The sequence below is a fragment of the Callithrix jacchus genome, chromosome 6 (assembly GCF_049354715.1).
Source record: "Callithrix jacchus isolate 240 chromosome 6, calJac240_pri, whole genome shotgun sequence".
In the NCBI taxonomy this organism is placed as follows: domain Eukaryota; kingdom Metazoa; phylum Chordata; class Mammalia; order Primates; family Cebidae; genus Callithrix; species Callithrix jacchus.
The window spans coordinates 35,851,729-35,923,043 of record NC_133507.1 but is presented as its reverse complement, the minus strand read 5'-3'; the positions used below and the strand labels follow the sequence as shown (position 1 = coordinate 35,923,043).

Here is a 71,315-nt window from a genome sequence, read left to right as displayed (position 1 = left end):
TGCTCTGGTGTAGGTCTAGTTCCAGGTCCTCACACAAACGGCACTGTGCCCACCCCTGGACTGCAGGGTTGTGATGTTGCTCCTTTTCCTCCAAGAAAGTCCTTGAGATTCTTTTTGAGGGATTATACAACACAGAAAACAAAAAGTCTTCTGATAGCCTTTCCTGGGGCAAAGATACTTCGCTGAGGTCATAACTGGTCAGGGACCACTCTTGAGAAGTCCCCAGGAAACAAAAGTGGACTCCAGGGTGACTTGTCTCTACTCCTACATCCTGGAAGCTGTCTTGGTTCTTAAAATTCCAACTCATCAGCATCTCCTCATGCATAAAAGCTAAGTTTGTGAGATTGATGCATGGTGATTGGTCAGCTGACATGAGCTTGTCTCCTTCCTTTCCACTGGGTCAGTCAGTAAGTCACAGTCACATCAGAGTCCCTGGTAAGGTGTCTTGGTGTTCAGGACATTTATCAGTTGATCATCCTGCAGTCCTTACTTCTGGGAGCCCTGGATCCAAGGGGCTCAGGAGGGATAAAATTTCATGATATTCAGAGTTTGCTCCCTTAGGTTGCAAAGACCTGTAAGCTGGGCATGTGAGTTGGCTGCATGGATCCTATGCTTGGAGCACTTGTTATCTGAGTCCTCAGATTGAGGCCTCGTTGTGACCTGGAGAGATTGACATTGGCAGGGGCCTGAGCCTTAGTATCCTTCCTGGACAGTTACTAGGAAGTGGGACAGGGGTCCTAGGGCCAGAGCCACACCAGAATTCCAGCTCTGCTGCTGATCAGCCAGGGGATCTTGGCAAGTCACTGCCTCTGCTGGAGACAATACTGTCCCTAAGACTGGTGGCTGAGGAGCCCTGGAATGTTAGAATGGGATGGCTCTTAGAAGCCATTCTAGTTAAATCCCTTCCTTCCTTGACCACCCTTCACCACCACAGCGTGGAAAGCAAGGTCTTGAAGTTGTTCTCTTTCTCATCTTTCTCATGAGACTCTGATGAAAGGGAATGAATGAAGTAAAGGGCTTCACAAATATCTAAATGACAAACAGCAGGATGGAGTTTCAGTAAGGCTATTTTATAACACTACTAAATGGAGAAGCTCCTTTAAGATTGTAAAATGGCACTGTTCTCACCTGGGAGGAGAGTCTGGGCTCATGTTTAGGACCCCTGAGTGCATCCACTGGCCAGGTTGGTGTGGGCTGTTGGCCAGAGAAGAATGAGAATCCCAGAGTTTCCTTTATGTTGCATTTTGCCACATGTTATGGAGTTCATTATTCATTCATTCATTCATTCTTTTGTTGCTGAAAGTCCATGGTGCATCCAGTCCTGCAGCTGGTGTAGCAATGGGGTCTGGAGTCCTGGAGCTGGAGGAGCTCACCACACACTTAGGCCCCACTCACTGCGGTGGGCTGGAGGAGGCTGGGATCCACTCACTGTGGTAGATGGGAGGAGGCTGGGATCCACTCACTGTATTGGGAGGAGGCTGGGATCCACTCACTGCAGTGGGTGGGGGAGGCTGGGATCCACTCACTGTGATGGGCTGGAGGAGGCTGGGATCTACTCACTGGTGGGTGGGGGAGGCTGGGATCCTCTCACTGTGGTGGGTGGAGGAGGCTGGGATCCAGTCACTGTGGTGGGTGGAGGAGGCTGGGATCCAATCACTGTGGTGGGTGGAGGAGGCTGGGATCCAGTCACTGTGGTGGGTGGAGGAGGCTGGGATCCACTCACTGTGGTCGGTGGGAGGAGGCTGGAATCCTGGGCGGGGTGGAAGGAGCTTATTTGCTAGGTGAGAGGAGCAAATGAGGGTAGAACTGGATGAATGAAGGCTCTTGGACATGGGAAAGTCATGACCGTATTGTGTGTGAAGGTCAGAAATGTGGTAAGCTTGATGGAGCAGTTTGCTTAAAGAAGGAAGAGAGGGGTAAGGGAGGGACCCTATTCTTTGGAACTCTCTTTGCACATTTATTGTTTGACAAACCCTTCAAAACTCTGAAGTGTCAATTTCTTAGGAAATTCTTCCTGTTCCCCAGCCCCAGGCTAAGTTAGGTGCCCAGATTTCATGGTCTCTCATGAAATCTTTTTACCACAATTTAGATGAAATCATCATTTGAGAGATGATTTGTCACCTGTGATGAGGCAGGGCACCTAGCATGGACTCTTACACACAAGCAATACTTAGTGAATATCTGCACTGGCCTCTGGGTGGAGAATCAACATTCTGACTCTATCCACCTCAGAAAGTGCTGGTAAGAGTCCTGAATTCCAATCCCGGGGCTGTGGCTAAAGTGTGCTCGAAGCCTGCAAGGTCATTCCCCTCTGTTGTCAGGTCCTTTCTGACAAAACATGTTTTTGTGGCAAATTCTCTCTGAACTTTCCTGCAGCTCTGAGCTTGTTGGTATCACAGTGGAGCAATATTTGCAAGAGTCTGAGCCCCCCCCCCCCCGGGTCTAGGCTGGGCTACCTCTCCCTTCTTCCCCTCTTTCCCGCTTCCCTCCTTCCATCCCCACAGGACCCAGGGTGGTGGGGTGGAGGTGGGGTGGGAGCAGTGAACTCCCCACCCTGTGGTTCACAGAAAGATCTGGCCTCTCTGCCCGCTCGCTCATGATGAGTTGCAGTTGAACTGACAGTGAGCTATCAGATTGCTTCCTGCAGCGCGTGGCCTTCCTCCTTCCTGTGGCAGCCCCTGGGCCTCGCAGTCCTCCTTCTGAGGCTGATGTCTATCCGTGAGGGGTCTGCGGCTGGGAAGAGCAGTGCATGCTCGGTCACATGCTCACATTTTCCGCTTATGGTCCTCTCAGGTCCCCAACTGTTCCAGGAGATTAACGATGTGGTGCAGGAGAGAGAAAAGAGGTGTCTTTCTTGACCACGCAAACTCCCTATGACAGATGATTGGGTTTCCTGAAAGCAGAGCCGCTGACTTCCACTGACATTTGTGTTAGAGTGAATCCAAACCAGAGTTTGCAGATTGCTTTATATTTGTCTGTGTGGAATACTCAGCCTCACTGCTGATCACAGGCCCATCCTTTTCCTGTCGCTATTGTCTTGGCAAAGGGCCACATCAAAGATAGGGCCTAAGGGGCGTGGAAAGCATTCCTTCCTGTCACACTGGCCATGCTCAGTCAGGGGCGTTCACGGGTTCTTGTGTATTTGTACTCAGGGAGACAGGGCTTGCAGGTCCAGCCAGGAGTTTTCCCTCTGCATCTGCACCACCCTAAAATAGCCTGAGGAAAAACAGGTTTGGCTCTGTGCAGGGGCTGGCTGTGCTAGGGGCAGTCAGTACCTGGGCATTCTTGCTTGGTGCAGAGTGGGCCTTTGGACGAGTGAGTCCCATGACATCTGGATGTCTTCTGAATGGGAGTATCACATCCTCCCTCAAAGCTCTCCAGGCCATCCCAGCTGGAGGGGGCACCATTAAGGGATGGGGGGTCCAGCAGAAAAAGTGGCCTCCAAGTTGGCCGCATGGTCCCTGGCTCAGCCCCTCCTCCAGCCTGGGCCCCACAGTCAGCCTGCTCCATGGTCCACCTCCACTCCTTTGGGGGCTGAGCCCAGGTTGAGTCCCAAATGCTGTCAGCTCACAAAGCTCTCATGTCCAGGGTGCGCTGCTGTCCTCAAGTATCCCCTCTGCTGGGAGAGGATGAGGCACTGGGGCACACGGAGGAAGGCACCTCCCTTTGTAGGTTCCTGTTTTGGGTTGGTCAACAGGTGCACGCTGTTACAGCATGGTGGTCATTCAATTAAAACTAAGGCAGGGGTGGGGTTGTGAGGGGACCAGTGGCCTTGCCTCATGGTGCAGGCTTCATTCTGAGTCCAGTGGGCAACTCTGAAGGATGCCAACCTGTTCCTGTGGGATTTTTGAGTCTCACTCCGTTGCCAGGCGCCAGGCTGGAGTGCAGTGGCATGATCTCGGCTCACTGCAACCTCCACCTCCTGGGTCCAAGCAATTCTCCTGCCTCAGCCTCTTGAGTAGCTGGAACTACAGGCACACACCACCATGCCCAGCTAATTTTTGTATTTTTAGTAGAGACAGGGTTTCACCATGTTGGCCAGGATGGTCTTAGTCTCTTGACCTCGTGATCCGCCTGCCTCGGCCTCCCAAAGGGCTGGGATTACAGGCGTGAGCCACCGTGCCTGGCCTGTGGGAAGCTTAAACAAGGCATTGCACATGGATCCAGACCAGAGGACATCCCAGATGCTCGGCCCTAGCTTCCTTGGGTGTGTGCCAACCCCACCCTCCACATGCCCTAGGAAGCTGAGGGCTCCTGTTTTTCCCTTCCCTGACCCCTCCCAGCTCCGTGTGGCAGAGCTGAGCGCTGGGGCTGCAGGAGAGACCTCTTCTGAGTGCTCTGCACATGTGTGTGTCTCTGCAGTGGCCTCTTGTTTCCTGAATGGACTGTGTATGCAAAGAGACCCCTAAATGCAGGAGGAGCAAAGAAACCACAGAGGGAGGCAGACAAGGCCAGCTGGCTGTTAGAGGGTGGTTTTATTGGGGAACTTATGGTCTTGGGTGGCCGAAAAACAGGCAGATCTCCGCACTGTTACCCCAGGCCCAGGGCTTCCATACCGTAAGGAAGGGTGCAGTGCTTTAGAAGGAACGGGTAGGAATCTGATCCAAGGGCAGGATTTGGGGTAAGTGTCTGATCTTACACAAGGAACAACAGATACACTGGAGATCTCAGAGGCATCCCGGAAGCAAAGTCGACATGGTGGACTAGCCCAAGATGAAGTCACTTTAGCCTCCACGCTTTTCTGCTGAGCCTCCCCCAGGCAGCAACACAGAATCCTGGTGAGCACCACGCCTCAGGCTGTTGCAGTGCCTTTGCCCTTTGTCCATCCCCCTTGGTGACATGGGCGTTGGCTGCCCCACAGCTGCCGGCCCCGTCCCAGGCAGGGCTCCTGGTACACAGTTGGTACCACTACCATTTTCAGACATACCCTAAGTTAAGTGAAAAAGCCGTGCTCCACCCAGAGACTTGGGAGGGCAGATGCAGCTGCTTGGCGGGGAGCAGGAGGAGGGGTGAGGGTTTGCTGGGACTGTCCACTGCATGTCCTCCCGAGGCCTTTGTGGGCCTTCAGGTCACTCCGCAGCAGCGGCCCTCATTGTGCCATGGAGACCTGACCAATTCCCACATGCATGTGCTGCATACTTCCCCAGGCACATGGCTGGTCTCCCAGGGTGCCCAGCCCAACCGCCCTGCTGGGACCCCGCTATGTTCTGGCCTGGTGACTGGACCACAGCACAGATGGGATATGAGGCTCCTCCACTTCTGCCCCTTAAAGCCCAGGCTACTGCCTCTCCCACGTGCTACCTTACTCTGCCTGCCTCTCTGCCTTCCCCAGCCAAGGTCCCACTCAGCTTCCCAGGGCCTCTTCTGGATGGAAGGCAGGGAGTTTTCTTACAGCTTCCCTGTCTACCAGAGCCTGGCCAGAGGACCAGGGGATGGGGAGGGAGCTGGGAGCTGTTGGTGCAGGGCCACCCGGCCTCAGTACACAGGCTCTTCCTCCCCACCTTGGCATTTCTGCTGTGGCTCTCTCTGGTTGTCCCCAGTGTGTTGCAGGTTGGCAGCGGCCATGATGGTGGATTCTGGTCAGGGTTCAACTTGGAGCCTCACTTAGTGGAAATTGATAACAGAAAAGTGACTCAACCCTCGCATGCTTTTACTCTTGATTTTTAAGGTGGGGACACTAGTAGTATTTGTCTTTCAGGGTTGTCTCAGTACTGAGTGGTGTTAGAGACTTAGCACGGGCTGGTGAAGGTCAGTGGGGTCACCAGGACCATCCCTGCCACAGTCCCTCTTCTCTCGGGGAGGCTGGAATCAGGGAAATGAACAACTGGCCATTAAATGGAGCCCCACAGAAGGCTACAACAGGTTGTCCTGTGCGCTGTCCCAGAGTCCAGATTCTCCTGTGAGAATGACCTGCTCTGCTGAGAGGCTGGTTTGCAAAGTGCTTCTGAAACTACTTTTCAGATCATGACCTAAGCTTCTACAGAAATGCTGCAGGGGCAAATGGGAGGCTGGTGGGGGGGCACTATCCCCTCCTCCCTCCAGGAAGGGCCACTGTGCCTCTGCAAACTCCTTTAAGTATTGGGTTTCATGTAAGAGTTTTTAAAAAAATACGTGACACACTGTTTAAAAAGTTTGAACAAGAACACATCCATTACACACATTTTGGGTAAAGTTTGGGCACCACTGTGGTAAAATGTCATCATCATCATGATTATCTCACTATTTTTGAAATAAAATCATATGGCAAGCTGTCACCAGCCAGGCAGTCTTTTGAATTCTGGTTAATCATAGTATCTACTTTAATAGGGGAGATTTTCAGGCTAAGAAAGTGAGCTGCGACTCTGCCTGTTTTGTCCATGCCGGTCATGAAGAGACCCCTTTGCCCCCTGGTGTGAATCTGAAGGAGCGTCCCTTCAGGAGGCGCTGGGTGGATCTCAGTGTCTCCTGGGATTGGACTCTGTCTTCCCCTGGTGAGATTAGGGCCCACTGAGGGGCTGTCCTGGGGGCTTAGCACCTCTGAGCTTCCACGTATCAGTCAGTCGACTGCTAAGCTTGGAAAGGATCTGAGCCCTGTGGTCAGGACAAGCACCAAGCTCTGGGGTCTGAAACCAGAGTTTGAAAAGCGCTGGCAGTAGCCAGCCAGGGACCTGGGGCGAACTGCCGCCCCTCAGTGTTCTCCTCTAGTGGTGGTGATGATTAGATTACCAGGCGTCTGCCCTGCCTGTATTATGACGGTGCCTGAGACGCTGCAGCTTTTATCTATGGGCAGGATTTCTTAGGAAAAGTAACAGAAACTGTGGCTGGCCAACTCAAGGAGAGGGAAGTTTTTGGAAGACTCTAGGGCAGCCATCAGAACTGAAGAGTGATTTGAATTGAGCCAGGACAGGAGTCAAAGCAGGATTCCAGGACTGCGTCGTCCTGGGAACCTGGCAGGGTGGGTGAGTGCCTGTCTCCGCTGTGCTTTGTGAGCCTGTGCTAAGCATTGGTTCCACAGCCAGAGAGCATCTGAGGCTCCTCTCCTGGCTGAAGGAGGGTGGGCTGCTTGGTTGGCCATTCCATCAATGTTGCATCTAGTGAGGAGGAGGTTCCCCCAAAAAAACGGAGGTCCTGCTACCTGATGGAGGGAGCAGACCTGGAGTGGACAGTGACACGGAGGTCCTGCTACCTGACCGAGGGAGCAGATCTGGAGTGGACAGTGACACGGAGCTCCTGCTACCTGATGGAGGGAGCAGACCTGGAGTGAACAGTGACACGGAGGTCCTGCTACCTGACGGAGGGAGCAGACCTGGAGTGAACAGTGACACGGAGGTCCTGCTACCTGACGGAGGGAGCAGACCTGGAGTGAACAGTGACACGAAGCTCCTGCTACCTGACGGAGGGAGCAGATCTGGAGTGGACAGTGACACGGAGCTCCTGCTACCTGACGGAGGGAGAGACCTGGAGTGAACAGTTACCTCCACTTCGCTGGTCTCTGTTTACATGATTATCTCTTTTCATCTGTCTTGCACACAGCTGTCTAATCAATCTAAGCCACCATTGCATCGGAACACTTGTGTCTGAGTGTTGCTACATTGGAGTTGATGACGGACTGCGGCATTCTTTCTTTTTTTTCTATTATTTTTATTTTTTTGAGACAGAGTCTCACTGTGTTGCCCAGGCTGAAGTGCAGTGACATAATCTTGGCTCACTGCAACCTCAGTCTCCTGGGATCAAGCGATTCTCCTGCCTCAGCCTCCCAAGTAGCTGAGACTACAGGTGCCCACCACCACGCCCAGCTAATTTTTGTATTTTTAGTAGAGACTTGGGTTTCACCATGTTGGCCAGGCTGGTCTTGAACTCCTGACCTCATCATCTGCCCATCTCTGCCTCCCAACGTGCTGGGATTACAGGCGTTAGTCACCGCACCTGGCCAAGGCATTCTATCTTTTCTTCTGAGCTTGTTATTTCTCTTTAGATGTTAATTCTAGTTCTAGCGACTTTGCTAGCTCCATCGTTTCCAAAATTCAAAGTCCACTCCTTTGAGTCTGTCAAATTGGCCATCAGTTTTTTCAGGGCAGAGACCATGTCTTTTCTCCTCTCTGTTTCTCTCTGTCTCCTCCCTGTCACAGGCCTGTCACTGCCCCAGTGCCTGGGAGAGGGCCCCATCATCACGTCCATGTGTACTTCTGTGCAGTGAGGTTGTTGCAATAGGGGAGCTCAAGAGTTTGAAGGAATAGTCATATGATAAAAGATCAGGCAGTTGTTAAAATCATGCTTCTGAAGAAATTTTAATGACATGGATAAATGCTCATGGAATGTCAAATGAAAAAAGCAGGATCTCACGCAGGGTATCACACAGAAGGCTTAGGGAAAACACACACAAGAAAATGCAACAAAATGTTAATAGTGGCTGTTTTTTGAATAGAGTAATTTTGTGTGATTTATATTTTCTTCTTTTTACTTTTCTGTATTTCAAATTTTTTTCCAAGGATTATATATTACTTCTCCTGGCGGAGAACCTGGAGACATTCTCTGCCTGCATTCAAGGAATGTGCCTAAATGTGGACAAAATATGCATCCCCTCCAGCGTCATATGAAGTTATCCATCTCTGGCACTGGAATAAAATAAATTGCTGTTAAAATCTTGACTCAGCTGTCGACCTTAAGTCATTTACTCTTTCTTATCTGCAAAATAGGAATGACGACACCTTCCTGGCCAGGCTGTGGTGAAGATGATGATCCTGTTTATAGGTTGTCTTGTCTGATGCCTGGCACACAGTAGGGGCTCAACCATTATGTGCTTTTTAGTGAACACCTCCATGTAGGCTCCAAGAACAGAATCCACTGTGGCCTCCCTGTTTCTCCTGCTCCCGTGGCAGGTCCCACAGCTGCCGGGGAGAAGCATCTGAATATTCCTGTCCTGACTGTCACAAGAAGGTCTGCTGATGTCTGACAAGGGGCAAAAAAAGGGGAATCAGAGTGATGGAAAGAGAAGGAAAAAAGAGACAAAGGGGCATGAAAAAGAGAAAAAGGCAATTGTGTAATTATAAAAGATAATATAAATGCATATTTCCTTTTTCTCTCTTAACTGACTTAAAAACAATTGTATAAAATAATATGTTTATAGTATATTGCAGGGAGTGTAAACTACAGAAATGTACAAAAACGGCACAAAGGATGTGAGTGGGAACAGAGCTGCACTGGGCTAAGGAAATGACTACAGAGAGCAAATGAACAATTCTAGCAATGTATTGTTAGGTTTGTAACATTAATAGATGTTATATGTATACCAGTGATACCATGAAAAGGGGGGAAATACAATAGAGCTATATAGGGATAACAATACTTTACATCACTGAGGTTAAGCTAGGATGAATCTGAAACTGATTTTGATAAGTTAAGATATACATGGTAGGCCCTAGAGCAATCACTAAAAACATAACCCCCAAATTAGGGGAGGGACAGTGGGGGTAGGGAGTTGGGGAGAGACAGCATGGGGAGAAATGCCAGATATAGGTGATGGGGAGGAAGGCAGCAAATCACACTGCCATGTGTGTACCTATGCAACAATCTTGCATATTCTTCACATGTACCCCAAAACCTTAAATGCAATATAGAAAAAACAAAAAACATAACCCCAAAATCTAGTGAAAAAATTATCAAAAAAATATAATGCTGTATTAGAAAATAATACAATAGAAGGAGTAGAAGAGAATAGCAAAACAAAAAAAGAGACATGGGACATAGAAAATAAAAAGTAAAATGGCAAATGTCAATGTAGCTGTATCAATAATATATTAAATGAATGAATTAAGCAATCCAGTCAAAGGGCCGAGATTTTCAGACTGGATAAAATATGATTCAGCCATATGCTTTCTATAATACAAAATACAAAAGATATAAATAAACTGAAGATAAAAAAATGGGAAAAGACATATTATGCCAACAGCAACCACAAGAAAGCTGAGTGGCCATGGAAATGTTAGACAGAATAGACTTTAAAACCAAAAATATTTGTACAAAGGGAGACGTTTTATGATGATAATAGCGTCAATTCATCAGGAAGATACAACAATTATAAACATATATGCAACTAATAACTGAGTATCCAAATACATGAAGCAAAAACTGGCAGAAATGAAGAGAGAAATGTGCAATTCAACAGTAATGGTTGGAAACTTAAAGAACTCACTTTCGGCCAGGCGCGGTGGCTCTCGCCTATAATCCCAGCACTTTGGGAGGCCAAGGCGGGTGGATCACAAGGTCGAGAGATCGAGACCATCCCAGTCAACATGGTGAAACCTCGTCTCTACTAAAAACACAAAAATTAACTGGGCATGGTAGCGCGTGCCTGTAATCCCAGCTACTCAGGAGGCTGAGGCAGGAGAATTGCTTGAACCCAGGAGGGGGAGGTTGCGGTGAGCTGAGATCATGCCATTGCACTCCAGCCTGGGTAACAAGAGTGAAACTCTGTCTCAAAATAAAAAAAAAACCTCACTTTTTTTTTGAGACGGAGTCTTGTTCTGTTATCCAGGCTGGAGTGCAGTGGCACAATCTTGGCTCACTCTAACCTCCCTCCCGGTTCAAGAGATTTTCCTGCCTCAGCATCCCGAGGAGCTGGGATTATAGGCATGTGTCACCACTCCTGGCTAATTTTTGTATTTTTAGTAGAGACAGGGTTTCACCATGTTGGTCAGGCTGGTCTCGAACTCCTGACCTCATGATCTGCCCACCTCGGCTTCCCAAAGCGCTGGGATTACAAGCATGAGCCACTGCACCTGGCCAAAACTCACTTTTAACAATGTATTGAACTAGACATAAGATTAACAAGAAAATAGAAGGCTTGACTAACACTGTTAACTAAATAGACCTAACAGGTATCTACGGAACATTCTGTACAACTACAGAATATATATTGTTTTTGAGTACACATAGAACATTCTCCAGGAGAGACTATAAGCTATAAAACAAGCCACAATAAATTTAAAAGAGTGGAAATAATACAAAGTACAATATCCAATTACAATATGAAATTAGAAATCAATATCAGGGGGAAAAACCTTGTAAAACTCACAAATATGTAGAAATTAAACAACATATTCCAAAAAAGCTAATGGATCAAAGAAGAAATCAAAAGTGAATCAGAAAATGATTTCAGATGAGCAAAAATAAAGACACAACATACCAAAATTCATGGGATATGCAAAAGCAGTGCTAAGAATGGAAATTTATAGCTGTAAATGCCAATATTAAGAAAGAACAAAGATTTCAAATTAATAACCTAACCTTCCACCTTAGGACACTTGAAAAAAAAAAGAGCCATCTAAATCTAAGGCAAGCAGAAAGAAGGAAATAATAAAGATTAGAGTATAAATTAATAAAATAGAGAATAGGAAACAATCTGAGAAATTCAATGAAATAAAAACCTGGTTCTTTGAAAAGATCAACAAAATAGACATTTAGCTAGACTTATTGAAGAACGAGAGAGGACATTTACTAGAATCAGAAATGAAAGAGAAGATATCACTACCAACATTACAGAAATTAAAAAGACCATAAAGAAATACTATAATAAAATAATAAAATAGAGAATAGAAAAACAATCTGAGAAATTTAATGAAATAAAAACCTGGTTCTGCCAGGCGTGGTGGCTCACGCTTGTAATCCCAGCACTTTGGGAGGCCAAGCTGGTGGATTACCTGAGGTTGGGAGTTCGAGGTCAGCCTGACCAACATGGAGAAACCTTGTTTCTACTAAAAATACAAAAATACCAGGCGTTGTGGTGTATGCCTGTAATCCCAGCTACTTGGGAGGCTGAGGCAGGAGAATGGTGAGCCGAGATCACACCATTGCACTCCAGCCTGCATAACAAGAGCAAAACTCTGTCTCAAACAAAACAAAACAAAACACCTGATTCTTTGAAAAGATCAACAAAATTGACATTTAGCTAGACTTATTGAGGAATGAGGGAGGACAACTACTAGAATCAGAATCAGAAATGAAAGAGGAGATATCACTATCAATATTACAGAAACTAAAAGGTTCATAAAGAAATACTATAAATAGGGCTGGGCATGGTGGCTCATGCCTGCAATTCCAGCACTTTGGGAGGCCAAGGCAGGCATTCGCTTGAGGTCAGGAGTGTGAGACCAGCCTGGCCAGCACAGTGAAACCCCGTGTCTACCAAAAACACAAAAATTAGCCAGGCATGATGGCACACGCCTGTAATCCCAGCTATTCAGGGAGGTTGAGGCAGGAGAAGCACTTGAATCTGGGAGGCAAATTTTGCAGTGAGCTGAGATCATGCCCCACACTCCAGCCTGGGCAACAGAGTGGGACTCTGTCTCAAAAAAACAAAAAACAAAAAACAAACAAAAAAAAACCTGTAAACAATTGTATGCCTAAAACTTAGATAATCAAGATGAAATGTATAAATTTCTAGAGAGACACAAACTACTAGAACTGACTTAAGAAGAAACAGACAAACTGAATAGACCTATAACAAATGAAGAGATTAAATCAGTAATCAAAAAACTTACAAAGAAAAGCCAAGGTCCAGAACATGTCATGGCTGAATTCTACCAAACACTGAAAGAATTAATACCAATCTCTCACAAACTCATCCAAAAAATAGAAAAGAAATTAACATCTACAAACTCACTTTGAGGCCACTATTACCCTGATACCAAAACCAGTCAAAGATATCACAAGAAAACTCCAGATCAGTATCATATCTTTTATAAACATGGATAGAAATATTGTCCACAAAATGCCAGCAAACTAAATCCAATCACGTATTTTAAAATTATGCACTGGAATTTATCCCAGGCATGTAATGTTGGTTCAACACGTAAAAATCAATTACTGTAATGCACCATCTCAATAGAATAAAAAATAACAGGCACACAATCATCTAAATAGACACAGAAAAAGGTGTTTGACAAAACCAAACACATTTTTATGATAAAAACACTCAACAAACTAGGAACAGAAGGGAGCTTCTTCAATTTGACAAAGAGCATCTATGAAAAACCCACAGCTAACATCATACTTAATGGTGGAAAACTGGATGCTTTCTCCCTAAGATCGGGAATAAGAAAGGATGCCAGCTCTTACTACTCCTACTTAACATTGTATGGCAGTTCCATCCCAGGCAATTAAACAAGAAGAAATCACATTATCTCAATTCACAGATGACATAATCTTGTATAGAAAAATCTTTAAAAAAATTAGGATATCCACTAAGAAACTATTAAAGCTAATAAATGAGTTCATTGAGGTTGCAGAACACAAGACTCATATAAAAAATTAATTGCATTTTCATACACTTACAGTAAACAATCCAAAAATGAAATTAAGAAATCAATTACATTTAAATAGCATCAAACATGAATAAAATATGTAGAAATAAGTTTAACAAAAGAGTGCAAAAACTTATACTCTGAAAACTAAAAACACTGTTGAACAAAATTAAATATTGAAATAAACAGAAAATCATCCCATGTTTATGAATCACAGATTTAATAATGTTAAGAGGGCAATACTCCCCCAATTGATCTACATATTTAATGTCATCCCTATCTGAATATCAGCTATTTTCTTTGTTGAAATTGACAACTTATTTCTAAAATCCATATGGAATTACAAGGAGTTACAAATACCTAACACAGTTTTGAAAAAGAAAAACAAAATACAAGGATTCACACTTCTCAATATCAAAACTGACTACAAAGCAATAAAATGAAGACAGAGGAGGTAGTGGCACAAGAAAAAAATGTCTACATCATCTAGACATGTAGATCATCAATAAAATAGAATTGAGAGTCCAGAAACAAATCCATACATCTATGGTCAACTGATCTTCAACAAGGATTTCAACACCATTCAATGAGGGAAACATATTCTTTTCAGTAAATGATGCTGTCACATGTAAAAGCATAACATTGATCCTTACCACATACCATATACAAACATTAACTCAAATTAAAGCTCTTTAGATAAAGACATATGGGAAAATCTTACTCACCTTGGACTTGGCAAAAGATCCTCAGTTATGATATCAAAAGCACAAACAATCAAAGAAAAAATAGATAAGTTGAACATTCATATACACAGAAAGAACTCTTACAATTAACAAAGACAATGACAATCTAAGTTTAAAATAGGCAAAGGATATAAACAGACATTTCTCCAAGTAAGATACATAAATGGCTAATAAGTACATGAAAAGATGCTCAATATCATCATCATCAGAAAAACTGTCATAAAAAATGCAAATCGAAACCACAGTGACAAGCCGTTTCACTCTCAGTAGGGTGGCAGAATGCAATCCAGCAATTCCTCTCCTAAACGTACACCTAAGAGGAAGGAAAAAACTTGTCCACACAAAAACTTGTATGTGTTCACAGCAGCATTATTCATAAGAGCCAAAAAGTAGGAGAAACCCAAATGTCCAATAACTGGTGAATAGGTAAAGAAAATATGGTATAGTCAGACAAAGGAGTATTATTTGGCCATAATAAGAAATGATATGTTGATACACGGGTGAGCCTTGAAAACATTATGCTAAGAAGCCAGTCTTTCATATCAATTATGTCATATGGAAGTGCAGAATAGGGAAATCTACAGAGACAGAAAGTAGATTAGCGGTTGATCAGGGCTGGGAGGGTAGGGTAGGGGCGTTAAGCAGTGAGGACTAACGGGTACAGTGTTTCCTTATAAGGTGATGAAAATATCCTAAGGTTGATTGTGATGATGGGTTCATGTGTTTGTGGATAGATCAAAAACCACTGAACTAAACACTCAAACGAGTGAATTCTAAGGTGTGGATTATCTCTTAATAATGCTGTTGAAAAAAAACAAATATCAGTAAAAATTTTAAAGACAGAAAAAGAAAATGGAGAGAGAAACAAAAAAAGCAAAAGTAACAAATGTCACCGTCAGTAACTAAGCCCTTACCTTAGCTGGGGAGATACAGGAAGATATCGTCAATCGTGTAGAATAGCACATAAGCTGACATCAAATTGAATGTCACCAAATGCCAAAAAGAGCAAGAGTGGTCCCAAAAGTTATGAAGGTCACAGGGCACGTGGAGAGACCAGAGAAGGCAAGGTGGGGGTGAATGAGCCAGTGTTGCTTGTCCCAGGATCCAGGGCGGCTCAGGAACCCTCTGACCTGGGAGAGCCCAGCCCTGCTGCTTTGGCTTCTGAATGCCCCCAAGGCAGCCTGGAATCACGGAAGCTGAGGTCCTAGTGAGGGGACTGCTGGATGAAGTTCGCTCCGGGGAGTTTATGGACTTCCTCAAGAGGGAAAGATCCAGACTGGGGTCGACATCAGACCTCTTGTTTGTCCATGACGTGAGTGGCTGCTTGGCTGATAGGATAATAGTTTTTGAATACTAGAATTCTGTTTCTTTTTTTGTACTCATCAAAGTGTAACAGCTGCAGACACAACACACTTTTAATGTAATCTGCCTTTTTTTTTTTTTGAGATAGAGTCTCGCTCTGTCGCTGAGGCTGGAGTGCAATGGTGGGATCTTGGCTCACTGCAACCTCCGTCTCCCGGGTTCAAGTGATTCTCCTGCCTCACCTCCTGAGTAGTTGGATTACAGGGGTCAACCACCACGCCCAGCTATTTTTTTTTTTTTTTTTGTAATTTTAGTAGAGACAAGGTTTCACCATGTTGGCTAGGCTGGTCTCGAACTCCACTCACCCTGGCCTCCCAAAGTGCTGGGATTATAGGTGTGAGACACCACACCCAGTCAATGTAATTTGCATTCTTAACATTTCTTTATCACTGAAATCTGTAATGTTATAAGCTGAATTTGTAGCATTTGCTGATTTCTGAGGTGAAAATACCCCCACCACGATCCATTTAAGGGTACCACTGTGATGACAGTGATGCTTGCTAGGAAGATGTGTGCAACGGCCATCACTGTACACCATCCCCACCACATAGGTACACCAGCTGCCAGTAACCGCAACAGCACAGGGACAGGAGTGAAGCAATTTGGAGGTGGCGAATTAAGTGTATTTATGGCCTCTTGTTCTAATATAAAGTGCTTTTTTGTAGGCGTATATAATTCAGTTTTTAGCAATGGCTGTGTTTAACAACACCGGCTCTCACCAGTCAGGACTGAATGGCTCCAGCGCAGGGCTGAGCTTGAGTGACCTTGGGCAAGTTACTCACTGTCTCTGTGCCTCCCTCTAGGCCAGTGAATGGATACTTCCAGGAAACACCACCTGGGGAGGTGAGAGGGCAAGGAGGCAGCCTGCCTGCCCTGAGGCTCTGTGAATGCTGGAAGCCCACCCCAAGTAGGTGGACCCTTCTGTTCCCACGGGGATATATATATTTCAGGAATGTCTCCTGCCTTAAGTCAAGAGTCCCAGAAACAGGCTGTGAGGTGGGGAAGTGGGTGTTGGTGGAGGTACTCTGTGAGGAAAGAGCGTCATCGACCATGGTGACGCTGACCACGGTGGCGCAGCCCAGGCCTCCGCCGAGCAGCGGTGGAGACTTGCATCCCACAGCGCAGACCTCGGCGCTGGCGCTTGCTTTTTTCTCTGCCTTCCTGACCTCCCCAGATCCTGTGGGCCTGCTCCTCACTTCATTCGGGTTCAAACATCCCTGCCATAGAGTGGAGGGTGACCCTGACTTCTACGCCTGAGAGCTTTGTCCCTGTCCGGTCACTCTTCAGGAAGTCAGGCCATCGCTGCAGGTGGGCCGGGTGCCCTGCTCAGCTCAGCTGGGCCAAGTCCTCCTTCTGTTCTGTCCAGGGCCCTATAATTACGGTCCCTCGGTCAGCGTCTGGCACATGAAGAGGCTCGGCTCACGAGCTGAATGAGAGTGCTCCTCCGGGTGCACAGTCACAGGAAGGCTGTGCTGAAGGGCACGGCTAGGACATCAGCCACGTGGCCGCAGGCTGGGGTGCTCCCGCCAGGGACGTAGTCTTAGTCTCCCCATCTGTAAAGTGGGAGCGATCCTCATGTCTGCCGCATGGGGGCGCTGTGCCCGCCTCTGGAGAGCTGGCTGCGCGGATCCACAGGGCACTGAGCACGGAGCCCGGAGGTTGGTGGGCACCTTGGAGACGTGGCCCTGAGCCTTCCAGAGCACTGCACCAACACCGTTGCGCCTACTCTGCCGCGGGGCTCACTTATATTCTCTCCGGTCGCCTTCCCAGCCTGCCATGGGACGCTGCACAGACGAGGAAGCTGAGGCCAGACCCGGTCAAGAACTCAAGGACAGGGGCGATGTGTGTCTGTGCTGGGTTGGAAAGCAGACCAGCCTGTCCGCATTCACAGCCTCCTCTGCCTCTGCTCAGATGTCTCTTTTGACTATTCTGTTCACTGTGTAACTTAATATTTTACTTGCTCACTTAGCGGCCTGTCAGCCCCAGGAGCATGGGAACTTTGTCTATGAGGGATGCAGGAAGGCACAGAGACGATGCAAAATATACTGGCTAAGAGCTCAGGGTCTGGAGTAGCCCTGATTCTGGTGCACCTTCCAGATTCATCTCTCATAAGCTGCGTGACTTTGGATGAGTTACTTAACCTCTCTGTAACTCAATTTCCTCATTCTCAAAACAGAGATAATAATGGTACCCACCTCCAGGTTGTTGAGAAGATTAAATGAGATGATAGCTGGGAGGGGCTTAGCAAGGTGTCCCGTGCAGAGCAAGCCCTCCATAGATGTGCACATAAACAAGGCAGCTGGTGGAATGGCTCCTCTCAGCTTCTGTCTGTCATCAAGGACCTGGAGGCTCCAGTACCACTCTTCACAAGGTCTTATTCAGCCAGGGAGAAGGGAGAAAAGGACAAGGGGAAGCATACCCCTACCCTTTACAGACAACCTGGAAATGGGCATTACTTCTGCTTAACACCCCACTGGCCACGATTAGTCACATGGCCAAATCTGCTGCAATAGAGTCTGGGAAATGTTTTCTTTAGTCTAGATGGCTGAAAATCCAGCTGACAGTGGAGAAAAAGGGAAAACATACTGGGGAACGACTAAGCTCTGCCACATGAGTTTATTCATTATCAAAATTTCTATTCTTTTCCAGGAAGACTTCCCTGATTACTCTTCCCTCCCCAGACCCAGGGCTCACTTCCCTCCTCCTTTCCCATTCCCTGTACTGCTCTGTCCTAGCATTGGTAGCACTGGATTTAATTTAACTGAATCTAATTGGCATGTGTCTGACTCCCTTTGGAGCTGCTTGACTTTGCTTTGCTATGGTACAGAACATATGCCACGTGCCCCTGCTGCTGAAACACTCAAACGCTCAGTGAGTAAGTGAATGATAAACATGGACAAAACCCAAACACCTTTTCAAAGGGACTCCTTACCTGCCTCCTGTCATCTAATGCAGATGATCCCAAAATCCATGTAAATATCCTCAGAGCAGGAACACGAGACCAAACGAATGAGTTTTAAAAGCAGATAATATAAGATAAAGATGGGGAAGTCAGAGTCAAAACTGCAGGGGTGGGTGCTAGAAGAAGAAAGAGAGCCAGTGCTAACCCATGTACGTGCTATGCGGGGCATGGGCTAGAAGCCAAGAGGGAACAGACACTTCACTGGCTCCCACCTCCTGCCTCCTCCTTCGACTCATTCCTCTCCCAGCATCCTGGGGGCTTTATTTTTAGAATCAGTGCTTTTTCTTCTAGTTAATAACAACTTCTTACTCCTCATAATGTATGAAAAATTCAGATAACCCAATAAGATAAGAAATCTAATAGAAAAATAAGCAAAAGACAGGAACAGGAAATTTACAGGAGAGTTAGCACACCTGGCTAAGAAATGTAACAAAGGTTGTCCAAGCTTAAATTAACTGAAGGGATGAAAATTTAAATAAACACTAACAAATCATTTTTAACAGGCTTTAGTGTCTGGAGTAGTTTTAGGTTCTTACATCAAAATTGAGCACAAGGTACTGAGAAATTTTGTACACACCTGGACCCCAGACACCCTGACCCCACATATCACATAAACCCCACAGGAAAGAGGTTTTCATCCAACAGTTCAGTAAAGATCGAAAAGGAACACTTATACAATCAGTGATATTGCTTTACTTCTTTTTGAGAGAAAACATGGAAATTATTATAAACATTTCAAATGTACTTACCATTGACTCAATAATGCAGGTTCTAAGAATGTATTGTACTTGCACAGACACATTAAATACATAAAAGAATGTTGATTTCAGCAATGCTCAGAGTAACAACAAGAATAACAACAATGACGACAACAAAATGGAAGCATTCTAAATGCATTTGGCTGGGGAAACATAAGTTAAATAGTAGCCCATGAAAACAGGAGAATCCTTTGAGCCTGCTAAAACAATGAAACTGATCGCTACGCACTGATGTGGAAAGACGATGATGATTGTTAGATATCAAAGCAGTATGATGAACAGGGCATATCTCTGTTTTTGTTAAGAAAGTAAAGATGTAGAGAAAAGTGTCTGTAAAGATCTAGAAGCAGTGGTTACCCTGAGAAAAATGGAATTGGAGAAATATGTGCTCCATTTTATGCATTTTCCAAAAATAACTAGCATACGTTATTTTTTGCAATCAGAAAAAAAAAACAATAAATGGGTCCCCCCACACACAAACAAACTAGAAAGACAGACCTGATTAACATTTGTGATTTGCAAATATTCTTTGGTGAGAGATGGATTATCAGGGTGGACCCAGCTAACTGCACAATGGCTAAACATCAGCAAACCAACCTTCCACCTTAGCTGGTTCCTCATCCCAGGATAATGCCCCAGACACACACCAACCCTGGAAGGCAGCCCTGCTGCTTTGTGACCTCATGTTCCATGACTTCCCCAACAGGTTGCCTCTTCTGATCATCCTTTCATTCCTCATCCCACTGGAAATGCCCCTCCTCCCATCACAGCTTATCACAGTCACCGATGACCTCCATGTTATAAATTCCACTTCTCGGTGCCCCCTTTACTTCTCAGCAGCTTTGCAGCTCTTCTCTGCCCTGTTCTCAGTTTTTGGGGATGCCCTCAACCTGAGGTTCTTATCAGCTCCAGCCCCACCCCCGGCCCCAGGCTGCCCCTCTCAGTCCGCTTCTGCTCTGCTCTGCTCAGCTGGATGTGGGAACTGGCTGTGACCCCACTCCTTCCTTTCCTTGTCTCTACTCCTCCCCAGGGGACCTCACCTGGCCCTTCCTCTCTCTTTCCTGGCAGGACCTCACAGGCTGTTTCCCTCCACTGCTTCACATTGATGAGAGGAAAGAGACAGAAAGGGAGACAGAAGGGAGGGCCTCCAGAGATGCACAAGCTTGTAGGACCTGATTTCCTCTCCTTACACTAGGGGAGACAGGCAAGGGGAAGGAGGGAGGGAAGGGGGAGCAGCCCTGCAATGAGAGGAGGGGTCTGCAGAGGCAGGTGGGAGTTCTTGGGGTGAAGAATTTATTCATGGGAGGAGGGGCTCACAGGATATGACCTCAGTAAACATCCAGTCCTTGTCACACAGTCTTAGGCACCGCCTGCTGCCTGACAATCCCAGATGTTCAGCTGGCATGTCGGAACAGAGGGTCAGGGCCCTGGGAAGGGGCTTGAAGGGAAACTTCCCTGCCTCCCTTTCCTGCACACTTGGCCCTGGCTGGAACAGAAAAGCATCATTTGGGAATGGAGGGCAGCTGTGGTTCCATCACGGATATCCCACACACCGTCAATACCACCGACACCTTCACTGACATTTCTAATTCTGCCCTAACCTCTCCCCTGGGCTGCAGAATTATATCCAATGGTCTCTAGGACATGTTCACTGACTTCTCCTCTGGAGAATGGGGTAATGCCAGCCCCGGCTTCCAGGTTGTTGGCAGATCATGTTCTGTCCTCAGCCCAGGGGTTGGTGCAGGCAGCAGTCAATACGTCTTCATCATTGCTCTTGTTGGCTGGGCCAGGAGAATTAAGTTCTGCGGTGAAGTTGGTGGTCCTGAAGTTGGGGCATGGTTTTGCTTACCTGCCTGAGGGGAGTTACTCAGCTAGGGGCATTTTGGTCTGGGTGTGGGCACTCCCCACTCCCCACTTAGTCGTCCTCTGGCCTGTGGTCAGAAGCCTCCAAAAGACTGTCCCATGTGCAGTGTTGTCAGCAGTGGCCATGCAAATGGTGCCCGCGGAGCTGGCATCGCTGCCCTGGCCCTGGCTGCCCGCAGTTAGTGGCCTCTTCTTCCTAACACTTTGCTTTTGCTTTATCTCCTCATCGCGGGCCTGCATTTCCATTGCATAATATAACTAAGCCGTGGGAGTCAATGTGGAAGGGAAGGGGGCTTGGTGGCATCTGAGAAGCATTGGGACAGCAGGCACTCCTCAATCTGCCCACCCCTCTGAAGAGCAGAACTCTGCGCTGCAGCCCCAACACTGAAGAGCACCAGCCTGGCTCCTCCACCTTCCAGCGAGATGTGGGAGAAATATTCTCTCTGTTTTTTTCTCCTGAGTTGTGCCTACTTCCATTTTAAATTCCGCCAAATGATCCCTTAATCTAACAGCAATTGCCAGCAGCCTGACCCTGAGAAGCAGTCTTTGCGTTTCAATTTCTGCATTATCCCCTTCTTGCTGCCTTAGCAGAGCCTCCACTCCTGGATGCTACAGCTTTCTAAAGCAACTGATCATTCAAACAAGGCAGAATAAACCCATTTAGACCAAACATGAATTATTTGCAAGCCAAACCCAGCACTGGCATCGGTCTAAGGTATCTGGAGCGTTATTTACATTTGTAAGTGCAGGCATTTTGATGCTAAATCTCAGGTTGAGCTCTGGAAAGCCTGACTGGTCCCGCTAGGAGCATTTTTTTTTTTTTTTTAACTGAGCTGGAGTCTTGCTCTGTCGCCCAGGCTGGAGTGCAGTGGTATGATCTCAGCTCACTGCAACCTCCATTTCTTGGGTTGAAGCAATTTTCCTGCCTCAGCCTCCTGAGTAGCTGGGATTACAGGTGCCAGTCGACACGCTTGGCTAATTTTTGTATTTTTAGTACAGATGGGGTTTCACCATGTTGGCCAGGCTGGTCTTGAACTACTGACCTTGTAGTCCGCCTGTCTTGGTCTCCCAAAGTGTTGGCATTACAGGCATGAGCCATCGTGGCCAACCTGGGAACATTCTACCGTGAGGCTGAGGTGGTCTAGCTGAGACTCTGCCTGTCTGTGGACAGTGGGCACTCTGGGTCTGCGTGTTCCCCAAGGCGAGGCTGGCTGTTTTTGCTCTCTGTAATCCCACCTTCCTGCAGAGACCCAGAACACTCAGCCCTCAGAAAATGGGGCAGTGGATGGGAGGGGGAATTTACCTTCTAGCTGGGGAAGCAAGAAGGATGCTGCTTTTCCTAAGGCTGTTTCAGGGGCCAGAAAAGGTCCACTCAAGATGCTTCAGGAAGGCTTACAGCCTGTGAAATCTGTGGTTTTGAGAAGCTGGAGCCTGGAGCAAAAGAGCAGCAGGGCCCCCAGGCTGGGCCTCGGTGAGGAACAGCACAGTACTGAGCCCACCTGTTTGGACCGAATGCCTGTCCCCCTCAGATGCTTCTGCTGAAGCCCCAGACCCCATTATAACTGCATTGGGAGGTGTGGCCTTTGGGAGGTGACTGGGTTTAGATGAGGTCATGAGGGTGGGGCCCTCAGAATAAGATTAGTGCCCCTGTAAGAAGATGCCAGGGAGCTTGCTCTCATTCTCTACCATGTAGGAAGGTGGCTACCTGCAGGCCAGGGAGAGTGCCTCTCAGAACTCGACCCTGCTGGCACCTGAGATTGGGCCTCCAGCCCCAGGAGTGGGAGAAATAAATTTCCGTTGTTGAAGCCACCCAGCGTGTGGCGTTTTGTTATAGCAGCCTGCAACTAATCCATATTCATTCGCATTCTCTCCCATCTCTGTGTGGGGTTTCTGCTCCTCTCTGCTGCTCGGCCTGTTCCCTCCCTTCTTCTCTCTCTCCTCCCAATCACTCATCCCTGCCTCCACACTCTGTCAAAAGAATGGCTCAAGATAGCTGGCTCTGGTACTCCCTGGGGAAAGCCCAGCTTCGCCCCTAGCTATCAGGGGACTTTCTTCTGGGCCTCTCGGATTAAATCCTGAGAAGTGAAGCTGCTCAGGTAGGCCACCCCCTCCGCGGGCGCACCGATTCCTGGCACTGCCTGCTGGGGCGTGGGCATGCCAGCACTGCCCACCCTGCTTCGGCCCATAGCGGTACAGAGTGGGTCCTCTGCGTGGGGAGTGCGTGCTGGCAGCTCCCAGAGGATCTGGCCCGCACGCGGCCGAGCAGTGAAGCCTGTAAACGTGGGGAAGCGGGTGTGAGGGGGGTCCGGAGGAGGGGGCTTTGCGGAGGCGTGGAGGGACGACCGGCAGCTGCGACCGTCTGCCCTGCCGTCACTACCTGTGTACACGCACTCCATGTAACCTCGATAGCCCCCGGGAGGCCGCGGCAGGGAGCACCCTGCAGAGGGAGTGGGTCCCAGTGCCCAGGGGCTTCCCGCGGCGCGGGCTCCGCGGGGGTGAGCGGGGGAGGGCTCCGCCCCGGGCGCGTGGCTGGCAGAAAGCCCCGCCCCCTCCCCGCCCGCGAGTGAAGCCACCCCTGAGGCCCCTCTGTGGCCGCTCACTGTCCCGGGGAACGCTCAGGTGAATGATCCTCACCCCGGAGCTTCCGGACCCAACAGCCCGGAGGCTAGGGCCTGCCTTCTTCCCAGGCCCGCTCGCCTCGGGTGCTGGCCGAGGGCTGTGGCGCGGGCTGCTGGGACTACGCTAAGCAGGTGGGATAAACTCTCCAGTGAAACATGGCCCCCCCCAGGCTTTGGTTTGGAGGCAGACGCCCAGTAGAGTTACAGACGGAGCCACCATCAGCAGCAAAGTCTTGGCGCGACTTTATCAGATCTTTTCCCTCTAGACTGAGAATTGTGCTAAAGAATAGACTTTTGGCCGGGTTTGAAGATTCCCTTGCCATGCGCCATCACCCCTGACAGTCTTCAGCATAGAAAAACACGTGACAACCGTGGCCATGGTTATTAAGTCTCGCTGCGCCCACCCTGGAGCCCACCACCTGGGTTCCCACGATGGCTTCACCTCGCCCTGGCTGCGTGGGCGAGGCCCTTAGTCTTCTGGCACCGCAGTTCCTCGGCTGTGAAGTGGGTGTAATATCACCTGCCTCTAGAGGCCTGCGACGGAGCAGCAGTGCCTTGAAAGCATCGAGGGCTCAGTTATAAAAACACCACCATGATAACTAGTGCCTACGAGCCAGTCTGCACACGATGTAGCTCTGTTACACGATCTCCTCTGAGTCACAGATAGCTTGGAAGTTGTTTTGACTCCCATTTTACAGATGGAGAAACAGGCTCAGAGGGATTAAGAGCCTGGGCTTTTAAGCGGTGAGATAAGGGATGACGAGGATGACTCCATGGGTCTGCAGAGCTGCAGGCAGCAGATGCCTGTAATGGAGGTCATTACTGTTATTCCACCCGCGCCTCGGTTCAGCCGGCACAAGTGGACTTCTCTGATTTTGCTTGTTGATGTCTGGGCTTAGCCTGTCTGTCTACAAAACGATAGCAGAGACCTTGAAGGCTGGAGTGCGTCAACAAAAGACAAAGCACAGCCCACAGCCTATTATCTCAGCTTCAGATATCGACATTGGCAGACTTTTCTGTGCGTGTGGAGGGAAAGCATTGAAACTCCTGCCAAGAGCAAAAACTGATTTGCCCACATGCGGTCCAGCTCTCTGATCTGTCCTTGGAGACAAAATAAGGAAACTACCTCTTTGATCCAAAGCTATTTTTATCGGCCTCTGAGCAGTGCTTATGGTGGTGCATTTTGTGTTTCATGGGGAAAGGGATGATCGGCAGGCCAAGATAACCATTACCCCAGCCCAGCCCTATAAATGGGCACTGTTTGTCTTCTCTGACAGCACCAGAGGGGCCAGGTTTGGGTCACCTGCTGATGGCAGCTGAGAAATGTTGTCCCCATCCCTGGGCCGGTTGGTGCTGACCAGATGGTGAAGGAGGCAAAGGTTGCTTTGAATGACTGGGCTGTGGGGTGGGGCCAGGCCTGGTGGGTGCCCACTCTGCTCTGTGGGCTCTGCTCCCTGGTCTCCCACTCCTGCTTGCCCTCCAGCTTTTTGCGTCTGTGTCCCCCACTCCTCCCACCATCAGGCCCCATCTGGATGCAGGCCTTTGGGCTTCCATTCACCCAGAGTTTTGGGCGGAGGCTCCCCCAGCAGCCTTGCCAGCCACCTCTTCTGGGGAAGGGGGTTCAGATGGAAGGGGTCTCGAGGATGAAGATAAGCCGCAAGGGGGAGGGAGGGGCTGATGACTGAGGGAGGACTTCTACAGGGTGAGTACCCCTTGTCCAAAATGCTTGGGACCAGATGTGTTTCAGATTTCAGACTTTTTTCAGATTTTGGAATATAATGAGATAACTTGAGGATGGGACCCAAGTCTAAACACAAAATTTATTTATCTATTGAGACAGAGTTTCACTTTTGTTGCCCAGGCTGGAGTGCAATGGTGTGATCCGGCTCACTGCAACCTCCACCTCCCAAGTTCAAGCAATTCTCCTGCCTCAGCTTCCAGAGTAGCTGGGATAATGGGCATGTGCCACTATGCCTAGCTAATTTTGTGTTTTTAGTAAAGACTGGGTTTCTCCCTCCATGTTGGTCAGGCTGGTCTTGAACTCCCAACCTCAGGTGATCCACCTGCCTCGGCCTCCCAAAGTGCTGGGATTACTGATGTGAGCCACCATGCCTATTTATGTTTTATGTACATTTTATACACATAGACTGAAGATACTTTTATATGATACTTTAAATGATTTTGTGCATGAAACAAAGTTTGTGTTAAGTACTTCTATGTAGAATTTACCAATTGTAGCATCATGTTGCTGCTCAAAAAGTTTCAGATTTTGGCTTTTTGTATTAGGAATATTCACTCTGTCGTAAGAACCTGAAGGTGGAAATAGTGTAGCAGAATAATGCCTACCGTATTATGTAAGCTTTTGTACCATTCCCTCAGTAGTGGCTGCTTTCCAGGTGCCCTGCCTCCAGTACATAGAGGCAGAGGTGGCCTGGGAACAAATGTGATGGCTAATGTTATAGGTCAGCTGGACAGGGCCACAGGGTGCCTGGACATTGGTCAGACATCATTCCGAGTGGGCCTACCAGGGTGATTCTGGATGAGATTATCATTGGCACCAGTGTATTGGGTAAAGCAGATTTCCCTCCCGAACGGAGGTAGGTCTCATCCAATCAGTTGAAGATCCAAACCGAACAGAGATGCTGAGGAAAGGGGAGCTCCTCCTCCCTGACTGCCTTGAGCTGGGGCATTGCTGCATTCCTGCCTTTGGACTCGGACTGAAGTGTCAGCTCTTTCTGGGTTTTGAGCCTGTTGGCATTTGGACTGGAACTGCATGACTGGCTCTCCTGTGTCTCCAGCTTGCCACCCGCAGAGCTCCATAATCACAGGGATCAATTCCTTACAATCTCTCTTTCTCATATGTATGTGTCTTCATATATGTATATATCCTATTGGCTCTTTTTCTCTGGTGAACCCTAGCTAATATATCAAGTTTTACAGTGTGACTTTGATTCCAAAATATGCTCCTAAAACACCTAGCAGATACACAGTATTGAAAGCCTAGGTTTTTAATGGAGAGAGTCAGCCTTTTTGAAAGAGAAGGACTCAGCAGATAAAGTTTGTAAAGTAGAGACGAGCTTGAGAAGCTTGCTTGATGTTGTAACAGCTACTTCCCCATCCCGAGGGGTCATGTTTTGGTGGGAGAAGATGGCCAGATGGATGCGGATGGAACCTGGATAGTGGGGGTCCCTGAGAAGGGCTGCTGCCCTGCCCCCTCCACTGTCTGGGCTGAGAGGGTGTATTGACAGGATGCGGCAGAGGTGGGGGATCCATGGCTTAGCAAACAAGTGCTTGATCCTTCTTGAGGAGAAGGGGGGCAGAATCCTGAATTGAATAAATATTTACCCAGTTGTTCAAATCAAATTTGCATATGCCACCATGTTTTTCTAGGGTCATGAGAGTTTCCCCTGCAAATGTTGACTTTTGCAGTTCTTAAATAAAAATCAATTAGCTTACAAAATTCTGCTCAGTTCCTTCCCACCTCCCCATGCTCCCACTCCATCTTATGCCTGTGGGTCTGTACCACACCATGGCCTGCCACTCTTTTTTTTTCTGAAGCAAATTCTTCCAGATCCTGACTGCCACCCTTTTCAAATGTCTAATAGTGTGTCTTTGAGGCTGCTTTTGATCACAAGCAACAGCAAAAGCAATTGCACAAATTGAATCAGCGGAGAGACTTCTTTGACTAACTCAAGCGGAAAGTCCAAACTGGGGTGGGCTTCTGGTGAGGCTTGCTCCCGAGGCCTGGCGCTATCACAAGGCTCATGCCCCATGCTGCCTTCCACAATGCCAGATTCATCCTAGGGCTGCTTCTTATCAGGTTCCAAGACGGCAGACTGCAGCTCCTTGGGTACATGCCTTCTTTCATGCCCAGCCAGAAGGAGCCTTGGTTTCTGGGTTCACAGCCAGTAGTCACTGTCATGAGAAGCAGAGGCCACAGCCACCTCCACTGGGTCTGTCACAAGGTGCAAGAGCATGGACTGGCTCGGGCTAGGACACGGGCTCCATGCCTGGGGCCTGACAATGAGCCACTTCTCCGAGACCCCGTGGATGGCCAGATGGGAAGCAGAGCTGTCCAGCAGGGAAGGGAAGGGAGTCTCTAGATGCCAAGGAGGCATCAACAAGCGTCCTCCACACATGGGATCCGGCATGTTCACGTTTTATTAAAATTCATTTTTGCCACCTCCTCCCACATTTTTTCTGCTAATTGGTAAGGAATCCTTCATCTGAGCAGAAATTGCTAAATTCTCATAGCCAAGTGGGGGTTGAGTAAAGCTCATTGTTTGCCTGTGGTCAGGGGCTGGTGCCCACATTAGTCCAGCCTTGCCTTGCTATGCTGGGTGGCTGCAGTCCTGTCCAGCGCACCTGGTGACTCCTGCTTGGTGATGACCTGCATTCCCGGCTGCGTGGGAAGCAAAAGGAAGCTGCTCTCGGTGCGAGACCAATTCACATCTGTATTATAGAGGCTGCTCCCCGCAAGATGCTGTGGGGATTTTGGTGACAGATGCAGATTCAAAGGGGAAAGGAGAAGAGGGGGGCAAAGTGACACCAAAGAGGCGGTCAGCTGGGGTCCCAAGCACGGGGGGCAGGGGGAGGAGTGAGAGTGTGCAGGCTGCAGAGGGCCCCTGAGTCACCCTCCACAGCCTGGATGGGAACTGCAATACCTGCCCTCAATTCCCCATCCAGCTGAGCATCCCTGGAGGCGGCCACCCTCCCGAGGGTGACTCCTGGCCTGGCCTGCTGGAGAGACAAGAGGCTCCTCTCAATCAAGTATGAGGCTGTGATGTTGACAGAAGATTATGTTAGTAGAGCTTTTGGACTAAAAGTGACAGGAAAATGTTTTATTTTATGAAGACCAGGGGACCTATAGGACCCGCTTGAGATTTCATCCAGGGAGCAGGGCCTCAGGAGGAGCAGCCTGAAGCTTGATGCACGGGGGCAGCGAGAGGGAAGAGTGAAGATGCCGCTGCTGTCCTGGTGGAGTCCTGGAGTCATTCTTTCCCAGCTCTGCACCTGCCCTAAAGTAAGATGCCAGGCCACACACAGAGGGCGCCCTGAGGAATGCAATAGTCCACATCCTGCGTCTGGGCTGTGTGGGAGGCTGAGGCCCTCGGTGCAGAAGACTCTTCTGTCGGGGTCGTTGTATGCTTTGTCCACCCCACTCACAGAAAGAGCAGCGGAGGGTGCCTTGCCCTCCCCGGGGCAAGTGAGAGCAGGCTTCAAGACAGGCACTTGTGCAGAGGCACCAGTTTGGGGGACACAGATATGGGGTATGATTGCACTTGGTGTGGGCTGGTTATCAGCCAGGATAACTGGGTTATGAGGCAGTAACGAGCACGCCCAGCATTCAGCCTGATGCCACGGCCTTTCTTTTCCATTCATGCTCCTTGTCCCGCAAAGGCAGACAGAGGCTTCTGCTCACATAGTCACTTGGGGACCTGCCATAGGCTTCTTTCTGCTCCCATGACGCAGGAGATTGTGTATTGGCCCTTACAGGTTTCTCCAAAAGTGACACTGTATATGGATCCTACGTCCCCATGTCACCATCCAAGGCAAATCACTTGGCCATGCCCTTGAAGAAGGGCAGGGGCTAGGCATGGAAGTGGAATGTTACCGTGTGTCTGGAAAGCAGGGATTTGGAAATATCTAGGGAGCAGCACTAGTGACCGCCGAGGCACCCAATTGAGGAGGCTGTTATGAAGGGAGTGGGGCCTGCTGGGAATGAGCTCCCCTCCCACCAGCAGTGTGTATGCGTGAAGGAGGTGGGCCAAGACCAGGCTGGGATGTTCTGGAAGGATCCTAGGACCTCAGGAGATGACTGGGCTCCAGAACTCAGGTGACAGTAGTAGTTGGAAGTGGCCATCCAAGGAGGACATGGCCTGTTCCAGGACATCCCAGCTGGGGCCACCAAGGAGCCTGCCAGGTGCTCACGGGAGTCAGCTTGCCCAGCTGAGCTCACCCACTGACCCTTCCTGTCACCTGATTCCTTAGTCTTGCTCCCTACATCCTCTCTCAGGAGCCCTGGGTGAGGGGAGCAGACTGTAATTAGCTGACCTATTAGTGGGCTAGAAGGGGTCATATGCAGGGGAAGAGGACAGCAGGAATAGCTGGGAGGCCAGAGGAGGCCTCGTGAGATGGACTCTGCACCAAGGTTGGGAGGCAGGTGTGGTTGTGGGGAAGGGTCGGGCACGTGCCCCTCAGGCAGGGGATCTGTGGTCTGGCTGGGGTCGGGGGCACTGTGGGCAGCTCCTAAAGCCTGTGGTTCTGAAGGCGGTGGGAACCTCAAAGGTCTGAGCTGGGGTGAAATGATCTGACTTGTTTTTGTTTGTTTGTTAGTTTTTTGAGACAGGGTCTCACTCTGTCACCCAGGCTGGCGTGCAGTGGTGTGATCTCAGTTCACTGCAACCTCTGGCTCCTGGGTTCAAGCGATTCTCCTGCCTCAGCCTCCCTAGTAGCTAGGATTACTAGCACCTGCCACTGTGCCCTAGTAATTTTTATATTTTTAATAGGACGGGGTTTTACCACGTTGGCCAAGCTGGTCACGAACTCCTGACCTCAGGTGATTTGCCTGTCTTGGCCTCCCAAAGTGCTGGGATTACAGGCATGAGCCACTTCGCCCAGCCCCTGACATGGTTTTAAGGACCATTTGACTGTGGGTGGCTTGAAGGTGGAGTGGGCTGAGAGAAGGCTGCTGCAGTGCTGCCCATGAGCCATCGTGGTTGTCCGCACCAGAGTTATAGTTCGATTCTGGACAGATCTTGAAGGTTGAGCCAAGAAGCTTCACTCTGTAGGGTGAGAAAAAGCAGAGAAGGATACCCCGGCTCTGGTTGAGCAGATGGAGGATGGAAGTGCCATTCCTGCCATCAGGAGTGCTGGATGGGATAGGTCAGGGGAAAGGTGACCAGGGTGTAGCTTGGGGTGTGCCATTTAGGATGACTGCTCAGCCTCGTGGTGCTGTATGGAAGAAGGAGCTGGATATGTGAGCTCTTTTGTTCAAGGCCAAGACCTGAAGGAGGGGTGGGGGCTGGGGGTGCTGGAGGGGACCTGTGGGAGAGGCAGAGTATGTGCCAGCTCCTGGCTCAGGCATTGCCATAGACCCAGTGATGAGAGCAGAGAGGCTGAGAAGGCGAGGCTGCGCCCTGGAGCTGGTGCTGGTGTTGAGCAGCTGGGAGACCATTAGGGGCTTGTGTCAGGGAAGCTTGCCTGGGCACTAGGAGAACAGGCAGCAGCCCTCTGTGGCAGGAAGACCTCTGTTCATCTAAGATCAAAACTGTGGTGAGAGTAGGGTCCCTGGCTCCTTTCTCTAAAGCAAGGCTGGGAGGAAAGTGGCTGGGCCTTGCAGCTGTGCTCTGCCTGTGGGTGGGCAGGCAGCGGGCAGTTCTGAGCCAGCTCTGCCTCCAGCCTGGAAGACAAGCCCAGAAGGCTGGGGGTGGAGTGAGACCTCAGTCCACACCAGGAGGAAGCAGGGAGGGAAAGCCAGTGGCTGGGCCAGGCCTCTCCCTTCTGCCTCCCCAGGGAGGCCTGCCATCTCCATTCTATAGTGGAGGAGCTGAGGCCATGGAGATTGTGTGATTTGGTGCAGGGTGGACTCCAAGCCCAGGAGTCGTCCCATAGCTGGTTGTCTCCTTGCAAAAGCCTGATGAAAAAAAGCTGTAGCTGCAGAATGTTGTAGAGGGTCCACGGCCAGTCAGAACAAGTTTAAAATATGCAAAGTTTGTAGTGGGAGGGTAAGCTCCGGTTTGGGGTTTCAGGAGAGCGGCTACTTTGGTGGGATGGGGTGGCAGAGGGAGGGTTCACCTGATCCCACCTGCGGTGTTTTGCTTTTGTTTTTTTTTTTTCCCTGAGATGGAGTCTTGCTCTGTTGCCCAGGCTGGAATGCAGTGGGGTGGTCTTGGCCAATCTCTGCCTCCTAAGTTCTAGTGATTCTCTTGCCTCAGCCTCCCGAGTAGCTGAGGTTACAGGCATGTGCCACCACACCTGGCTATTTTGTGTTTGTGTGTGTGTGTTCTTTTTTTGGGAGGGAGGCAGGAAGTCAGGAAGGGAGGGAAGGAGGAAGGGAGGAAGGCAGGAAGGGAGGGAAGGAGGAAGGGAGGGAGGAAGGAAGGGATGAAGGAAGGAAGGGAGGAAGGGGGGAGGGAGGGAGGGAGGGAAGGGAAGGAAGGAAATCAAGCAATGAGAGAGACATTGCCGACCTGGATCTAGAGGTTTACAAGTTGATTTCTTTTTTTTTTTTCTTTTTTTTGAGAGAAGGAAATAAAAAAATGAGTAAAGGAGAGGAAGAAAGAGGAAGAGAAAGAGGGAGGGTGAACGGAAATATTCCTTTATTCTGAAAAAAAAAAAGGGTATTAATAATGGCCAATCAATGTTTCATTTAAACCGATGAGTAGGTGTTATGTGGTATTGACAAGAATGTATATTTTGTGTATTTGAAGTGGAGAGCTCTATAAATATTTATTAAGTTTACTTGTTTCGGATCTGAGTTCGAGTCCTTAATGTCCTTATTAATTTTCTGTCTCATTGAATCTAAGTCTCTATGTATCTGGGTGTTAGGATCGTTAGCTCTTGTTGTTGCATTGATCCTTTTACCACTATATCTTTGTTGCTTTAAAATCTATTTTATCTGATATGAGAATTGCAACTCCTGCTTTTTATTTATTTATTTATTTATTTTTGCTCTCCATTTGGTTGGTAAATCTTTCTCCATCCCTTTGTTTTGAGTCTTTGTGTATCCTTGCATGTGAAACAGGTCTGGATGTAACATGCCATTGGGTTTTGGCTGTGTCTTTTGATTGGGGGATTTAGTCGATTTAAATTTAGGGTTACTGCCATTTGATGTTAACTGGCTGTTTTATCTATTCGTTGATGTAAATTCTTCTTTATGTTGGTGCTCTTTACTTTTTGGTGTATTTTTAGAAAGGCTAATACTGGTTGTTTCTTTCTGTGTGTAATGCTTCTTTCAGAAGCTCTTGTAAAGCAGGCCTGGTGTTAATAAAATCTCTGAGTACTTGCTTGTTTATAAAAGATTTTATTTTTCCTTCAGTTGTGAAGTTTAGTTTGGCTGGATATGAAATTCTGGGCTGAAGGTTCTGTTCTTTGAGGATGTTGAATATTGGCCCCCACTCTCTTCTGGCTTGTAGAGTTTCTGCTGAGAGATCTGCTGTAAGTCTGATAGGCTTGCCTTTGTGGGTAACCTGACCTTTCTCTCTGGCTGCCCTTAGTATTTTCTCCTTCGTTTCAACCCTGGTGAATCTAACGATTATGTGCCTTGGGGTTGCTCTTCTTAAGGAATATCTTTGTGGTGTTCTCTGTATTACCTGGGGTTGAATATTGACCTGCTTTGCTAGTTTAGGAAAATTTTCCTGAATAATATCCTGAAGGGTATTTTCCAGCTTGGATTCATTCTCTCCGTCACATTCAGGTACACCTATCAAACGTAAATTTGGTCTTTTCACATAGTCCCACATTTCTTGGAGACTTTGCTCATTCCTTTTTATCCTTTTTTCTCTAATCTTGTCTTCTTGTTTTATTTCATTAAGTTGGACTTTGACCTCTGATATCCTTTCTTTTGCTTGAACAAGTCGAGTGTTTAAACCTGTGCATACTTCTCGGAGTTCCTGTATTGTGTTCTTCAGTTCCATTAATTCATTTATATTCCTCTCTAAGTTGTCTATTCTCAATAGGATTTCATCAAATTTTTTTTTCAAAGTTCTTAGTTTCTTTATGTTGGGCTATAACATGTTCTTTTAACTCACAGAAGTTTCTTATTATCCATTCCCTGAAGTGTGATTCTGTTAATGGGATGTGCTTGTTCTCCATCAAGCCTTGTTCCATTGTTGATGTGGAACTGTGATCATCTTTAGAGGGAGAGGTGTTCTGATTTTGAGTATTCTCAGCCTTTTTATGCTGGTTTTCTTCCCATTATTGTAAATTTATCCTCCTGTCGTCTTTGAAATTACCAACTTTCAGATTAGGTCTCTTGAGTGGACGTCCAAGTTGTTAGTTCCCAGGGCCAGAATGGCAGCGTTAAGACTGATGGTGCTTTTCTGCCCAGGATTCTCCTGTCTGGCTTCCTTCTTGTGTCCGTAATGGGCGAGTCTGCCTTCCCGGGGCTCCAAACCTCGGTCAGAAGGAGAACCAGTCTTGTTTACTCTGTGCCGAGAGCTGCCACGCTGAGGTGCCGTCACAGCCACTGCACCGGCCTCAGGAGTCGTGCTGGGGACCTGTGTGGGTCCTCCAAACCTCGGTTAGGAGGGGAGCTATCCCTGTTTGCTCTGAGAGCTGCTGTGCCAAGGTGCTGGCGAAACCGCTGTGCCGGCCACAAGAGTTGTGCTGGCGACCTGTGTGACTCCTCCACTGGGGATCTTCTGCTCTGTGAGCGACCAGAATTTGTCTGAAAGTGTGGCATCCTCTAGTTCTCTGTGCTTTCACTGAGAGCTGCAATCCCGAGATGTTAGCGATCGGCCATCTTGGATCATTCTCTGTGTGTGTGCGTTTTTAGCAGAAACGAGATCTCACCATGTTGGTCATGCTGATCTTGAACTCCTGACCTCAAATGATCCTCCTGCCTTGGCCTCCCAAAGTGCTGGGATTACAGGCATGAGCCACCATGCCCATCCTCCCTGTGGTGTTTCGTGCTTCAGTCTGGGTGCTGCACACACAGGTGCTGTGGAACTTGTTTTCATGCCTTTTTGTACATCTGAACGGTTTCTCAGTAAGCCATGAGTGGCTGGCTGCAGCCCCTGGAGTAGGTGAGGAGGCTCAGCGGCTGTTCCAGGAATCAGCAGTCCCCCCTGTGACCCCACCTCTTCAGCGGCCTGACCTGAGACCAAGAAACTAAAAGGAGAAAGGGCCCGAGGAGGCGGCTGCTCCCGGCTGTGTGAGGAAGGCCTCGTTATCTTCCTCCCCGGGTTCAGGGGTGGGGGCTTCTCCAGGGGAAGGAGAGGCAAAGCGCACAGCTGGCACACACCACCTCATCCAGGCTGCTCTCTGGCTGTGAGGCAGCTGCCCCTGCCCTTCGGTGTCCTCTCCTTCCTTCTCAGCAGTGCAGGAGAGAGGAGAGCCAGCAAAGCTCAGCTGTGAGGGTCCTCCTGTCCTATGCGTTCCCCAGTGACCCTATCTGCCCAGTTGGCCCCATGCCCCAGTGTACGAGCTCTGCACCTTTGGCAGCACCCTTGGGAACCTCACCTGAGTCAGAGAGGACCCAGTGCCTGATTGTAGCCAACTGGCACACCTTTAGAAATGTTGTGAACTGGTCCTTCAACTCTCAGTAGCTGGAGGTTGACCACAGTGAGGTATTTACACCACAGCAATTGGCTAATGCTGCACGTCAGGGCTGACCCTCTTCACTCTGGAGCCTGTTAATCATTTACCAGCACAGCACTGTCTTGGCCCCCCGTGAGCCTACCGGAACTTGCCCATGTGTGCTTCTAGTCCCTGTCCACTTGCATCCTCCTTCGGGTGTCCTGGTGGCCCCTGAAACCTGTCTGTCTCCCACTCCACAGTGACTGTTGCAGTCTATGTGACACAGGGTCACTCTCTGCCCTGACTGGCTGTTGCTCTAAGCACGTTCTGCATACTGCCTGGTAGAAGTGTGGGCACCTGAGTCTCACAGGCCAGCTTTTATTTCTGGCTGTGCCCTGTGTCAATCTGGACAAGTGACAGTCTCTGGGGCTTCATTTCTCCCTGCTTATGTGGTGTTAATACTGGCTGCTCATAACCTGCATTGCCAGTGAAGGAAGTAATGTATACAGCAATCCATTTCCAAGAAAAAGTGCCTTACAGGGGTTTAGGTCAGCAAACTGCACAAGACATAGGATATACTGGGCCCCTGCTTGGACAGCAATGCCTGCCTGTCGGCCTCCAACCCCCTTAGTTGCCTTCACTGGAACCAATGAAGTTCAGTCTAAGATGAAAGTTTACTAGCCTGCAAAATAGCTCGTTTTGTCTGTTCTTCCCAGCCGGCCCAGCTACTTAGCTCATAAGTCAAATGCCGGAAGAGCCCTCGAGCTAACTAGGATTGCAAGGCATTGTGGGCTGCAACAAAATGCAGCAGGACAACCCTAAGGAAAACACCTAAAGCCCCTACCCAACAAGTGACAGGCGACGTCTGGGAAGATTGTGACCTCACAATACTCAGCCTACAAGGAATGGTGGGGAGGGACCTGCGCACTAGCGGATAGATTGCTTGTTGAAACCATGCTGAGATGCCCACCCATCAAACGCCCATCTTGCAAGACTGCCATTAAACGTCTCACTTTCACTGTTCTCCGGGTCTCTGAGTCCATTCTTTGGGTTTGGATGGGTGAGTTTGTTTCTCACACCAGCGCTGAGCATGTGTCTCCTGGTCTAGGGCAGGCACTCCCTCAACAGCAGCCTCCAGCCTTTGAGCCCCTGTGGTTAGACTGGGGCTTCTGGCAGAGTTATGGAGATAGCTTTTCCTCTCCCTGCTCTGTTCAGCACCACCGGTCTGCAGTTGGGCATGTGGAGTACAAGGAGAATCTCCCGCAAGACCCCTGGGTGAAAGAGACCCCTCCTGGTTTGAGGGGTGCAGTGATAGGGCAGGTGTGTCCTTGGGGGTCCCAGCACCACCCCAAATAGACTTCTCTGGCCTAAAGTGCAAGAACGTGGAGTCTGACGCTGGAAGTGCTGCAAGGATTTTGGGCGTCTGGGCATGGAGGCTCCGGGTTGAGCACGGAGAATGTGCTGCATGGGGCCTCCCTGCATGTAGAGGACAGACACTGAGCACCCACTCTCACCTGTCCAGTCTGCTCAGGGTCTGGCTTGGGGCTGGACACCCAGAAGGGACCTCACATTGGCCACTTCACTGAGTGACTGTCTTCAGGACTCCAGAGCCCACTCTCTTTGATTAAGCACATGGGTTTTACAGATTTATTCACACACTTCATTTATCTACCTTTGCATGATTTACATGCATATTTCACTTAGGTAATTCCCACTTTATGAGCTTGGTGCCTGAAGCACCTCGAGGTGAAGTGATGTGCTCACATTCACGAGGAGAAGAACCAGAATTTGAACCCAGCAGGGGGTCAACCTGGAGCCCATGCTCACCACACCACACCTGTGGTCCCCAACAGCCTGCAAAGCTGTGACCCGAGCCAGCCCTGCTTGCAGAACACAGCTGGAGCCACCAGCTCCTTGGCATACTGGACATGAGGTTCAACACTAAACTTCCAGAAAGCGGGGCAGATGCCAGGCCCACAGCAGTGCGGCTCCCTGTGTGGCGCCCTGCCATTCTGATGGATGAAAAACATTTCAAGTTTTCCTGTAAAAATGTCTGTTGTGGAAAGATAAGGAAATTCTGGCACACTCAGCGGGGACTTCTTAACTAGTTCATGCAAAAAGGCATGTTTATTTTTGGCCTTGGGGCTGGGCACAGCATGGCCCTAATCAGCAGCTAGGGTGATGCTGGCCAGCCCAGTGCTAGCCCAGACCCAAAAACCAGGGTAGGCCAGGCCAGCGCCAGTGTCTGTCAAGGGGACAAGCATGGGGACCCTTGTCTGACCTCTGGGGGCCATGTGCAAGGGCTGTGGGAGCAGCTGGGGAGCCTTGGAGAGAACCCAAATGTGGGAATCAGCAGGCCTGGGACCCTTCCAGCAGTGAGAGGGGATGCGTGCCTGCCTTTGAGGGTGGCTGGGAGATGGAGTGTGACATTGTGTCCTGAGTCCCGAGGCCCTCCCAGCAGAGAGAGGGGATCCATACCTGGCTCTGAGGGTGGTTGGGAGACAGTGTGTGATGCAGTGTCTGAATCCTGGGGCCTGGTGGGGCTGTGCCTGTTCTGTGACCTCAGGCAGACCCCTCAGTTGTCTGGACCACCACTCCTTCACGGGGAACCCTCATTACAGCTCTGCCCGGGTGCCCTAGCCTGGCAGTGGCCCACCATTTCCCCTGGAAAATGTCTTGCGTGCCATCTGGTTGGAAGGGGAAGTACTATAGGCAGCTTGTGCTCAGCAAGCTGACGTTCTCACAGGGGGTTGGGGGGTGAGGACAGGTGTCAGTCAGGTCTCCCTTAGGCTGGCTCAGCAGTGCTGCTCCTCTCCCAGCTTCTACTGCCCCCAGGATACCTCCTCTCAAGCTCCGCCAGAATGGGCCACACCTATTTCTGCCTCCTTCTTTGTCACAGGAATCATTAGCTGTGTGCCTTGCATCCCACCCCAGACTTTGAGCCCCAAGGGTGGGTAATGATGGTCATCTTGGGGTGTCCAGGGCAACACAGGGCTGGATGGCAGGTGCTCAGTGGGCACGGGAGAAAATGCAGCGAGATTGGCTCACCTGGCCAGTGTGAGTGGAGAGGCTGTTGATTCTGTTGGAAGATTGCTGTTCTTGGTACGTGGGGATTTACCACGTGGCCTTGGACGACCTCCCCATCTCTTCTAGCCTGACATTGCAGGTTCTCTAACCCCCAAGGGCTGGGGGCTCAGATTTCTTTAGCATTTGGCTTTCCTTGGGGACCCCTTAACCTCTCCTCCCACCTCTCAGCCTGTCCTGTCAGGGGCCTCTGAGCCCTTGCTGCAGGCCGCAGTCTGCAAAACGTCTTTGCTTTACTGACAGAATCGGGAAGCCCAGAATCTTCTCTCCTCATTCCTGCCATGCCTGTTGGCATCCTGGCTGGACCTGGCTCTGCAAACTGTGCAAGAAGCTACCTGTGTACCGCTTGTGTGTCATGCAGCTACCTGTGTGCCGCCTGTGCGCCTGTGTGTCGTGCAGCTACCTGTGTGCCGCCTGTGTCGTGCAGCTACCTGTGTGCCGCCTGTGTGCCGCCTGTGTGTCGTGCAGCTACCTGTGTGCCGCCTGTGTGCCGTGCAGCTACCTGTGTGCCGCCTGTGTGTCGTGCAGCTACCTGTGTGCCGCCTGTGTGCCGCCTGTGTGTCGTGCAGCTACCTGTGTGCCGCCTGTGTGCGCCTGTGTGTCGTGCAGCTACCTGTGTGCCGCCTGTGTGTCGTGCAGCTACCTGTGTGCCACCTGTGTGCCGCCTGTGTGTCATGCAGCTATCTGTGTGCCGCCTGTGCGCCTGTGTGCCGCCTGTTTGCCTGTGTGCCGCCTGTGCGCCTGTGTGCCGCCTGTGAGCCTGTGTGCCGCCTGTTTGCCTGTGTGCCGCCTGTGAGCCTGTGTGCCGCCTGTTTGCCTGTGTGCCGCCTGTGCGCCTGTGTGCCGCCTGTGCGCCTGTGTGCCGCCTGTGAGCCTGTGTGCCGCCTGTTTGCCTGTGTGCCGCCTGTGCGCCTGTGTGCCGCCTGTGCGCCTGTGTGCCGCCTGTTTGCCTGTGTGTCGCCTGTGAGTCTGTGTGCCGCCTGTTTGCCTGTGTGCCGCCTGTGAGCCTGTGTGCCGCCTGTTTGCCTGTGTGCCGCCTGTTTGCCTGTGTGCCGCCTGTTTGCCTGTGTGCCGCCTGTGCGCCTGTGTGCCGCCTGTGAGCCTGTGTGCCACCTGTTTGCCTGTGTGCCGCCTGTGAGCCGCCTGTTTGCCTGTGTGTCGCCTGTGTGCCTGTGTGCCGCCTGTTTGCCTGTGTGCCGCCTGTGTGCCTGTGTGCCTGTGTGCCGCCTGTTGGCCTGTGTGCCACCTCCTGAGACCTCCCCCCTCCAGTTACTCCCCTGGGACCAGAGCCTGCAGGAGGTAGGAGGTGTGGGTGATTTGGAGGGTCCCCACTCTGGCAATGGGCTATATAGACAGAGTAAGCTTGTGTCTCAGTTTGGATGCTGACCAGCTGGGTGACCGAGCCTGTCTCCTCGCCTCTCTGGGCATCTGTGGGATGGCAGGCGGGACGCAGGCTGATTGTAAGGTTCAGCAAGGTGCCTCCTGGTGGGCTCTGAGCATGGTGCTTGCTCATAGCTTGTAGCACGGACTATCTCCATTAAGACCACTGGGAGCTCAGTGGTTTAAGGAACCTCTCTCGAGGTAGTATTTTCCTTTTGTGTATGTGAGTGGCAGCTGCTTCCTTGGTCTCTGAATAACTCAGCTCAGTTTGGAATGGTGGTGAAAACCTTAGGCCTCAGCCCAGGCAGGGGCTCAGCACCTCTCCGGGGCCAGCACAACTCCACTTTCTGATTCTTGGAAATTTCTCTCTGAGAAAAGGCAAAATTCATTGGCCCTTGGGAAGCCCTTGGCAGTGCTGGGTTACATTTCACCCCATCTGTGCGAGGGCCCACTATTCCAACTAGAAACCACAGCTTGCCCTGACTGTGATCTTGATGAATAGGAGAGGGAATTGGATTCCAGATAGGATTTCCGATTCACGCAATTACAGGGTGCCATGGCTCTGGCTCCTGGCAGGGAAGACAAGAAATGAGTTGCAGGCTGACATAGGAGAGATGACACCCTGTGTCTGAGCCTGGTCCCACAGGAGTCCAGGCATGCAGAGTGCTATTGCATTGTATGTCCAGGAGAGTTGTGGCAGGGATTCCATTCTGCTGCAGAATGACTGCAAATACCTGCCAACACTTTCTCAGCCCTGAGGATAGTGGCAAGGATGCTGTGTCCTTAGGCCCTGTGCTCAGCACAGGAAGCACAGACAGCCTGGACACTGCTCTGCATCTTTAGCCAGCAAAGGAAATTTTACCTCTGTGAGAGCAAGAGTTCAACAAAATGTAGCCAATGCCTGTAGGTGATGCCATCCACACAAGCAACCTGGGGCCTCCAGCTTGTCCTACAGCTGTCCGGGCCCCCACTTGTGTCATCCCCAGCCCGCAGGCTTAGTCAGCAGTCTTTCCCTTTTGTTAAAGGGATGCTTGAAAGGAAGAACTGAAGCTCTCCCTACCCATTTCCTGCACAGTGTTAGATATTTTACAAGTGTTTTCCTTTGATCTTTCAAGATCTTTCCAGCAATAAGCACTGTTGAGCCAGGTTAAAGATTTCAGCTTAAGAAGATGGGCAAGCTGGGACTCAGCAACATCAAGAACTTTTCAATTCAGTAAGTATAAGTATTCCACCTGCCAATACAGCCCTAGGCACTGGGCAAAATAACACAAATCCCTGCCCTAGTAGAGCTTCGGTCTAGCAGGAAGGAGACATATCATCAACTATGGGCATTCTATAGCATATTAGGAGGAGATCGTGCTTGAGACATTCCAGCAGAGTAAGTGAGATTAGGAACCCTAGGTCAGGCAAGGACTGGAGGCAGCTTGCAATTTTGTGTAAAGTAGTCAGAGCAAGCCTCCAAGCCGAGGTGATGTCCAGCAAAGGTTTGCAGGAGGTGAGGGAGTTAGTCATGGGTTTATCTAGGGGAGGAACGTTCCAGGCAGAAGGAAAACCAAGGTGGACCGTGCCCGAATGCTTCAGGAAGAGCCAAGAGCCCGGCAAGAGAATGTGAGGGAGCAGAGTGCTTGCAGGAAGAGCTGTAGCTGGGGTGAAGGAAGCCATGCTGTGGGGGGCTTTGAGGGCACAGCAAGTATTTGGGCTCTTCCTCCAAAATGGGGTACAGGGAGGGTTGGAGCAGAGGAGCATCATAATCAGGACTTTATTTTAAAAAGGTCACATGACTGCTGCGTATGGAGGCACAGGTGGGGCAGGTGAATCCTTGGTGGTTACTACACTAATCCAGGTGAGGGTGGTGGCAGCTCATGCCAAGGCCTTAGCGGTGGAGGGCTGTAGCCAGATTCTGCATATATTTTGCATAGTGAGCTCTCAAGATTTCCTGATCAATTAGAGCAGATGAGTCAACCATGACCTTAAAGGTTTTTACCTGAGTGACTGGAAGGATGGAGTGGAGTTGGGCAAGGTGCAGACCAAGTGGGTGAAGGAGGATTGAAGAGTTCAATTCCATGGTTGAGTTCGAGATGTCCATTTATTATCTAAGTTGGACTTCTGAGTAGGTGATAACCCTTGATTCCCCAAGCATATTAGGAGCAGCTGGAAAGGGAATTAGGATTTCTCTGCTCTCTCTGTCCAAGCCTCTCTCCGTTACTCCATGATGGTTTTCCAGTGGTTTTGGAAACTAGAAAGTAATTTATGTCACAAATGTCATATTTACTTTAGGATTTGAAAGCTAGAATGTCCCCAGTTTTAGGGGCCCTTTCCTTAAATGCCTTGGGTGGAGCTGGCAGTTCCCACCTGGTGGTGCACGACCCTTTGTGCAGATATCCATTTGCCATCCTCTGTGCAGGGGTGTGGGTGTTCGTGGCTCTCGCTCACCTTTTGGAATGTGAGGTCCTAAAGGCAGGGCTGGCTGACTCATCTCTGGGCTTCCCATCGGGGCTTATACCTGGAGAAGTTAGTGTGAGGCTGAGGTACAACAGGGGCTCCCAGGGACACCTGCCTTTACTGGGAGGTCTTGAACATCTTTTTCTGTGGCTCTCCTCTTTTTATGAATTGCTCATTCACAGTGTTTACCCATCGAAAAAATTGGGTTATTTGTCTTTTTGATTTGTAGAAATTCTTCATATATGTTGGCTACTAATTGTGTGTTATTAAGTGGCAAATATCTTCACCCAGTATGGGCTTGTGTTTTTATTTTGTCATAGAATTTAGAAATTTTGGCTCTGCATGGTGTCCCAAGCCTGTAATCCCAGCACTTTGGGAGGCAAAGGCAGGCAGATCACTTGAGGTCAGGAGTTCAAGAGCAGCCTGGCCAACATGGTGAAAGCCTGTCTCTAATAAAAATAGAAAAATTAGCTTGGCATGCTGGTACGCACCTGTAGTCCCAGCTACTTGGGAGGTTGAGGCAAGAGAATCGCTTGAACCTGGGAGTTTGCAGTGACCCGAGATCACGTCACTGCACTCCAGGATGGGCAACAGAGTGAGACCCTGTCTCAAAAACAAACAAACAAACAAACAAACAAACAAACAAAAATACCCAAAACTAAAACCGAAAACAAAAAAGTAATTTATAAATTTTACTATTGTCAAATTCATTAATCTTTTCCTTTATGGATTGTCCTTTCTGTGTTCCATGAGAAAGCCTTCTTTATAGCAAGGCCATGAAAGATACTTTCCCATATTTTCTCCTAAAACTTTTACTTTTCATGTTTAGATTTTTAGTTTAGTTTGAATTGATTTTTGTGTGTGGTACAAAATGAAGATCTGCTTTTATATTTTCCTATACGGATAACCAGTTGTCTTGGTATCATTTACGGAAACATCCGTTCCCACTATTTTTTTTTTTTAAATTTTTTATTGCATTTTAGGTTTGGGGGTACATGTGCAGAACATGCAAGACAGTTGCATAGGTACACACATGGCAGTGTGTTTTGCTTCCTTTCTCCCCTTCACCCACATTTGGCATTTCTCCCCAGGCTATCCCTCCCCAACTACCCCTCCCACTGGCCCTTCCCATTTCCCCTCAATAGACCCCAGTGTTTAGTACTCCCCTTTCTGTGTCCATGTGTTCTCATTTTTCATCACCCACCTATGAGTGAGAATATGCAGTGTTTCGTTTTCTGTTCTTGTGTCAGTTTGCTGAGAATGATGTTCTCCAGATTCATCCATGTCCTTACAAACGACACGAACTCATCATTTCTGATTGCTGCATAATATCCCATGGTGTATATGTGCCACATTTTTCCAATCCAGTCTATCATCAATGGGCATTTGGGTTGATTCCAAGTCTTTGCTATTGTAAACACTGCTGCAATGAACATTCATGTACATGTGTCCTTATAGTAGAACGACTTATAGTCTTTTGGATATATACCCAGTAATGGGATTGCTGGGTCAAATGGAATTTCTATTTCTAAGGCCTTGAGGAATCGCCACACTGTCTTCCACAGTGGTTGAACTAATTTACACTCCCACCAACAGTGTAAAAGTGTTCCTTTTTCTCCACATCCTCTCCAGCATCTGTTGTCTCCAGATTTTTTAATGATCACCATTCTAACTGGCGTGAGATGGTATCTCAATGTGGTTTTGATTTGCATCTCTCTGATGACCAGTGACGATGAGCATTTTTTCATATGATTGTTGGCCTCATATATGTCTTCTTTTGTAAAGTGTCTGTTCATATCCTTTGCCCACTTTTGAATGGGCTTGTTTGTTTTTTTCCTGTAAATCTGTTGGAGTTCTTTGTAAATTCTGGATATCAGCCCTTTGTCAGATGGGTAAACTGCAAAAATTTTTTCCCATTCTGTTGGTTGCCGATTCACTCTAGTGACTGTTTCTTTTGCCGTGCAGAAGCTGTGGAGTTTCATTAGGTCCCATTTGTCTATTTTGGCTTTTGTTGCCAATGCTTTTGGTGTTTTGTTCATAAAGTCCTTGCCTACTCCTATGTCCTGGATAGTTTTGCCTAGATTTCCTTCTAGGGTTTTTATTGTGCCAGGTCTTATGTTTAAGTCTTTAATCCATCTGGAGTTAATTTTAGTGTAAGGTGTCAGGAAGGGGTCCAGTTTCTGCTTTCTGCACATGGCTAGCCAGTTTTCCCAACACCATTTGTTGAACAGGGAATCCTTTCCCCATTGCTTGTTTTTGACAGGTTTATCAAAGATTGTGTGGTTGTAGATATGTTGTGTTGCCTCTGTTGCCTCTGTTCTGTTCCATTGGTCTATATCTCTGTTTTGGTACCAGTACCATGCTGTTTTGATTACTGTAGCCTTGTAGTATAGTTTAAAATCCAGTAGTGTGTTGCCCCCCGCTGTGTTCTTTTTGCTTAGAATTGATTTGGCTATGCGGGCTCTCTTTTGGTTCCATATGAAGTTCGTGGTGGTTTTCTCCAGTTCTGTGAAGAAAGTCAATGGTAGCTTGATGGGTATAGCATTGATTCTGTAAATTACTTTGGGCAGTATAGCCATTTTTACGATATTAATTCTTCCTAACCATGAACATGGAATGTTTCTCCATCTGTTTGTGTCCTCTCTGACTTTGTTGAGCAGTGGTTTGTAGTTTTCCTTGAAGAGGTCCCTTACATTCCTTGTGAGTTGTATTCCAAGATATTTTATTCTTTTTGTAGCAATTGTGAATGGCAGTTCGTTCTTGATTTGGCTTTCTTTAAGTCTGTTATTGGTGTAGAGGAAGGCTTGTGATTTTTGCACATTGATTTTATATCCTGAGACTTTGCTGAAGTTGCTTATCAGTTTCAGGAGTTTTTGAGCTGAGGCGATGGGGTCTTCTAGGTATACTATCATGTCGTCTGCAAATAGAGACAATTTTGCTTCCTTCTTTCCTATTTGAATACCCTTTATTTCTTTTTCTTGCCTGATTGCTCTGGCTAGAACTTCCAGTACTATATTGAATAGGAGTGGTGAAAGAGGGCATCCTTGTCTAGTGCCGGATTTCAAAGGGAATGCTTCCAGTTTTTGCCCATTCAGTATGATATTGGCTGTTGGTTTGTCATAAATAGCTTTTATTACTTTGAGATATGTTCCATCAATACCGAGTTTATTGAGGGTTTTTAGCATAAAGGGCTGTTGAATTTTGTCAAATGCCTTCTCTGCATCAATTGAGATAATCATGTGGTTTTTGTTTATGGTTCTGTTTATGTGGTGAATTACGTTTATAGATTTGCGTATGTTGAACCAGCCTTGCATCCCCGGGATGAATCCTACTTGATCATGATGAATAAGTTTCTTGATTTGCTGTTGTAATTGGCTTGCCAATATTTTATTGAAGATTTTTGCATCTATGTTCATCATGGATATTGGCCTGAAGTTTTCTTTTCTTGTTGGGTCTCTGCCGGGTTTTGTTATCAGGATGATATTGGTCTCATAGAATGATTTGGGAAGGATTCCTTCTTTTTGGATTATTTGGAATAGTTTCAGAAGGAATGGTACCAGCTCCTCTTTGTGTGTCTGGTAGAATTCGGCTGTGAACCCGTCTGGACCTGGGCTTTTTTTGTGTGGTAGGCTCTTAATTGCTGCCTCGACTTCTGCCCTTGTTATTGGTCTATTCATAGTTTCAGCTTCCTCCTGGTTTAGGCTTGGGAGGACACAGGAGTCCAGGAATTTATCCATTTCTTCCACGTTTGCTAGCTTATGTGCGTAGAGTTGTTTGTAATATTCTCTGATGATGGTTTGAATTTCTGTGGAATCTGTGGTGATTTCCCCTTTATCATTTTTTATTTCATCTATTTGGTTGTTCTCTCTTTTCTTTTTAATCAATCTAGCTAGTGGTCTGTCTATTTTGTTGATCTTTTCAAAAAACCAGCTCTTGGATTTATTGATTTTTTGAAGGGGTTTTCGTGTCTCAATCTCCTTCAGTTCAGCTCTGATCTTAGTTATTTCTTGTCTTCTGCTGGGTTTTGAGTTTTTTTGATCTTGCTCCTCTAGCTCTTTCAATTTTGATGATAGGGTGTCAATTTTGGATCTCTCCATTCTTCTCATATGGGCACTTATTGCTATATACTTTCCTCTAGAGACTGCTTTAAATGTGTCCCAGAGATTCTGGCATGTTGTGTCTACATTCTCATTGGTTTCAAAGAACTTCTTTATTTCTGCCTTCATTTCGTTGTTTATCCAATCAACATTCAAGAGCCAGTTGTTCAGTTTCCATGAAGCTGTGCGGTTCTGGGTTGGTTTCTGAATTCTGAGTTCTAACTTGATTGCACTATGGTCTGAGAGGCTGTTTGTTATGATTTCAGTTGTTTTGCATTTGCTGAGCAGTGCTTTACTTCCAATTATGTGGTCAATTTTAGAGTAGGTGTGATGTGGTGCTGAGAAGAATGTATATTCTGTGGATTTGGGGTGGAGAGTTCTGTAGATGTCTATCAGGTTTGCTTGCTCCAGGTCTGAGTTCAAGCCCTGGATATCCTTGTTGATTTTCTGTCTGTTTGATCTGTCTAATATTGACAGTGGGGTGTTAAAGTCTCCCACTATAATTGTGTGGGAGTCTAAGTCTCTTTGTAAGTCTTTAAGAACTTGCCTTATGTATCTGGGTGCTCCTGTGTTGGGTCCATATATGTTTAGGATCGTTAGCTCTTCTTGTTGTATCGATCGTTTTACCATTATGTAATGGCCTTCTTTGTCTCTTTTGATCTTTGTTGCTTTAAAGTCTATTTTATCAGAGATGAGAATTGCAACTCCTGCTTTTTTTTGCTCTCCATTTGCTTGGTAAATCTTCCTCCATCCCTTTATTTTGAGCCTTTGTGTATCCTTGCATGTGAGATGGGTTTCTTGAATACAGCACACTGATGGGTTTTGGATTTTTATCCAATTTTCCAGTCTGTGTCTTTTGATTGGTGCATTTAGTCCATTTACATTTAGGGTTAGTATTGTTATGTGTGAATTTGATACTGCCATTTTGATGCTAGCTGGCTGTTTTGCCCGTTAGTTGATGTAGATTCTTCATTATGTTGATGCTCTTAGCAATTAAGTGTGATTTTGGAATGGCTGGTACTGGTTGTTCCTTTCTATGTGTAGTGCCTCTTTCAGGAGCTCTTGTAAAGCAGGCCTGGTGGTGACAAAATCTCTGAGTACTTGTTTGTTCACAAAGGGTTTTATTTTTCCTTCACTTCTGAAGCTCAGTTTGGCTGGATATGAAATTCTGGGTTGAAAGTTCTTTTCTTTAAGGATGTTGAATATTGGCCCCCACTCTCTTCTGGCTTGCAGAGTTTCTGCCGAGAGATCTGCTGTGAGTCTGATGGGCTTCCCTTTGTGGGTGACCCGACCTTTCTCTCTGGTTGCCCTTAGTATTTTCTCCTTTATTTCAACCTTGTTGAATCTGACGATTGTGTGCCTTGGGGTTGCTCTTTTTGTGGAATATCTTTGTGGTGTTCTCTGTATTTCCTGCAATTGAGTGTTGGCCTGTCTTGCTAGGTGGGGGAAATTTTCCTGGATAATGTCCTGAAGAGTATTTTCCAACTTGGATTCATTTTCTTCGTCACATTCTGGTACACCTATCAAACGTAGGTTAGGTCTCTTCACATAGTCCCACATTTCTTGGAGACTTTTTTCATTCCTTTTTGCGCTTTTTTTCTCTGGTCTTGGTTTCTCATTTTATTTCATTGAGTTGATCTTCGACTTCTGAAATTCTTTCTTCTGCTTGGTTAATTCGGCTATTGAAACTTGTGCATGCTTCGTGAAGTTCTCGTATTGTGTTTTTCATCTCCTTTAATTTATTCATATTCCTCTCTAAGTTATCCATTCTTGTTATCATTTCCTCGAATCTTTTTTCAAGTTTCTTAGTTTCTTTGCATTGATTTGAAACATGTTCTTTTAGCTCACAAAAGTTTCTCATTATCCACCTTCTGAAGTCTAATTCCGTCATTTCGTCACAGTCATTCTCCATCCAGCTTTGTTCCCTTGCTGGTGAGGAGTTTTGGTCCTTTCTAGGAGGTGAGGTGTTCTGGTTTCGGGTATTTTCCTCCTTTTGCGCTGGTTTCTTCCCATCTTTGTGGATTTATCCATCTGTTGTCTGTGTAGTTGCTGACTTTTCAATTGGGTCTCTGGGTGGACCCCCAGATTGTTGATGAGGAAGTATTTCTGTTACTTGGTTTTCCTTCTACCAGTCTAGCCCCTTCGCTGTACGACTGCAGAGGTCCACTCCAGGCCCTGCTTGTCTGGGGTGCACCTTTAGCAGCTGCAGAACAGTAGGGATGCTACCAGTTTCTTTTTCTGCTATCTTTGTCCCAGAATGATGCCTGCCAAATGTCAGTCTTTTGGATATAGAGGGGTCAGGGAGCTGCTTGAGGAGACAGTCTGTACTTTATAGGAGCTCAAGTGCTGAGCTGTGAGCTCTGATGTTCATTCAGGGCTGTTAGGCTGCTATGTTTAATTCTGCTGCAACAGAACTCAAAAAAAAGCCCGTTTTTTTCTCAGCTGCTCTTTCTGAAGGGGTTGGGGCTTTATTTTTGAGTGTCTGTCGGTTGTCCTGCCCAGCTAGGAGGCAGTCTTGTCCTGCTGAGGCTCCGCCCTGCTGGTGTGAGGTTCACGCTGTTTCTGCGGTCTCTGCCCTGCAGCCATGGGCTCTGCCCTGCGGCGGAGTCTCTTTGTTGTACCGGGTTGCCTCGGCAATGGCAGGCTGCATCAGCAATGGGCGTGTACCTCAGTAGGGGCTGATTGCCTTGGTAATGGCGGACGCCCCTCCCGCATGGAGCTGCACCTTAAGGTAACCTCCTAGCAGCGAGCGTTTGGAATCCCATTTTGTTTGTCGCACTGCGCTACCCCTAATGCTTTGTCCTGGGCTGGCTCACTCTTCAAGTCCCATTCAGTCTCAAGTTCAGCCCTCTCAGGTCTCAGGTTGCCAGTTCAACAGGGCACCCGGAACAGTGCGCTTTTGTGCGGACCTCTGTGGAATGCCTCTGCGCCCCGGTTGCTGGCTACACCAGTCAAGATCTCTGGCTGGCTTCCCGCGTTTGTTTTATATCTGAGAATTTCCCCGTTCTGTGGGCAACAAAGGTCCTTCTGGAAATGCGTCCCTGACTCACCTTCTCCGCACATCCAGCGAGAGCCTCAATCCTGGGTTGTTCTCACAGTGCCATCTTGAGTCGTCTTCCCCCACTATTTTTTTAAAATTATGTTTCATTGTTATTTAGATACAAATTAGGGCTTGCTATGTTGCCCAGGTTGGTCTCCAACTCTTGGCCTCAAGTGATCCTCCTGCCTCACCTCATTATGTTCCAGGACTGCAGGCCAGAGAAACCATGCTGCTCAGTCCTCACTATTTTTAATGCCAACTCATACATTGTTTCCACATATGTGTGGATCTGTTTCTGGGCTTTTTATTCTGTTCCATGTTCCTATTTGATGGTTCCTGAGTCAATACCAAACTGTTTTAATGACTATAGCTTTATTATAACTTCTGATATTTAATGGGATAAATACTTCTAGCCACTTCTTTTTATTCAACGTTTTGCAGTGGCTCACACCTGTAATCCCAGCACTTTGGGAGGCTGAGACGGGTGGATCATGAGGTCAAAAGATCGAGACCATCCTGGCCAATGTGGTGAAACCCAGTCTTAACAGAAAAAATAAAAATTAGCTGGGTGTGGTGGCATGTGTCTGTAGTTCCATCTACTCTCAAGGCTGACGCAGGAGAATCTCTTGAACCTGGGAGGCAGAGGTTGCAGTGAGCCAAGATCATGCCACTGCACTCCAGCCTGGTTGACAGAGTTAGACTCCATCTCAAAAAGAAAAAAAAAAATTGCTGATACTCTTAGCCCTTAGTTCCTCAGATATTTTTCAGAATCAGAATCATTAATTTGTCAAGTGCCATGAAATAGGCTGTTGAATTTTAATTTAAATTACATTTAATTTATAGCCTAATTTGGGAAGAATCAATATCTTTATGATGCTAGATCTCGCTCATGAACATGGTAAAACTCCCCATGTATTCACATTTAATTTAAACTTTTTCAATGATGTCTTAGAACTTTTTCTATAAAGGCATGGCTGCAGTTGTGCAAATTTTGTATCTCAGTCTAGTGAGATGCCCTGGAGTTATGCAGTGTAGAAAATTCAGTGCTGCACAGGGTAAAAGTGTGTGCAAGTCTTGTACAAATTTCTTAACTTTATTCCTAAGTACTTATAATTTTTATTGTTATTGAAAGTTGTATCTTTTAAAAATTTGCATTTTAAAATTTAATGTTTCTGGCGTGAGTGCACACCCACCCACACACACACCATCATCATCATCTTATATCCAATGAACCTGCTAAACTCTTTTCTTAGTTCTAATAGTTTGCAGATTCTTTTGATATTTTGAGCAGACAATCACATTACTTGCAAATAATAAAATATGTTATTCTCTTTCTAATCCTTATACTTTCTTTTCCCATTGCACTGGCTAAGACCATCAGCACAATGATGAATGAAGTAGTTATAGTAGATACTTTTGTCTTTGATTTCAAATAAGTATGCTAAGTTATGATTTTTTTCACTGGATTTCGAGAGATAGGCTTTATTGAATTAAATAAGTTTGCTCCCATTCTTAGTACATGAAGAGATGCTTTACATTGAATTTCAAGAATCTATTTATAGTGAAATTATTATTATTATTATTCTTTTGTGAGACAGAGTCTCAGTCTTTCACCCAGGCTGGAGTGCATTGGTGTGATCTCTGCTCACTGCAGCCTCCCCATCCTGGGCTCAAGCAATTCTCCTGCCTTTGACTCCTGAGTAGCAGGGATTATAGGCACCTGCCATTATGCCTTGCTAGTTTTTGTATTTTTAGTAGAGACAGGGTTTCACCCTGTTGCCCAGGCTGATCTTGAACTCCTGGCCTCAGATGATTCACCTGCTTTGGCCTTCCAAAGCGCTGGGTTTACAGGCGTGAGCCACAGTACCCAGCTGGAAATTATTATTTTATTCCCTTAATTTAATATTATTTAATCCCTTTCTTTAATCTTAATTAAAACATTGGTGAATTGCATCTATGTATTTTCTTTTTTTTAGACAGGGTCTTGCTTTGTTGCCTAGGCTGGAGTGCAGTGGCGTGATCCTGGCTCACTACAACCTCTGCCTCCTGGGTTCAAGTGATTTTCCTGCCTCAGCCTCCCGAGTAACTGGGACTACAGATGTGTGCCACCACATCCAGTTACTTTTTTGCATTTTTTGTAGAGACAGGGTTTCACCATGTTGGTCGGGCTGGTCTCAAACTCCTGACCTCGTGATCCACCTTCCTCAATCTCCCAAAATGCTGGGATTACAGGCGTGAGCCACTGCACCAGGCCAATATATTTCCTAATAGTAAATCAATCTTGCTTTCCTGAGAGCAACTTGATCATGATGTATTGTTGTGTTTATTCATGACTGGACTTGGTTTTCTAATAAAGCATTTATGATATTGATATCTATGTTCATGGGTATAATTGACCTATAACTTTCCCTGTTTGTGTATTACTCCAGTTTAGTTTTGCCATCACAGCTACACCAGCTGTCTAGTGAGCTAATGTTCTATTTATGCATTGAAATAGTTTGAAATTATTGGAAATACTGAAATTATTTATTCCTTGACTGCTTTTCGGAACCCACCCTAAAGCCATCTGGCATCTGGGCTTGATTCTAATCTTTCTGTCTCTGTCTCTCTCTACAGAATTTTAAGCCTCAAGCGATCCTCCTGCCTCAGCATTCAAAGTAGCTGGGACTCCATGTATGTATCATCCTGGCTTCCTGGCTGAATATATATATATATTTTTGGAAACAGAGTCTCTTTCTTTTGCCAAGCTGGAGTGCAGTGGTGCAATCTTGGCTCACTGCAATCTCCGCCTCCCAGGTTCAAGTGATTCTCCTTCCTCAGCCTCCCGAGTATCGGGGACTACTGGCGTGTGCCACCATGCCCAGCTAATTTTGTATTTTTGGTAGAGATGGGGATGTCACCATGTTGGACAGGATGGTCTTGTGATCTGCCCACCTTGGCCTCCCAAAATGCTGGGATTACAGGTGTGAACCACTGCACCCATCATGCCTGGATAATTTTTAAACATTTTTTGTAAAGATGTTTAAAAATTGATGGGATGTTGCCCAGGCTGGTCTCCATCACTTGGCTTCAAGCAATCCTTCCACCTCAGCCAAAATGCTGGGCGTACACACGTGAGCCACTGCATTCAGCCTGTTTTACATTTTTATTGAGTGGCTGCCATGAGCTGACACTTTTTAAAAAATTAAGAACACAACAAGAAATATTTTCAAAGAAAGGAAATATATCCTCTTCCAAATGAGTAAGCCTTGTGCTTTGATGAGTCACATCCCTGGGTCCCAAGGTTACTGAACCTTCTAGTTCCGGTTCCTTCATCTCAAAGAACACTAACTTGCATCTGGGGCTCTTCAAGAACTCCCCGGCTGAGAGGACTCTTGGCACGGTGTATGCTGGGCCTGGTTCATCCGTATGCCAGGAGGGAGACTGAACCTCAGGATACATGCCAGGAGTTTTAGGACAGGGATCCCCAGTTTCCTCCTTTCCTGCATCATCATCTTCCCCGTTGCTGTTCGCTCATTCCCACCAGTGTGCCAGCATGCTGCAATTTCTCCCACCTGGGAAACAACCCTCTCTGACGTTGCCTCATCCTCTAGACACTGCCAGGCATGGGGCATTTTGTTGCTGAAGCTGGCAGGGTGGCAGGTGGGTTGGCTGCCTTATAGAGAATGGTGTTGTGGCTGTCACTGGGGCATTTTGTGTTTCCTCTTTGCTCCCTGGGGATCTGCAGGCTGCTCCAGGTGAAGCTTGATTGAGTTCCTGAGCTGGGGGCAGGGTGGAAAGGATCACAGCAGGGGAGGCCCAGCCTCTTCAGGCCATTCATTGCCCATGAAAGACTCAGGGGAGCCTGGAGTGTGTTGTCACCTGGTCTCCAGACACAACCTGCCTTCCCTGCTGCAGCCAAATGGGGCTCACCTCCCAGGCAGTGTCCTCCTGCAGAGGAGGTGTGTATTAGGCTGTTCTTGTATCACTATAAAGAAATACCTGAGACTGGGTAATTTATAAAGAAAAGAAGTAGAATTGGTTCATGGGGCTGCAGGCTACATAGGAAGCATGGCAGCGTCAGCTTCTGGGGAGGCCTCAGGAAGCTTCCAGTCATGGAAGGCAAAAGGAGAGCAGGCAGTTACACGGCAGAGCGAGAGCGAGGGAGACAGTGTGTGGCATACCTCATACTTCACACAACCAGATCGTGTGAGAACTCACCCATTACCTCGAGGACAGCACCAAGGGAGGGTTCTGAAGCACTCATGAGAATTCACCCCCATGATCTACTCACCTCTCACCAAGCCCCACCGCCACCATGGGGATTACAGTTCAATTTGAGATGTGGGCAGGGACAATTATCCACCTTCATCAACATGGTGATGCAGCCCAGGGGCCCTTTCTGGGACAGTCCCTGGGCTTGGAAAGACTGAGCCATTGAGGGACATCAAGTCCTAGATAATCTAGGATTGGCAGAGCAGTAAGGAGAGAGACTCAATGATGTCCACCCCCAGGGGCAGGGAGACGAGGGCGTTTACCACAGGCATGGACAGCTGCTGTTCTGCTCACTGGCCATGACTCCAGGTTAGTCCCCACCTCATCAGCACCAAGACTCCGGGCGCCTCCAGAGTGCTAGGGTTCACTGCTGTTCCCCCAGTCAATCGGGCTCGGAAAGCCCAGGCCTCAGGCCCCCTTCCAAGCTGGGGGTGGTATGCAGCAGGAACACTTTCCCAGGCCCTGCCTGACCTCTCTGTCACTGCATTGTGATCTCCCAGGCCTCACCTCCTTCCCTTTTCCCACAGAGACACCTCCTGCAAGAGGCCAGGAGAGCAAAGAAGGACATGAGTGTAGAGAGCCCAGCGCTGGTAAGCACTTGTAAGTATGATTCTGCATCCTGCGTCTCTGCTTGGGATGGTGGCGAGGCAGGCCTTGAGCCTCTGTTTAATCATTTGCTAATCAGAGTGAATAACTCAGGTTCTCCTAACCTCCCAGGACTACTGAGAGAAACACATGGAAGAGCGAAAATGCTTAATCCACACCCAGGGCCAGCTTGGCCCCCAACCAAGCATTCCTCGTCGGCTACCTGCTGAGCCCTGGGACCCACTGGCTTCTTTCCTGGGATGACTGCCTTTCGCTGTTAAGGGCCTGCGCTTGAGTCACCTCCCCTGAGGAGCCCCCAGCCCACCTGCCCCAGATAGGACTGGCATGGGCCCTCCTGTGTGCCCTGCAGCCCCACACCCCCACCACTGCAAAGCTTATCATGTTCTGCTCTGCCTCCTTGTCCGTCCTCCTGAGCAAAAACGAGGTCTAATTCAGACCTGAATCCTTGGACTCAGCAAGAATTTCTAAACAAATGGCTGGGTGAGAGCCAGTGAGCCGTGAGTGGAGTCCAGTTCAGGGAGGGGTGCAGAGCCACGCTCAGGGCTGGGAGGCCCTCACTGGGTGCCAAGATGCCTGGGTTTCCAGGTTTCCAATCACGCTGGTGTTTAGCCCAGGGTGACCCCAAAAGAAGCCCCAGCCCTGATGAAAGGTGGGTCCCGAGGCCACACTCAAAATCCCTGTCCTGCCCTGGGCTCATCTCTTGGGTGTCCTCTTTCTAAGCAGCAACACTTCGCATGGACTGAAAGTTGAACTGTGAAAATGAAGATGCAAAAAATAATAAAAAGTTGATAGCCTTATATTACATGAAAAAAAAAAAAGAAAATGAAGATGCTGCTGTCGGTTTTATGATCATCCCTTGCGTAAGTTGCATTACAAGAGCTGCTCTTGCTGTGGGCTCTCATTCTCACCTGCATCCTGCTGCACGGCCTTCTTCCCCAGCCTTTCTACCAACAACCCTGGCCTCCCATCCCCACGCTGCCAAATCCAAGCTTCCCATTTTCTCGGCAGCATCACCTGAGGGACCACACCCGAAGCCCTCCCTACTTCATGCCCTCTGAGGCCCCATTCTCTGTGGCTTCCCCCTTCCTTCTCAGAATTGGTGAGGCTTGTTCCATCTTCCCAAGGACTCCGAGCTCTGCAGGCCCTCATCTTGTCTCCCTGGCCAACCCGTCCATCACGTGGCCTCCAGCACTGAGGCAAGGGGGTTTAAGCACTACCTGATCCCATGACTTGGATGCCCAAGAAGTCGCTCAAACTCAACATGCCCCAAATTGAATCACTAATTTTTCCATTGGAATCTGTTCTCTCCGGGTCTTTCTCAAGTCTGTGTGAGCCACCTCTGTCCACCTAGTTTCTCAACACCCAGTCTTAGAAATTGTCCTGGTTTCTATCACTCCTCACTCTGCATCCGGCTCATTGGCCAGTTCCGCTGGTTTTGCCTTTACATGTACCCCCAATCTGTCCATGTCTCCCTACTTGTGCCTGGGTCCCCCATGAGATGTAAGCTTCCTTACGGGCAGGGACTTCATTTTGCTCACTACTGTGGACCGCACCCAGGACCTGGCCAAGGGCCCACTGCCAGTGAGTTCTAAGTTCACTGCTGTTGAATGAATGACCAAGTCTTATTTCCTTTAGCAAGGAGCCCTGCAGAGTAGGAAGACTGGGGGTTATACCCCCTCTTTAAAAATGGGGCACAGAGAGATCTGACCACAGGCCAAATCCCAGGTCCTGGAAGGAAGTGGGACTGGGCTCCGGCCCCTTCTGTTTCTCTGCCTTCCCCGCTGCCATCTGGCTCAGGAGTTTAGCAGGGGGCTGAGAGCACAGCACACAGGTGGAATATCTAGGCTGTGATTCACACCCCCACCCCGCATTCTTAAATTGCCTCAGTTTCTCTGACTGTAATTTGGGAAGAATCCCATTGCTATGTTACGGGGTTGTTGTGAGATCTAATGAACAAAACTATGGAATACCCCCAACGCAGCATGGGCACTGGCAGCATGCAGGGTGTGCAGGGTGCTCCTCACCATGTCACACGCCCAAGAGGCTGGCACCAGGGCTCTCGGCGGGGCTGTCCACTCCAGCGGCCTCTGCTTCACTTCCTTTCCACCCTCAGCCACTTGCATCCAGCTCCTCCCACCCCTCCACCAGACGCCCCTGCGCAGGGCCCTTAGGCCAGGGCAGAGCGAGTCCAGGGGCACTGGTGGCTGCATCTGACTGGCTCTCACAGAGCACCTGCCTCCTCCTTCCTGAGATGGCTTGTTATGTCCCCATTTTCCTCCAAGGTTTGAATTTCTCTCTCTCCCTCTGCTGGCCCCACTCTTCCCTCTACTGGACCCTAAGGATGGCTCTGTCCTCCTGGCTCTCAGCCTTCCTTGCTCAGGGAGGACTCTCCTCTTAGGATGCTGTGTCCACCCTGGTAGCAGCCCCAGCCAGGCTGCCCCAACATCCTCTTGGAGTCTTCTGACATGGCTATTGTGCTATGTCTAAAGTAGATGGTGCCTTCCCTGCCCTTGCCTCTTCCATCTCAACACAGGGCACCCCACATTCAAGATTCCTTCTCAACCCTGTCCCCTCCTTCCATATTCATCTCCTGTATGGGTCACCTGCCTCTGGTTTCTCAGCTTTGCTGGCTTTTTCCATCTCTGCTGACGTTGTCCTGGCCCACGTGTCATTTCTCACCTGGATAGATTACTTTGCTTCTCTAATCCCCTCTCCACAAAGCAGTTGATCTTTTCAAAACTCAAATCGGATCACATCGCTTTCCTACTTAGAACTCTCCAATCTTCACCTGAGGCCTGATGATAAAATCCCACATCAGACATGGCACCCGCTCACTGTGCTCTTACGACGTCCTCTGTGTCACCCATCTCTACCCCTGCTTGACTGGCTCACCTCGGTCTCACCTTCCTGGGCCCCCAGACCAGCTTGGGACCCGCCACTGCCCAAGCCCAGGGGAGCTGCTTCTCCGACGCCCGTGCCTGGGTTGAAGAGCTGTGTCTGTCATTTTGTTACTTGTTAGAGATGCTGCAGGCATCTCCTGGTATTCAAGTACACGTAAATATCGATGCTTCCCAAGTTCTGCTCTTCAGCCTTGACCTCTCCCTGGGCCCTTGCCCTGAATAACTGACTGCCCACTTGACAGCTCAGCAGGGATGACCAGCAGGTATCACAAATGGAACATTCCTGAAAACCTGATTCCTGCTCCCTGCCTGTGCCCAGCCACACCTGCCCCTCATGAAGCCGGTGCTAGCCCAGGCACCCCGACATCCCCCGTCCTCACACTTGCAGTCAGCTCTCACCTGCTGGTTCCACCTTCCAAACATACCCTGAGGCCCTGAGATTAGGTTATGAGGGTGGAGCCCCCCTGTAGGATTCCTACCCCTTTAAAACAGGAGGAGATACCAGATTTCTCTCTCTTTCTGCATGAACCCAGGAAAGGCCAGGTGAGGCCCCTGACCATGCTGCCACCCTGATCTTGGACTTTTAGCCTCCAGAGCTCGAGGAGGGAGTGCTTGCTGTTTAAGCCACCCAGTCTATGGCACTTTGTTACGACAGCCTAAACTCACCCAGACACCCCTTTTCTGTATGGCAGAATTATTATCAGTCATAGTCATGAAATAAAACTAACGACCATGTCCAGAAAACAAACGCAGAGTATAAATAAAGTGTCTTAAATTGAACTTTGTATGTATAATCATGCCATGATAAAAGTGATTTTTTTTTTGAGACAGAGTTTTGTTCTTGTCACCCAGTCTGGAGTACAGTGTTGAGATCTTGGCTCACTACAACCTCCGCCTTCAGGGTTCAAGTTATTCTTCTGCCTCAGCCTCCTGAGTAGCTGGGATTACAGGCATGTGCCACCACACCCAGCTAATTTTCCTTTTTTTTTGTATTTTTAGTAGAAACGAGGTTTCATCATGTTGGTCAGGCTGATCTCAAACTCCTGATCTTAGGTGATCCACCTGCTTCAGCCTCCCAAAGTACTAGGATTACAGGCGTGAACCACTGAGCCTGGCCAAAAGTGAATTTCAGTAAGACAGAACTGACCACAAGAGGTACAATTTAGGTCACTGCTAAATGATATCACTGGTTGATATGGTTTGGATCTGCACCCTCACCCAAATCTCATGTTGGATAGTAATCCCCAGTGTTGGAGGTTGGGCCTGCAGGGAGGTGATTTGAATCATGGGGGTGGATTTCCTCAGTCTGCTCTCATGGTAGTGAGTTCTCATGAGATCTGGTTGTTTAAAAGTGTGTGGCACCTTCCTCTTCTGTCTCTTCTTCCTGCTCTAGCCATGTAGGATGTGCCTGATTCTCCTTTGCCTTCTGCCGTGATTGTGTTTCCTGAGGCCTCCCCTGCCATGCTTCCTGTACAGTCTGCAGAACTGTGAGCTAATTAGACCTCTTTACTTGATAAATTACCCAGTCTCGGGTATTTTTTTTAATAGCAGTGTGAGGACAGACTAATACAGTGGTGAAACACTGTATTTCCTGGATTCTTAGTTTTATAACAATCAATTAGTAATAAAAGCCTAAATTTCATTTTTAAAGAAAGTATTTAATATCAGCAATATTTCATGTATAAATGAATATGTATATTTGTCAAACAAAAAATGTTATACCTTGAAGTTCACAATTTTACCACTTTACATATTTTAAACACAAATAAACATCCCAAGTCATCCCACAGACTGGCAGAGTTGAAATAACTGGTGTTCTGTTTCCTTGTTTTTATTTTATTTTATTTTTTTTGAGACAGGGTCTCCCTCTGTTGTCCAGGTTGGAGTGAAGTAGTGCGATTATAGCTCACTGCAGCCTCAAACTCCTGGGATCAAGTGATCCTCCTACCTCAGCCTCCCTAGTAGCTACGACTACAGGTGTGTGCTACCATACCTGGATAATTTCTATTTTTATTTTTGTGGAGATGAGGTCTCACTATGTTGCCCAGGCTGAACTCCCACCTCAGCCTCCCAAAGTGTTGAGATTACAGTCATGAGCCACTGTGCCCGGCCTTCCCTTGTCTTTATAATTGTTATGCTGTCAATGTTTACTTTAAATGTCCTGTGTACTTGAAAGGGTTGGAGACCTGATTCTGCCCATGGTGGCTGGTGTGATTCTGAAACCCATGAACTTTGGTGGGAGCTGATGCCCATGTGGGGCCACTCGTGCAGCTGGGAGCTCTCTGAATTAACGTGTCTGTAGAGCACCACACTGACGAGAGGAAAAGTGACAGCGGCACAAGCTTGAGATTCGCACACATGTTATTAGAACTCAACAATCACAGCAACAGTGGTAGAAATGAGAACAGTTTTGGAAGAAGTATTTCAACAATGAATGTATTATTGTCTGCGCATGCTGGTATTTTGGAGTCACTAGCTTTTCATCAGTGTCATTGGTGGTGTTAAATTCACTGTGGGCCGTGTACCCCTTACTGCCTTCACCTGGGCAGGCCGTCCCTGCACCCTACCTCGGTGCCTGCCTGTGGGATCTGACCCCTGCTCACCATCTTCCCTGCGGCTGCGATGGCCCCAGCACCCACGATGCCTCCCCAGGATTCCTGTCATTGTCACTGTAGTGGGATAAACTATGATCCTCCCAAAATTCATATGGTAAAGTCTTAACTGCAGGACCTCAGAATGTGACTGTATTTGAACCTGGGGCTTTAAGGAGGAGACGAAAGTAAACAAGACCACACGGGCAGGGCCCTGATCCAAGGTGACACAGACACACAGAGGGAAGGCCACGTGAGGATCCTGGAGAAGATGGCATCGCCACGCCGAGCAGAGAGGCCTGGAAGGAACCAGCCCAGCTGACACCTTGCTCTCCAGCTGCCAGGCTCTGGAACCTAACGACAGGAGTCTCTGCCAGCCGGTGGCATTTCCCGTGGGGTCCCGAGCTGGCTGGTGCATCACCTAGGAGGTTCCCCAGCCTTCTTTGCCTCCCAGCAATCCTTCCCCATCACAACAGCACCGTGCTTCTCACCTCCAACCACATCCTGCTTCTGTACAGACCCCCACCCCCCCAGGGATCTGAAGTGCCCGGCAGGAGCCACAGGCCCCACTCCTGCTCCACTCTGGCTGCTTACCTGCTCCTGGGCCCCAGGCCTGTCACACTCCTCAGACACCCACCCATGGCAGGGCCTCTGTCCACGCTGGCTCCTCAGTGGGAATGCCGGTTCCTTGACATCCACATGGCCAGCTCCCTCACAGACTTCTTTGTCCCAAAGCTACCCCTTGTTGAGGACTTGGAGTTCACACCTGCTACCCAGCATGTCCCATGGCCCTGGCCGTCCCCTTCCTGCTTACTGAGTGGAGTCTTGTTCTAACACGCTTTGTGAGTGCCCTGTGCATGCCACCAGGTCTCGGCATCTGGACCCAGGCTCAGCCCAGAGCAGAGTGGGACATGGTTGGGGGGCAGTGACTCTCTGGGATGACTGAGGATGCTAGCTGTGCCCCACTCTCGAGGGTAGGGGGTCAGCCTGGGGCGCATTAGCCTCCATCCCCAGGGCCTTGGAGCAGATTTACAAAGATGGCCAGGTTGCAGAACCAGCTCCCCAAGACCTGACTCTTCCCAGAGGAAGAGAAATGGGATTTTGGAGAAGAAAACTGGAGAAGTTTGAGGGGCTATGGAAAGGATGTGGGGTTAGTGAAAGTTTCTAGAAGTTACCCCACCCGTGCAGACACTGGGACATGGGAGAAGAGGGTGTCTTTACGCCAAGCAGAGGAGGCTGAAAGGAACTGCCCAGCTGACACCTAGCTGGAATCAGATAGGTATACCTGAAATCTAGACAGAAGAAGGGCTTTGGGTGGAAGAGGGCAGCCCTAAGTCACTGCCCACTTCATCTTGGGGCACACAGGGCAGGGAAGAGCTGCACAGTCTTTATTAAATTGCCAGGCACACTTCAACAGCCTGGCCCCAGCCAGGGACCCCACGGGATTCACCAGCAACCTCAGTTTCTTCCCTGGTCCCTGGCCTTTTCCTGTGAGTCCTCCTTATGGAGACCACACTCCTCCCAGGAGGGGCCCGGACTTGAACCCAGGCCATGCTGAATTGCCAGTGGTCTGGAAAGGCCCTTTGAAAAGGCAGGCACTTTGAAAGTGTTATTTCGAGCTTCCTGGGAAGGGCTTTGAAGTCAGACTCATGGGTCCTTCTGCAGGTGAGGACAGGCGAGTTCTTCCCTTGTGAGCCTCAGCTGTCACCTGAGGAGGGGCGTGCTGGCCTGGCAGGGTCAAGGATGGTGTACAGGGAAGCGCCTGTCCTGTGGGCTGCACTGAGGCAATCCAAGGATAGCACTGTCTACAAAAGCAGCAGCAACACCATGGTGACAAACAGGGCAGGAAGTGGGCATCTCCATGCCTGGAGACCAAATGACTGGAAGAGGCACAGGCACCTGGCACGGCCACCTCCTCCTTCCTGAGAGCTGTTGTGCCTGACACCTCAAGGCCGGTGACAGTGCTGGAGCTCTGCAGTCCCCAAGTGACAGGACCATTTCCCCTTAAGGACTCGAATGCAGCCCAGCCTGAGTCAGCCTCATGAAGGGAGGGAGAAGCCTCCTGTCCCTGGCTCTCCCCCGCCCCTCAGGAAGGGACCACCCTCCTCTGCGTGCAAGGGACCTTTATGCCACGGGCAGCCTGTCTATGCCCGACAGAGAAGGCTGCCATGTATGTTAAATGTGTGTAGGGCTGCAGGTCTTTAAAACCCTATCTGATAAAGGACTCTTTTTACTAACTTCAGAGCCTGATTGATGGGACAGAGAAGGCCAGAATTCCCTTTGAAAATCACATTCCATTAGTAGTGAGGAGATTCTCTCTTGCTGATGATAGGGTGCTCGTAAGAATGGGGAATCTCAAAGGAGGCCCCAAATAGTTCTGAGCCCATCTTGGCTGACATCTGAAGATCACAATGGCCTGTCCCTGGGGAGCCTGGGGAGACATCAGATCCAGGCCCCGGTGATGCAGTGAAGCCCTCTGGGGTTGGGCCCTCGGAGGGCCATGTGAGTGACAAGCATCTCAGCCCACCTGTCCCAGGCTTAGCTCTGAAGTGCCATCAGCCTAGCATGGTCTGGCCCTGGCAGTTCCACGCCATTGTCCACACCGCCTGGCCACCACGATAGCTACAGCCACTATCAGTGGCTCCATCCCACTGATCCCCACTTTTGATCTTCCTGATGAGATCAGGGTGAGGGCTCCAGGGACGGTGTCAATTAGGCCCATGGTCAGGCCCTTGGTGCCCCCTGACCCTGGAGTGCTACAGGGGGAGAAGGGAGGGTGTGAGTGTCCGGATTTAATGGCTTCTAATAGACCAGAATGCAGCAGGGCAGCCTCCAGGGAGAGGAGCTCCTCTGCTGGGGGCTCGGAGCATTTGTGCAGGAAGTTCTTCCAGATTCCCTGGGGGAAAAGTCGTCATTTAACCCACCTGGATTAAGGAATTATTTAGCACACTTCTTTGAATCCTGGGTCTATTGTTGTGTATAAAGCTCAGCTTGACGCTCCTCCTAAATGGGCTTTAATGCAATGTGTGCCTTCATGGAATGCAGCTTTTTCCCTAATAAGATGCTTCCCAGATCACTCACACCATCGTCTGTCCCTTTGGTGCCATCAGCTGTGCTGACGGATGTGCGGAATTCTGCCCTGTGAATGAGCTACATTCTCTTCTGTGTGGCGCCTGGGATGTTTCAACAGTTTTGTTCTGTGAATGCTGACATGAACATTGTTGTCACCCGCACTGGTACACATGCGCCAGAGTTTCTGTTGGATATGCACCTAGGAGTGGCGCTGTTGGGCCTTAGGGTATGTGACTGGTCCACATCGAAACGCCAATTATTTTCCAGTGTGGCCATACCTGTGTACACTCCCACCAGCAACGCGGTCGTGGTCTGCACCTGCATCCTCTCTCTCTAGCACCACTTCTGTTTAGACTCTTCAGTTTCAGCCAAATGAGTGTAAAATGGAATTTCACTGGGGCCTTACTTTGCATTTCTCTGATCACTAATGAGGAACAACATCTTTTCTTATGTGTATTTCTTCTGTGAAATGCATGTTTGTGTGTTTTGAGTTTTTAAAAAATATGGATTTGTAAGCGTTCTTTATTGATGCCCTCTCCAATCACCTTTTCCCCTGTGTAGTTTTGTGCATGGTTTTTGTTCAACTTGATTTAGGGACTCCCTGTTGGTCTGGGGGAGAAATTCACCCTCCAGCTTCTGGCTGAAGGAGCCACACAGGGTTTATGTGGTGTGGGCCCAGGGAGGTTTGTTTGGGCAGGCACCCAAAACATCTCTACCTCCTCAGATGCCACCGTGAGTGAGGGAGGTCAGTGACGGAGTGCCCTTCGTGAGTTCACTAAAGCAGAGACTGAGCACCAGTGTGGACATCTAACTTTCTGCTGCAGTGTGCTAGGGGTGGGACTCTTATTATTATTTTTTTTTTACAAAAATATTGTAATACCTTCCAGGTGAAAACTTCCAAAACAATCATACTCAGTTAAACAGATTTTTAACTGAGTATGATTGTTAAGGTATTGCTATATATATACACAGAAGTTTTTTTAATTACCAAGATTATGCATCTATGAGGTTGAAGGTGTGGAAAATCCCCACAAGGTTTGTTGGGCAAGGCCACAGTCCCCTGTCTCACTTCACAGTCTCTGTCTCCCTGTAGGACTCCAGCCCCAGCCGTTCTTCGGATGGTGTGTTCGTAGCTCTAAGTAAAATGCTCCCATGGCTAATTTTGACTTTCCGGTTTCTGGTGTTACCCCTTTACTCCCCTCCTTGGAAGGTGGGGAAGTAGGCAGTGCCACACAGATTCCCCACACTTCCAATCCCCCTTTATCAGCAACACAGTTACATCCTAATTCTGGGTGGCTTGAGAATACTAACGTTCCCACACTCCCAGGAAAAGATCCATTGTTCCATAGCCATGGCAACAAGCAGCGGCAGAACCGGTTTAAAACTCTTTCATTAGCTGTAGGAAACCTGTTTTGAGCCAACCAATCAGTGTCAGCCCCTCACTGAAACTCAGCCAATCAGGGAATGAACTACTCAACTAAACCCAGGAGTGTCAGCCAATTAACCACAGTCTCTTTCACCCAATAACCTTCAAGGGATGGCTGACGGCATCATCCCCGACTGGGTGGTCCTCTAATTCCTGTACTCCCAGCTCTGCCACCTCTGGGAAGCTGCCCGAGCAGCAGCCCTTTCCCTTACTTGAGTGGGCAGTAACTTGAGCTCTGCTTTTTATTTTGGAGTTGAGGGTGGTCCCATCATCCTTGACAAGATTAACACTCAGTGTTTATATTGTGACTATGTTAGGGCCTTTCACAGCCAAGCCCATTCCTGCATAACTTTTTTTGTTTTACCTGAAGTTGATGATTGCTTTATATTTTTCATTTACTTCATTTTCTTTCTTGCATAACGTTTTTGTTTTATCCGGAGTGAATAATCATCTGTATTTTACAATTATCTTTTTTGTCCTTGTCCTTAATTGATCCCCAAACTCCTCTCCTATTGCCAGTGCCCCTTCCTGTTGATGTAAATTTCCTCTCCTGGTGTTCCAGTACTTTAGCTGTTCCATTAATTTCATTTTCCTGCCAAGTCTTCCTGGGAGCCCCTGACCTCCCGGCTGCCCTGGCCATTCTGGCCCTGCTGCTCGACCATCGTGGAGTCTCCTTTCATTGCTGGCCTGGAGACTGTCCTCAGTTCTCCACTGTTTCTTGCAGCCCTGGCAAGATGATGCCAACCTTGATGATGTCATGCCCTTGATTTGGAGAAGCTCATTTCCTGAAGGGCTGGAAGGAATGGTACATGGGAGGGCAATCCGAAGCCCTGCATGTCTGAAAATGTCAGACTTGTTTGGCTGGTGGTATAAGCTGAACTGTGTCTCCCTGCCTCCCAGACTTGCATGTTGAAGTCCTAACCTCTGTACCTCTGAATGTGACTGTATTTAGAGGTAGGGCCATTGAAGAGGCAATTAGGTTAAGATGAGGCCGTTATGGTGGGCCCTAATCCTGTCTAACTGGTGTCCTTATAAGAAGAGAAGATTAGGACACAGGCCATACAGAGGGATGACCTCAGGGGTCACAGGGAGAAGGTGGCCCTCTACAAGCCAAGGAGAGAGGCTTCAGGAGAAGCCAAACCTGCCAACACCTCAATCTCAGATGTCCATCCTCCAGGATCGTGAGAAAATACATTTCTGTTTAAGCCAGTCTGTAACTTTGTTACAGCCACCCTAACAAACTGATAGAGCTGGTATAGAATTCTCTGATCCAAATAATTTTTCTTTAGAATTTTGAAGGTATTGCCATATGTATATATAGAGGTTTTTTTCAAACATATTTTAGAATTACTAACAAGACTCTCTGGCATTGCAGTTCCTGTATTATTACATCTAACCCAGGTCAACTTATTTTTATGTCTCTCTTGAAAGCTTGTAGGATTTTCTGTTTGTCCTCAGTGTTCTGAAATTTGAAATGTGGCTGGGCACGGTGGCTCACATCTGTAATCCCAGCATTTTGGGAGGCTGAGGTAGGAGGATCCCTTGAGCCCAGAAGTTCAAGACCAGCCTAGGTAACATAGCAAGACCCTGTCTTTACAAAAAATCAAAACATTAGACAGGCATGGTGTCTACCCTTTGTAGTCTCAGCTACTCAGGAGGCTGAGGCAGGAGGATTATTTGAGCCCAGGAGTGCAAGGCCTCTGGGAGCCGTGATCATGCCACTGCACTCTGGCATGGGTGACAGAGTGATACCCTGCCTCAAAAAAGAAAAAGAAAAGAAATGTAATGATGTCAATCTCCTTTAACCCAAGTGTTTTCAGTTTAAGTTTACTGCCTTCCACCCCAACCACCAAACTTTCCTCCCTTGGCTCAATCCAGGCTCTGGAAAACCGCAGCTCTGGGAAACCGAGGCAGGGCTTCAGAGCTGGCGGGAGAGAGCCAGGGGGCCTCCCTTGCTAAGTGTGTCTGGCCCAGGCTGGGTCCTGGTGATTGCTGTCTATCCCACTGGTGTCTGATGGGGCACCCAGGTCCTGCCTTGGTCTGTGGTCCCCTGATAGTTGACACATACTCTGTGTCCTCTCTGCATGGACCCCGAGGCCACACGAATGTGCCTGGCCATGCTGTTGCTCCTCTAGGCACGGGGCACTGAGAAGGCTGACTCGGGCCTTCTCTGCTGCCTCCTGGGGTCTCTACAGGAAATGTTCTCACAGCTCTGGGGGTGCCCTGAACTTGTCTTGTGGTTGGGTCATGCCTACTTTTGCAGCTGAGCTAGGGTGGGGCTGAAGGAGAGGAGGTCTTCAGTGACACCAGCTCTGAGACTCTGCTCCCTGCCTCCTCTGCCCTAACCCTGGGGTCCCATCTGCTCTCTGTTGTGGGGGAAGAGCAGGTGAGGTGGTACACATGGTGAGCAGGCACCATATGAGGACCCTGTCTCGTGCTGGTCAGACCCCTCTTCACCTAGGGTGGTGTCTCTACCCTAGGTGCAGGCGTCTCTGGGAGTCTGCAGCAGGCTGCCACATGGCTTGTCTGCCCCCCACTTGCTCCTGGACGAGCTCAGCTCCTGGAGCTGCCCTTGCAGCTCAGCCTTCCCTGCTCGTCTTCCTGTGACTTCCCTCCTGCGCAGCTGCTTCTCTGACCTGCCCCTGACACCCTTCCTCTTGTTCTCCTGCTCCAGGCAGTGCACCTTGGTTTCCTTCAGCCGCCTGACTGACCTCAGGGCCCTTGCACAGCTTTCCCTGCCTGGACGCTGCCCCTGTCATTCAGGTCCCCTGAGTCTTCAGCAGAGGGGCCGCTCCCCTCCGTGCGCCGAGAGCCTCTCTTGTCTTACCTCTGTAAGAACACTTACGGAAGAACACAGGACGCTGGGAGCGCCCGACCCTCTGTGCTTTACTTCACAAGTGGTTTCACAGCCCCAGACTCGCCTTCCCAGGGCAGGACCTCACGGCTTCGACTTGCAGCCTCCAGCCTGACTCGGTGACTTGTTTGGTGCTTGGATTAGTGACTCTGAAGCAGAGAGTTGACTCACGCCACCACCTTCTCTCGTCTGCTGTGAAAAGCCTTCCCTGGGAGCAGGTTCCACACGGAGCCCCTAGGCTGCCCCGCTTCCCAGCCAGGAAAGCCACGCACACATGCGCACAGGAGGCAGTGGAGCAGCGTCCCTTAGGCGAGAGCAGCTCCCTGAGTGCGTGTGCTCATTCGACCTCTGCACGTCACTCTACTCACTCTACGCCAGCTTTCCTGCCTGCTCGTCTCCACCTCTGAATCAGGAGCGTCCCTGCCACGCCCAGCCAGGCCCCGGCTCTGAGCTCTGAGGCTCATCCTGGGAGAAGATTCCTCGGCCTGCCCGATGTCCTCGCTGGATGCCTCGACTAATCGCCCGTGCCTCTTCCCAGCCTGTGCTCACTTCTGACTCAGCGCAGGCATGGCTCAGTCACTCCACCTGTTTTCACGCCCCCACACCCCCAGCCCCATGCAGTGTCACTGGTGGCTCCTCCTCTGCCCTGGTTGCATTCTCCCTTCCCCGCAGTTAGTCCCAGACCCTGGGTGCGGGGTTGGGGGCACGCTCACGTGTGATGTCATTTGCGGAAGATGAAAAAACAACCGCCTCTACAGCGCATGTGATATACATCAAGAAAAGCAGCAAAACCGTCAAATTCTTCATCATTTTCATGGGCCAAATAGAGATGAAAGCTGTCTGAAATTAAGGGTTTAACTGATTTAAAAAATTTTTGCTGGCCCTCTCTGCTAATTTGTTGGTGTGCTGCTCTGCCTGGGAGAGCAGGTGATTAGCAAAGCCACCCCACTGCTCTAGGCTGTGCCCAGGACTACCCCACCGACCCCTTATCCTCTCACCCCGCCCCCTGGGCCTCTGCACTCCTGACTTCTGGTTCCATGAAGCCTTCCAAGAGGGCAGCAGAGTGCCCACATCATGCCCACAGCCCTCAGACCTTGGCCACCCCATGTGCTCAGTGGGGCTTTTGTTCCCAGTACCTGAGGACTTGCCCTGGAGCCACACTCGCTGTTCTGTCCTCTGTGTGGGAGCCACAAGAATACCAGGAATTAACATTCCCCAAAGCTGTCATCAACCAAGGACACTCGGGAGTTTGTATGAAATTCGCCAGCTCCCTCCCTGGGCAGGCATAACTCTGAGGTGTGTGTTCTGCGTGTTCCTCAGAGTTTTCCTACGGAATTAAGGCTACATGAGCTGGTAAATGGTTATCAGCTGGCTCTCTGGGGGGAGGAACCTGACTTGTAGTGTTCGCTGATTGTTGTGGTCTAAAAACTCCCACCAAGGGCAATTTCAGCCACTGTCGTGACTCAACTATTTCCACTTGAATCCTCGCCGGAGGCCTTCTTCTGAAGGAGCCCACTCGGAGACAGTGAAAAGTCTAGAAGGGCCTGCAGAGATCATTCATTCTGTGGATCGGGAAGTCCCGGCCCAGAGAAGGGAAGCGACTCCCCAGGGTCCCAGCTGGCCCGCAGCAGACACAGCTTTGGAATTCCCATCCCTTGGCCACTAGACCTGGGCTGGTCCTTGATTGCCTCCTCTGCAGTTTTATGCCTGAAAGCCATATCAGCTGCACAGAGACTGGGGTCACACATGGCTAGAAGGCTGGGGAGAGCATCGTTTTCCATGTCCGTGGGACAGGGCTTCTGCAGGTGAGGTGCTGAGGAGCCCTGCAGCCCTGGGTCCTGGCAAGACAGTAGGAGGGGAAGAGTGAGTTTGCGGTAAAGCAGCCGGGTTCCAGCATTCTCATTCGATCATTTCTAGGGTAAGCCCGGATACATCACTTTCACACCAGCAGCCTGCCCATCTCTATACAGTAGTGGCAGTGATGCTGCCCAAAGGGCCTTCCTAGACTCCCACTTTGTGCCCAGCACATGGTCATCCTCAAGGAATGGTGAGGAGGATGCCAAAGAGACAGTCACAGAATGTCCTCTAAGCCTCACCCTAGTCATCTGCAAAATGGGAGTACTGCCTATGCCAGCAGGCCGGGTTGGTTGACCGGCACCGGTGAGCTGACCAGTGTGAGGGAGTGGATGAAGGAGCGAAGGGAGGGCCTGCACTGGCAGGCATCCAGGGTCGCCTCGACACTGCCTTGTCCTGTGTTCTCTGGGGGCCAGGGCTGTTCTGAGTCACTTTGGAGGCAAGGAACATCCCAGCACATTTGTGGTCCTGAGCACTCAAGCCCCCAGCTCCTCTATGAGAAATGGGTAAACTGCAGAGCTGCCATGGTCAGGTGTGGTGTGTGGCTACGGGCTGATTGCTGTTGTATAGAAAATGTGGATCATCGCTTTGCCAGAATAAGGGCGGCAGGTTGTGTGGGGCAAGGGGTTAGATTGGATTTTTGTCCTGCACATTTGCAGATAATAAAACTATATGTTATCCATATTATCTATGATGATGATTATTTTATAAACAGAGAAATATTTTCAAAACAAATCAGAAAAGGCCAATTGTCAACAGCTACAAAAACGGCAGAACAGCCAACACGGTATAGTTACTAAGAAAAATATTGTTCATATCATTTTATTTGCTCCTTTTATAAATGTCACATGTGCATTCTGTATTTAAGACACTGTGAGCACAGATAGGTTGATTAGTTTTTATTTGTATTTGGGCTATTTTTAAAAGAAAGATAGCCAGTGAGAGATTAAGATTCTCAGGACAAGTGGGATACATTAAGATCTAAGATGTATTAAAAATCCTATATATTTAGAAAGTATGTTTATGAAGTTCCCCATGGCAAACTTCCCTTTGTTCTTCTATTTCTTGGTGAAATAAATTGTGCAATGATTGGTTAACTGGATCTTTTAAACTTTTGTTGAGGATAATTATCAAATGTTTGCCATTGGAATTAGCAGGAATTAAAAAAAATCAAATGAACCTTTGCAGCATTCTGAGCTTCGGCTGTTCTGGACAGGAAGCCAAGTGGTCCAGGCAGCCCTGTGCTGAGGTGAGAAGGGGCCAAGCCTCCCTGTCCCCAAGGACACTGCCATTGCAGAGGGCTGTCCTAGGTTCCAAGGACTCTGTGCTCAGGTCACCAGGTGTCTGAGCGTGCAGCCCAGCATGGGGAGCAGGCGGATTTGGGTCCATACCTTGCTCTGCCTGTGTGACTTGAGGCTGTTTGCTTCTGCTGCATTTCTGTCCCATGGTTGTCACACCCACCGTGGATGGTGATGAGGATGCAGCAGCCACAGGGAAAAGCTTAAAGTCCAGTGCGTGATCTGGCACAGGGCGGGCATGGGGAACTCACTGGTCTCCTTCTCTTCCTGTCTCACCAGCCACTGTTTTTACCAAGCAGCTGCTGTGTGCGAACTTGCTGCAGACCTGGTCCTTGCCCGCCAGGGACTTTGATTTCTCCTGGGCCCCCGTGAGAAAGAGTGTGAGGCAATGTTGACCTGTAGTAGTGGGTCCCACCTGCTGGTCACTGTTCTGAGGGTCCACATGACGACTTCATCCAGCCTTCCCAAGAGTCTTCTTCCCACTTTACAAGTGAGGAAATTGAGGCACAGGGAGATTAAGTAACCTACCTTAGGCTTCAAGGACAGAGTGGTAGAGCTAGGATTTGAACCCAGGGCCCACTGTCTTAACTCCTGTGCTCTGCTGTTTCCAACATGCATGTTCCTTACACCAACAGAAGGGAGCATGGTGAAGCCCTCCTGAGGCCGGATGGATGGGGTTTAGGTCTGCCGTGGGGCTGACTTCAGAGGGAGCTGCGTCGGAGGCTGAGGAGGCGAAGCTCTTAGGCAGTGTTAGGCAGAAGGTGGGTGAGAGCACAGGAGGGAGTTGCACCCCCCGACCCCAAGCTTGCTGTAGCAGGAAGCCTTCCTCCCCATCTGATACTCTGTCCAAAGGCTATGTGGGCTCAGGATTAGAGCTAAGGTCAGGGGTTGGGTAGCATTGCAGGAGGCCAGAATTTAGAAGCAGACAGAGACATGTGGAGGGTTTTGCTGATGCTCTGAGCGAGGCAGGAGGTGTGGAGTGAAAGGCTGGGAGCCTTGCAGGGCCTGGCCATGGAGGAGCTTGGGCAAGAAGCAGAGAACCTGTGAGTTTCACCCAAGGGCTCTGGGGACCCTTGGAAGAGTTTACAGCAGGGCAGAGTTTACAGTGCAGGCAGGGGGCACTGGAGGGTCTGTGTTCCCGTGGGGAACTTTCACAGAGTTCCACCCTCCCACTCATGCCAGCCATGATAAGCCAGTAGGGCCACTCCTAGGCACCACTGGACAACCCTCCCAAAGGACTCCAGCTGAGACCCACTCGTCTCTCTACATTAATTTTGTTTCAAACCACGCAATTGAGCAATCTGGTTTTGGGAAGTCTCCTTGTAGAAAAACAATTCTCACTTTTAATTACAGGCTCATGGAATTCTTGGAATTGCAACTGCCAGAGGAGAGCCCTTTCTGAGCTTAGCATCTTGTTTGTTTCCAAAATCCCCTTAGATATAGGGGTCCAATGAACACTTGTGGGCATAGCCTTCTGTAGCATGATGGCATACTTTCTTGTAAATAATCTGAACAATTGTCAGACTGAATTATAAAGCAAGACCCAACTATATGCTCCCAATGAGAAATTCACATTAAATATTAAGATAT

The 71,315-nt window shown here is 48.8% G+C and overlaps 1 long non-coding RNA gene across 2 annotated transcripts; it reads left to right on the top strand.

Moving 5' to 3' along the window:
- Positions 1-22,931: 22,931 nt before the first annotated feature.
- LOC144576613 (uncharacterized) lies at positions 22,932-69,111 on the top strand. Of its 2 annotated transcripts, none has more exons than XR_013518818.1 (4): positions 22,932-23,064; positions 51,487-51,543; positions 53,652-53,724; positions 66,394-69,111. It is a non-coding gene; the product is annotated as an uncharacterized LOC144576613 (long non-coding RNA). The 2 variants fall into 2 exon arrangements; XR_013518817.1 differs by lacking the exon at positions 66,394-69,111 and adding an exon at positions 53,842-54,554.
- The last annotated feature ends 2,204 nt before the right edge of the window (positions 69,112-71,315 follow it).